This window comes from Chenopodium quinoa, unplaced genomic scaffold, assembly GCF_001683475.1.
Source record: "Chenopodium quinoa cultivar QQ74 unplaced genomic scaffold, ASM168347v1, whole genome shotgun sequence".
Taxonomy (NCBI): Eukaryota; Viridiplantae; Streptophyta; class Magnoliopsida; order Caryophyllales; family Amaranthaceae; genus Chenopodium; species Chenopodium quinoa.
In genome coordinates, this window is record NW_018745188.1 from 713328 (window position 1) to 785416 (window position 72089).

The 72089-nt window shown below is 37.7% G+C and overlaps 2 protein-coding genes across 2 annotated transcripts; one reads left to right on the forward strand and one right to left on the reverse strand.

Moving 5' to 3' along the window:
- The first annotated feature begins 26232 nt into the window (after positions 1–26232).
- On the forward strand, positions 26233–29586 carry LOC110710917 (seed biotin-containing protein SBP65-like). Its single transcript, XM_021889257.1, has 3 exons — positions 26233–27186; positions 27810–28620; positions 28704–29586. The coding sequence occupies exons 1-3, from the start codon at positions 26348–26350 to the stop codon at positions 28977–28979; spliced, it is 1926 nt and encodes a 641-aa protein (XP_021744949.1). The 5' UTR covers positions 26233–26347; the 3' UTR covers positions 28980–29586.
- A 27946-nt stretch (positions 29587–57532) lies between these two features.
- LOC110710919 lies at positions 57533–58288 on the reverse strand. The gene is made up of 2 exons (XM_021889258.1): positions 57955–58288; positions 57533–57848 (listed from the first exon to the last, which is right to left on the reverse strand). The coding sequence occupies exons 1-2, from the start codon at positions 58062–58064 to the stop codon at positions 57725–57727; spliced, it is 234 nt and encodes a 77-aa protein (XP_021744950.1). The 5' UTR covers positions 58065–58288; the 3' UTR covers positions 57533–57724.
- Positions 58289–72089: the final 13801 nt, after the last annotated feature.

A 72089-nucleotide genomic window follows, 5' to 3' on the forward strand; every position in this document is an offset into this window, starting at 1 on the left:
TTAATTGTGATTATAATTAAAGTGATCGCCAATAATAGTTTATTTGTTCATTAATATTCAACCAACATAGATTAAACACGTTTAGGGTTAATCCTATTGATTTTATGTTAAACAGAAAGCGCACATGAATACGGCAGAATAAAGTCGAGGCCTATTATTAGGGCAGGTTCAATCTCTTTTAGGTTGGATTTTTACCTTCATCCCCGAACCCTTATTTGGTTCATGACCTTATGGAGTTGACGATCTCTTGGATCGTTAAGGGGTGTAACCTTCACCTCGTGAACGGTTTACAAGTTCCTTAAAAACTTGTTGGTGACTCTTTTGCTCTATCTTCTTCCCTTTTGGACGCCACCGTACTTTAGTGTATGATCACAGTGGGGTTCGAGCTAGTGGGATTTAAGGCTTGAAATTATTCCCTACAGTTTTTGGCGAATCCGTTGGGGAGGATTTCTATTTTAATTCTTGAATTTGTTTCGGCAATGATTTAGAATGAGTGGATGAGACTCGAAAAGTTCTAAGTATTTCATGTGCGTAATTTTGATTAACATTATTGTCATATGCATAAAAAGGTTCTCATTGGAAAGACCATCCGTAATGAGTCAAAAACATAGGATTTTACACGTAGGAAATTTGAGAAATGTCTTTCACAACTAGGACTGAAATAACACCGCGCGAAACTGGATGATTTTATTGAGCACAGAAAGCTGCTGAGGCACGTGGGAAGTAGCGTCAGAGGCCAGAGCTTGGCGCCAAACTTTTAGCCGTAGCGCTAGACGCCAGTATTGGCGCCAGGCGCTACAGTTAAAAGTTGGCGCCAGTCTCTGTTTGCTGGCGCCAATTTCCCCCAATATTGAGCCAGAAATATGTGTTCTAATTTCGACCGGTTTTCGTATTGTTTGCTCGATCCTGCTTCCTGATTGAATTTTTTCTCACTTTTCTGAAACCCATATGTGTTCTACATATGGACATAACCCTCTGAGAATTCATGCTCTATCTACCCGATTGAACGCTCCTGGCAACAAAGGGTACATCTGAGAGGTTGAATTCACCAAACCATGGAAGTGAGTTTTTTCTAAAAACTCGCGGTGTCCTATCCACACGCGTTAACCTTTCACGGTTAGGCTTCTACGCGGTGCATCTGGACAATTAACCATGGACCCTATTTGACTAAACCATATCCCGAACTTTAGAGAACTAGAGCCATGGTTAGGTTGTAAACTCATTGCATCATATTGTACCTACTTGACTAATTGTGCATTATTTGTTGTGCATATATATTCTATTCCCCTCTTAACCATTTGTTGATTTATGTTGAGATTAAAATTAATGACTTAAAGAACTTTGCCTAATTAATTAATTAATTAATTAATTTAAGTCAATAAAGTTTCTTTTTAATCGGAATTGACCTAGTACGACTTTAGGCATACCCCAGTTGACTAATAATACCGAAAACAGTCCCAGACCAAAGCTCCAATCTTGGCGCCAACGTCTGAGATGTAGCGCCACTGTATGGTGTGTAGCGCCAGACATTTACTAAAAATTATGGCGCTAATAACTATGTTGTGACGCCAGTCCTGTCGCTTAGCCGACAGTTCGGATTATTTGTCGAGTCATCACCTAGGGTCTATTTAAACAGTTTGCTAATTAATTCGGTTAATTTTCGCCGTCAATAACACCTTGTCAAGTCATTAATCGAGTCTTGGTCACATAGTCTAGCTAAATGGTCATGACACAAGTTTTAATATGTCACCTACACTCACTAGTCTTAGCACACACTTTGAGTACACATCACCATGGCCATGTCTTAGGTTCATGCATGAGTCAGTCTTCTCTATCGTTTAAGTTGGGGGGTACATTCTATTCCTAATTCTTCATATCCCTCCACCTAAATCTTCTTTCACATTTTATTCTAATTTTTCTTCATTTCCTCCATCCATTGCATGTTGAATAAAGTTTGAGTCAAATAATTAACAATAAGTATCCCCAAATTCCTTTCCCATAGTACTTGGTCGAGGAGAGAAGGGCGATTAATCAAGGACAACCTCTTTATTCAAGTCTCGCTTTTTGATAAACCGATTCGTCAAAAGAGGAAGGCTAAGAAGATAATGGCAACTCAAGAAGAAGTCAATGATCTTAAGAACCAATTGGCTACCGTGACTGAGAAACTGAAGCTACTCGCCCTCAAGATCGATAATCCCGTGAAGCAACAACGGATGGACCTCATGCAAGAAAGCTTGAGCAAGCTATCTAGTGACTACAAATTTCACGGCATGAGTTCACAAGGGGTCTCACTGGACAAAGAACTTCTTCGCATAAGTTCAACGCCACTGACATCCCTAAATTCAAAGCGACAGATAACCCTTACTTCCACCTAAGAGCTTTTGAAACTATAATGAGCATTAAGGGTATCGATAAGAAGGTTTTTCCCTCTCTGTTCCCAATTTCTCTCGAAACCGTTTGTCAACAATGGTTCTTTTCTCTCGACAAAGAAAAAACCTCTTCTTGGGAGTCGATAACAAGCGCTTTCATAGATAGATATAAGTGCAACATCCAAGACGAGACAGACCACAGACAACTTAAGATGTTAAAACAAAAGGAAAACGAAGGGTTCACTTCTTTCTTCAATAAATGGAGGGAAACTTTTGCTAATATGGTCAAGGCTCCTACCGAAAAAGAATCTGTGAGGATGTTTATCAAGAATCTCCAAGGGAAGTATTCAAAGCACTTAAAGTACCAACACAACTTGAATACTTTCAAAGCTGTTTATAATATAGGCATTGACATTGAAGATGACCTTTTGAAAGATAATAGTGCGAGAGGAAAGAAGAGCGACCATCCTTCTTCTTCCTCTAATGAGGTACATGCTACAAACACCTCTAAACCACGAATCCAAAGATCCAAAAGGGTGTTTACTCCACTTGGCATGAGTTATGAAACGGCTTTTGAGAAGCTACATCACAAAGGATTAGTCATGCCCATAGGGCCCATCAAAGATCCAGTTCCAGAAGCCAGACCACCTAAGTGGGCTCTTAATAAACATTGCAAATATCATCAAGGAAAGGGTCACGACACTGAAGAGTGTTGGAAACTCAAAGAAGCTATTCAAGATCTGATCGATAACAATGATACTTCCGAGATTCTAGCTATCGAAGATGACCAAGCATCCTTTAATCCATCACTTCTTATCACACCTGTAGGAGAGCCTATGATCGAGACAGCTTATATGACCTCTCTCGATGAAGTGGCCATAATTGAGGAGGATGAAAGTCTTTTCTTAAATAATACCAAGGAAGACTCGTCAAGTCTAAAAGAGGAAATTCGAAAACTGCAAGATGTCATTGCCATGCTCTTGAATGTGGTAGAAGGATTAGCGAATCGGGTGATGGCCGTCGAACAAAATTCTCGCCAAGAGTTTAATGAAGAACTCAATGCTCCTAAGCCACAGGAAAAACAGACCATTGTAGAATACACACCAATAGCAATGACTTATAATGAAGCTTTTGACTGTCTTCACGATCAAGGTCTCATTCACTCCAATGGTCCCAGTCTAGATCCTCCATCTGAAAAACGTTCTCCTAATTGGGATCCAAATTCCTATTGTCGATATCATAAAGGTCGCGGTCACACTACTGAAAAGGGTCTCGCCCTCAAGGATCGTGTTCAAGACTGCATTGATTCAAATCTCCTTCATGTTCCTCCGCGCGACAAGAAGGCCAAGATTAGTAACAATGGTAACAGTGGCTGTAAAGGGAAGAAGAACGACTATCCTTCTTCTTCCAAAGACACCTACTCTAGTAATAGTGTTGGTACTTTCGACCTTAGTGAGATCCTAGCCATGGGTAGTCGAAAGCAACCGAAAAGGGAATTTACCCCCATTGGGACTAGCTACGATGATGCTTTCAATCGACTCCATGCCAAGGGAATCATTACTCCCATTGGACCTACTAAAGATCCCCCACTTAAGAAAAGATCGCCTAGTTGGAACCCAAACGAACACTACAAGTACCACCAAGGTAGGGGTCATACTACTGAGAGCTGTTGGAAGCTAAAGGAGGCCATCCAGTATTTGAATGATAACAACAAGCTTCCCACACCTCCGGTTAACAAGAAAAGCGAGTAATGATAAGGGAAGCAACACAAGACAAGAGGCGAGCTTCAACGAAAAGATTTTATGACCTTTTTTCTATTTCTTTTTCATTTTACCCCTTCCCCAATAAGTCTAGCATAGACACCTTTTCCTTTCCTCAGATTATTTTTGTAGTCTTTTTTCCTTTCCTTTTAATAAAAATGAGCATTTAATTCCTTGCATATGATCATTTCATTACATTGCATTAAAAAAAAAAATCCATGTCGAATTAAGAACAAGGTATACCAATGATTTGAGGCACCCCTTGTAGCCACATCATATCTCCTTTCACGTTTAAAATATGCAATCCTTTCTTCATAAACCACTTTGAGCCTCGTCTAACGATAGACCTTTCTTTTTTTTTAACCTACATCTACCTAACCTTGGGATGGGATGGTGTGCAACTTTTGCAATTCTAAATAAAAAGAGCTTGAGTGATTAAAAAAAATTAAAATAGCAAAAATAGCAAAAAGTAAATTAAAGTGTACAAAAGGGCAAGTGTTCTAATGTCTTTGATATGAAAATATCTTCGATAAGAACAAGTCTCAGATTGCGTCTCTTATCGAGTGCTCGGTACCGTGCCTGAGAAACATGAATGCCAAGTGAGTGATAGACCGCATGATCGGGATTGCCCACACTTATAAAAATGAAATAAATACTAAAGAGAAAGAAAGAGCTAAAAAAGAGTATAAAACCTCAAGCATAAAAATATAAAGATTCGAAAGCGAGATTGCACACCTTAGGGGCTTATCTAGGGTCTTGAGCCTTTATCCCCTTCTTCTTCAAACCTTTAGCCTAACCACGTTACAACCCTTAGAAAGACCTTTTTGAGGTATACACACTTGTGCGAGGTTCGGCTAGAGCTATGTTCGACCTAATTCCTAACGGATACGTAGGCAACCTCACATCGAGGTGCGGCCGTAATAAACATGCATTCATATTCACATTCACACACTTACACCATGATGATATCAAGGGATCCCCTGTGCTCATCCTATTCATTTAGAGCTAGACTTGGGGGCTTGATCCCTACATCATTAGCTTACCTAGCCTAAGAGTCACCATTATTTGGCTCTTCTAAAAATATGTTTTCCACACACTTAGCTCTTGTGGCCTAGCTTTAGTGTCACTATCACACACTGCACAGATACATGACCAAATATACTTCCTTTAGGAACCCTTTGTCATGAAATCTTAACATTGAAGCATGCCTTATCATATCAAAATCACTCATCAATCATAATCATCATTGCATCACGAAGTATGAAGTGCTTAGCCTCCGTGCCTAAGTTACCAAAATACTTTCATCATTGAGTCAACCATTGAGATAGCCTAGGATGAATTAATCCTTGAACCTTGAGAGATAGTATCAAATGACATTTGACTAAGCTCATTCAACATGCATCTTCAAACTTTTGATTTTCTTTTTTACATCTATCTTTTTCAGGAGAAAGTCGGTACCCTCCATAAAAATGACGGAAATTTTTGCTTTTTGCATTTTTGAGTCGCACGATCACATTACAATGCACACACGGGCACGAGTCGCATGTGTCATTTTACATCGAGTCGAGTCAACCTCGAGTCAGTCAAACATATCGAGTCAAGTTTATACTTGAGTCGTGTCAAGTCGATGAGTCAAGCAACATTAAACCTTAGGTCAACCCTAAGATAATTTTAAACCTTAGGTCAACCCTAAGATAATTAAAGAAATTTCCAAAGTTCTATAGTCGAAAATAAATACAGGTGTAGCAGAACAGGGAAGACCCTATCACAGCGTCCGACGACAGAATCAATTCTTGGCGCCAGAAATATCTCAACAACAACAGAGCTCGAAGCCTCTCAGAAAGGTGATTTCGACTTCATACAGCAATTTTGGGTTCCTTGGTGCGCCAGTTAGCCCCTATAAGCAATTTGACATGATTAAGTATTCAGTTTGATTACAATCACAATAAGTGGTCAACCTGATGAAAGATCGTCTCGCTTAGCTTAAAGCGCCTAAGATATGGCTCATTACGGAAACACCGACATACTGGTTTTAGCAAAAATAAAGTTCAGGCGAGCTTTAGAGATCGACAAACGTTGGTCTTCGGAAATTTTTCTTTAGAACATTATCGCAACAAACATTCAAGCACCGAACATTTCCATTAGAAGCTCTTTTGCTCCAGAGACGCGTGGGCATATCATCAAAGCTCTTTTGTTCAGAGACGCGTGGACATTTCATTAAAGCTCTTTTGTTCACAGACGCGTGGACATTTCCTATTTTCAAGCTTTTTTGCTCCAGAGACGCGTGAGCATATCATTCAAGCTCTTCGTTCAGAGATGCGTGAACATTTCCTATTTTCAATCTCTTTTGCTTAGAGACGCGTGGGCATCCTATTATTAAACTCTTCGTTCAGAGACGTTTGGACACCTCGTTCAGAAGATCATATAAAAAAAACGACATTTTTTGTTCAGAGGCGTGTGAACATATCAAGAAGAAGCTCTTTGTTCAGAGACGAGTGAACATCGAAACAGCAAGGTGACGTTCCCTAGATTGTGGAGAGTTGTCATAAACAACTGAGGATTGTTTCAAGAGAAGCAATCTTCGATAGTATTCCCTTGGACGTGGAATGTTATCAATGCGGATGAGGATTGTTTCAAGAGAAGTAATCTTCGATAGTATTCCCTAGGATGTGGAATATTATCATTGCGGAGGAGGATAGCTTCAGGCGAAGCAATCATCTAATTTTGAAGCAGTTACGGGCGTAGCAATTTTCAAGCAGGATAGAATTCTCTAGCTTGCGGGAGGTCATCAAAACAGCAAAGCAGCAAATCGGTTACTCTTAGAGAAGTGTGCTCGACGGTGCAAGATACGCGTTTCTTAACTCTTTTATCTGTTTAACTAATGCTAGTTTTGCAGGTATCGGCGTTACAAGATTGATTTAGGATCGCGAAATGTTATGAATCATTCTCCGTCCCTATCGCTACTTTGACTTTCGTTTTCGAAACTTGCGTTTCTCCAAACTCAGTCAAAGTGGGGGCTTCTGTAGACACCCATTTGTGTCTCCCAAAAATCAAACCCGGTCATGAGTTCCTTTCACGTCGAATCATAATAGAATAAACGAAAGTGTGGAAAGGTCTAGTGTTGCGGAAAGTTTTATTCTTTTCTCTTTTCTCCCTGTTTTAGAAAACTTTATTTTAAGAAAACAGCTGATCCAGTTTGGTTAGTCCATGATATGGGTCCAATAGTGGTGTAGTTGGATAGGGCTTGCAAAGAACTTTCCAACGATATATTATAAGCCCAATTCCGATGAATATTGAGGAAGTTATGGCCAATTTACTAAAGTGGGCCCGGTTTGAGCTTTATGTACGGCCCAATGATTTAGGGGAGGGCCTAATATGATTTATGATTCCTAATGCAATTAGGAATGGTTTTGGTCTTCTAAAATCTTCTAGAAGGTTCTTTTCATTCCTAATTCAATTAGGACTTTTCAGAGTTTTAATCATGATCAAATAGCATTTTCGAAGGAATTATATTATTTTATCTTCCAGTACGGTAAACTTATCAGATTTTCGAAAACGCGTTGGAATTAAGACTGGCGTCCAACCCCAGGCCTTGGCGTCTGGAACCAGGATTTGCGCCAGACGCTAGTCATTGGCGCCTGGCGCCAGTTAGCCAGGGTTGGCGCCAATGCATCAAAGTAACTAACATGTGTATTATGTTATTAGAAGGAGGTACGAGGCATCAAAGTAAGTACTTTAATTTATTAATTGATATTATGATGTAGATATCATGTTTATATTGTTATTATGATTCCCAGTATCATGTCTAGGTTAATTTTAATGTTAAATATGATTGTTTTGATGCTTCCTATGCTCTTCTTGATATTTATGATTGCTAGTATCATGTTAGGGTTAAAGATTTGATTTTTATTGCTTAGTGACATGATAGGGTTTGTTATTAATCTTGTTAGTATTATGCCTAGGATCTTGCTATGCTTTAACATGATTATGATTATGATTGATATTATTATTATTAATGATGTTGATTATTTATTATGTTGCTTGATACATATTATTTTATATTGTTATTGCTTGATCACCTTTATTGCATGTTTAAAGGGAATTGGTACTTGTAATCGCGCTTAATAAGATAATTAATAATCTTGTTAGGGTTAATTGTGATTATAATTCAAGTGATCGCCAATAATAGTTTATTTGTGCATTAATATTCAACCAACATAGATTAAACTGGTTTAGGGTTAATCCTATTGATTGTATGTTAATCAGAAAGCGCACATGAATACGAGCAGAATAAAGTACAGGCCTATTATTAGGGCAGGTTCAATCTCTTTTAGGTTGGATTTGTACCTTCATCCCCGAACCCTTATTTGGTTCATGACCTTATGGAGTTGACGATCTCTTGGATCGTTAAGGGGTGTAACCTTCACCTCGTGAACGGTTTACAAGTTCCTTAAAAACTTGTTAGCGACTCTTTTGCTCTATCTTCTTCCCTTTTGGACGCCACCGTACTTTAGTGTATGATCATAGTGGGGTTCGAACTAGTGGGATTTAAGGCTTGAAATTATTCCCTACAATAGGATTAACTAAGTCACTTGATAACTATAATTTGATTCTTATAGGAATTGGATGAAACAAACTTGGTCTTATCCCAAGTCATTTCTTAACCGTGAAGGTGGTAATTGAAGAGGTAGAATTTGTCTTCTTATTGCATTAAGAAAAGGATGATAAGATCAAATTTCTATTATGATAATTGTGGGGTTATGAGCAATCAATTACATAAAGAAGCAAAATTAGACTTTGTACCATCTATTTCTTAACCGTGATGGTGTAATTGAAGAGGTAGAATTTTTCTTCTTGTTCCCTTTTATACCTTAACCTTGAGGGAGTAGGATAAACTCAAGCTAAGTTGGCAAACTCTAATCAATTATCCTTGATTGGTTTAGCAAGACATTAAGAAACAAGTATTAGGAGATGTCAAATAATTTTGATCTTCATAACTTAATCGTGAAGGAAAGAAGATTGAAGAGGTGGGTTTTGTCCTTTTGTATGAATAAGGGTATTTTGGTCATTTTATTCTCTCGGGTAAAATACTGATTTTGATATAAATCTGTAAATATACGGAACATAAAAATATTAATTAAACTGAAATACATTTTAAAATAAATTATTTTGCTTTGAAAAATTAGCTTTCGGAATAGTATAATATAATTTTAAATAAAAACTTTAAGACTAAAACATTCGTTCTTGTTAAAATAGAGACAAAACCTTAATTAAGCTAATAAAATAAATATTTGAGTATGATAAATCGGGTGTTAAAATATCGGGTATTACAAAAGGTATCTTTCTTTGTCATGTTCGACATGGACGATGGGAGATTCGATAACTTGAATGCGCATGGGAGAGGCATCAATGGTAATTGGAACCCCTCCAACTATTGCTTTCACTTTCTAGTGCAACGACGATGGGATTGCCTTTAGCTCATGAAGCCAAGGACGTCCTAACAACAGATTGAAAGAAGCCTTAATGTCCACCACCTGAAACTTGGTGCGACGTTTAATGGCTCAAGTAGTTATGTTTAGTATGATAGTACCCACGGCTTGACGGCGAGTATTATCATAAGCGCGAATCCCTTGAGAAGAGGGAGTCAGTTCTTCATTCTTTATGCCCAACTTCTTTGCAGTGCGGAGTGGGCATACATTGATTGCAGAGCCATTATCAACCAGGCTCATAGGAACTTTCATCTGCCTACACACCACAATAAGGTGTAAGGCCTTATTATGTTGGTCCCCTTCCGGGGGCAGATCCTTGTCAGAAAAGGAAATTAAATTGTTAGTACTTGGCAACTCACTAGTGAGAAAGTTGACCAGTCCTTGAGGAGTCATATCATCATCAACTCCTATTTTCAGCAGAGCATTTATCACAGCCTTCCGATGCTCGTGAGAGGTGGCCAAAAGCTTCCATACATTCATTTCCACCTTGTCTTTTGTAATTGTTTGACCACATCGTTGTTCACAGGGTCGATGGGATCAACTATCGGTTGTGATTGCAGTGGAGGTGGAGGTGGACTAGGCTGTTGCAACCCTCCACTTCTGGTGAGAACCTTGACCTCAAGGTCTCCCCAAATATCTTCACTTGTGCTAAGAGATGAAGAGGCTATATCCTTGAGATAGACGTCTTCATCGTCATTATCCCAAATTCCATTCACTTCTTCATAGCTCGAGACAAATACAACTTCTGGCAAAGGTTCATTCACAGGTTGAATGATTATTAACGGATCAAAGGAGACTTCATATCCCATGATAGCCAAAGCATCAGAGAGAGGACCTGTTTGAATGTTAGGATTCTTGCCCCTTGGAGGGACAGGAAGTTGATTAGCATCAATCAAGTCTTAGATCGCATCTTTCAACCTCCAACACTTCTCAGTATTATGACCCTTGCCTTGATGAAACTTGCAATGAGAATTGGGATCATAGCTAGCGGTTCTATTCTCTGGTCGAGGTTCTAGAAACGGTCTAATTGGCATAATCAGTCCTTGACTATGCAAGCGGTCAAAAGCAACATCATAAGTCATTCCCAAAGGCGTGTAAACCCTCCTTTCCCTTTGGAATATTTGTGGAGGAGCATTAAGGGCCAGCACATCATTGATATTGATATTGTTGGTAGCATTATTGGGCTTGGAAGACGAAGAAGAAGGAGTGTCGTTCTTCTTGTTTTTCCAAGTGTTGTTGTTATTATTGTTGCTACTAGCAGTCTTCATCAGTTCATCTTCGATATTGATTCCAATATCGTATACAACTTCAAAGGTAATCAAAGGCAGAAACTTCAAGTGTTGCTTTTACTTATGAGTCAAATTGGCAATGAACAGGCGAACCATCTCTTTTTCCTTGGGGGGATCCACCAAGAGCGCAGCTGTTTCCCTCCATCTGCTTAAGTAAGTGGTGAAGCCTTCATTCTCGTTCTGTTTGAGAATGGAGAGTTGACGTTCAGAAGTCTTGGCCTGAATGTTACACTTGTAACGATTCATGAAGCTTTCAGCAACATCCTCCCAGGTCGCAACATGTTTGGATTCCAGAGAGTAGAACCATTGTTGACAGGCATGCTTTAAGGAAAGAGGGAACACCATAGGGAAGAGTGTCACATCTACTCCCTTAAGACCCATGGTCGCAGAAAAGGACTTCAAATGGAAAAGCGGATTATCAGTAGGCTTGAATTTGGGAATGTCTGCAGTGGAGAACTTCTCAGGAAGCTTGTCCCTTATGGAAGAAGAGACGACAGGTTGCTCCACATAATTGAATTCTTCAGAAATCCTACTCATCTATTCCTTAATCTTGTCCATTGCAGCGGCAATGACATTGTTCTGATTGTCTTGCTTTGCCGTGTTGACTCTAGTGGTGAGTGTTTGCATCATGTTAGACAACATTTCAATTGTCCTATTGATGTTCTCGATATCTTCCTTGGTAGCCATTGGTTGAAAGTAAACTAGAGATGGATCTTGTGGAGATGATTGTGGTGGTTTCCTTGTACGCCTCTTTTGTATAAGAGGTTTTTAAGGTATTGACTCGAACCGTAACAATCTACCCCTACTTCTTGACCAAGTGTTGTGACACTGAAACAAACACACCTTTAATGACCAAACTTAACCTTAACCCATCCAGAAAAAATAAAATTTTTTGAAATATATACATACATATGTTTGTATATATATATATACATATATACATATATATATACATATATATATATACGTATATACATATATATATATATATATATATATATATATATATATATATATATATATATATCAGACTTACTCCGAAAAAAAACGACAAAAAAAACCAACAAAAGACTACCCTAAAATACGGTCATGAAATGGTGCACAACTAACGAAAAAAGTGTGTGAACACGACATGTGAGTGATTAGGTGAGGTTATGGACGCGTGTTATGACCGTACAGCTAGACATGACACCAAGCTGGACACATGAACCACATACGTACGCATAAAAACAAAAAAAAAAACTAACGGCACACTTCTCCTGGGCACCGTGTCACGGTGCTGACTGTCGTGACACGGTGCAGTCTACCGTCAGCCGGTAGAAAGCGCCGTGTCACGGCACTGCTCACCGTGGCGCGGCAAGAGGTGCCGTGACACGGTGCTCAGTTTCAGGTTTTTTTAATGAATTTTTCCAGATTTTAGTCAATTTTAGGTCCATACTAATTATTATGTGGAAATAAAAACCCTCGGTCATGGGTTAAACAAAAAGAGAAAACACATGAGGGTTAGCACCAAACAAACCATGTAGCATTTAGTCACGATGATGAAAAAAAAAGTTCGCAACCTAGGGTCAAGATCTATGTTCAACTATTGGTGAAGCTTTGAGTGTCCAAAGGGTACTAAGGTTAAGAGTTTAGACGCGTTAGCAAGGAAGCCTCCCTTGAGGGTGTATACCAACGGGCGGCTCCGCGAGTTCGTGATGAAATCGAACTCGACTCTATTGTTTAGGTGGATTTAATAACTCGGATGAACCCTTATTGCCATGAGCGTTTTTAGGTTGATATAGCTTGAATCCCCCGGGGCTAAGACGCATGTAGAACACACACGTTTTTTCAGAAAAATTGAAGGAAGTTGACTGTGAGAAGAGAAAACAAGCCACCAGACTGATTTTAGGAATGCCGTGACACGGCAGAGATTCTCGTGCCACGGTACTGCACACCGTCAGACGGTGTACTGCACCTTGACACGGCAGATTCTGCCGTGGCACAATAGTAAGAAAATCTGACTCGTGCCCTGTTTTCCTTCGTACGCAATAAAGTTATTCAACTTTTCCTACGGGACAGACCTAAATGCGACGTTAAACGTCTTTGCTTATGCAAAAATGCCAAATTAATCACAGGAATATTTTTCAAGAATCTTTCAAGTCTCATCCACTCATCTTAATTAAATACCGATCACTCAAATCGATAAATAACCAAGAATCCTCCCTAGTGGAGTCGCCAAATTGTAGGCGTCGCTCAAAGTGCGCCTACGTTAAGCATGTGTGAATATGCTTGGCACTCATAGGAATTGGGGATTGACATTACGATTAGGGACAACGAAAGTAGGGAGCCGCAAACAAGTTTTTAAGGAACTTGTAAACCGTTCACGGATCATTTAAGGCAACCACGATTAAGGGACAACGATAGGCAACTACGATTGACCCGTGCAGGTTACACCCCATTCATAATCCATGAGATTACTAACTCCATATGGTTCGGAACCATGAAAGGAGGATCGGGGATGATGGTACGAAGTGAGTCATGGAGTGACATTCGCCTGTATTGGCCTCTACTCGATTCTTATAGTGAAAAGTGATTCATGCGATCTCAAAGGCATACAAACAGAGATTCAATTTGCTCCAAACTATTATTAAGCTAAATTGGTTGAATATTAATGCAACATATAATTTTATAAAATTAGTGATCACTTGAATTAATAACAAGATAAAAAAGGACCTAAACCGGTCGTCTAAATTATCTTATTAGGCGTGATTTTCAATTACATATTCCCTTTAACATGCAATATGGTGATCATAAATATTAATAGAATAAACATTAATATTGGAAGCAATTCAACAATAATTCCAACAATATAAAAGCGTTAGAAAAATAATAGAAATAAAAGGAACATAATTCTTACTTTGATTCTGTTTGCTTGCAACTTCAAAATAATAAACGAGTTAGTAACTTCAAGGAAATAATAATAAAATAATAATTAAATTAAGTAGAGGTGATTTGGGGCCAAACCCTCAAATAGTTCTACCATTCAGGCCTTGGCTTAAGGACAGAACCACGAGTAAAGTATGGACTCCTTGGAGTGCTTGAAGAAGGAATTTTGAAAGAAAAAAGGGTAGGCTAGTGTTTAGGCTAGAGCATAGAAGAGAGAAAATTAGAGAATTAATTGATGCCCCGAACATCAGAAATGAGGGGGTATTTATAGAAAAAATGTGCTGAGGGAACACACGGAATTCTAAAATGATAAAAACCCTAAAAAAAAGTATACCGCGACATGGCAAAGTGTACCGTGACACGGGAATTCCCACTGTTAAACAGGAAACATTCCCGTGACACGGTGTACTATTGTGTGACGCGGGAAATATTCACTGAACGGAGAAGAAAATGCATTAAGGGTTTACGCGGAAAGGACACGGAAACCCCCGTATCACAGCAGGTGCCCCGTGTCACAGGGAACCCCACCGTCAGACGGGACAGTTTCCTGGGACACAGTGGACTATTGCCGTGACGCGGGATTTTTCAATTCGCTTTTCCGTCTAAATTCATTTTTAACCCTAATTTCATTTAGCATTTTAAGTGCCGATTGATAATTTCGGGCCATTTCTGGTTTATTATTATTTGGGCTAAAATAAGAAAATAAGTAAATAAAATAAATAAAAAATTTGGGCCAAAATAAATATGAAAACAATAAAATAAAAAAGGTTTGGCTAAAATTAAAAACTATGCTTTGACTAAACATCAAGACTGATATGTGGACTATTCAAAAATTGAATTTAATTAAATACAATTTTTTAAGCACTCTCAGGATTTAATACTAAACCCAACCAATAGTGGCGGTGAAAGGTTCGTTGTTCATCATCGGGTTTGGTTTTGGGGAGACATTTTTAGTTGTCTACACATAATAATCATATTTGATATTAAAAATATTAATTAACCCTAAACATGATATTAGGAAGCAATAAAACATCCTAACATAATACTAGGAATCAATAAAATAATCTAAGAATGATTTCTATATCAAAAGAATATATAAAACAATTAAATTAATTACTTCCATAAATCGTACCTCTTTCTAATAACAAAATACACGCGTTAGTAACTTCAAGGAAAAGAATAAATCAAACAATTAAATTAAATAATTGAAATAGAGATTTGGGACCAAACCCTTAGAAATATCAACCTTTCACGTCTAGGGCAAAGGCAATTTTGAACTTGGCAATTTTGTAAAAGGTAAGGTTTAGAAAAAGAATAAAGAGAGAAGAAAAGCTTCTACCTTTTAGAGAGAGAATGAGAGAGATGATTTTTGTGAATGATTAAAAACGGGGAGATACGACCCCTATTTATAGAAAAAATAGCACGAAATTCGAAAGAAAAGAGTTCAAGATTCATTCGGAATAAAAGACCTCATGTCGCCAAAGACAAGAGTAACGCCAGACGACAAGCTCGTCGCCAAGCGATAGGTATCGTCGCCAGGTGAAAGTCTTGTCGTTTGGCGCTGGGACAGCTTTTTAGCGTATTTTTTTTAATCATATCTTTTGATCCAGAAGTCCAAATAAGTCATATAATATGTCGTTGGAAAGATCTTGAAGTCTACGTTCCAACCCAAGTATTATTAGATTAAAATAATTTTTAGATAAAATGATATAGCCGAAATATTGGAAGGGTGTCAGTTTTGGATAGAGTTTCGTATTCCATTCATCTCTTTTTCATTATAACTCGAAATTAATATTATAATATATCATTGGAAAGATAATTTCAAGATCTATCAAACCATAAAATATTTGGATAAATATTATGAGGCACAAAAATAATAACTGACTTTCTTTAAACATCTTTAAATTCGAATAGAATTAGGGTTTAAAAAAAAGAAAGTTTTATTCAATTTCAAACTCTTTGATTTTATCTTTTCAAAAAGGATAATTAAGATATTTTAGAAAATAATAGAAGTTTCTAATAAATCCTAATTTTTTTAGGAATATGATTAAACCTTTGGAACCTCCACATGGTCATTGGGCCGTAGGTAAAATCCGGTTTGAGCCCAGTTTAGTATTTTGGCCATAACTTTCTCATTATTCATCGGAATCGGGCTTATAATATATCGTTGGAAAGGTCTTTTCAAACCCATCCATCTACACTATTATTGAACCCATATCATGGACCAAACTAAACTAGAATTCACATTTTTCATAAATAGAGTAAGAAAAGAAATACTTTCAAAAACAGAAAGAAAAGATATTTTAATAAAAACATCCTCATCACTAACTTTTCACACTTTCTCTTTGTTCGATAATCAAATGACATGAAAGGTATTCATCACTGGGTTTGGTTTTGGGGAGACACATTTGGGTGTCTATAGTATGGTATCACCATTGGAGGTAAAAAAAACAACTCATTTTATATTTCAATACTCAAACTTGAGTCTCACCATTGAAGATGGTTTAATGGGCCTATATCACAACATGAAATAAGCCCAATTTTAGGAAACTAATGTCTAATGGGCCTCTACCACAACATGAAGCATTGTGTTTCTTTCTTTCTTTATTTTTTCGGGAAAAAGTTTTATAAGACTCTAAATTTCATTAATTAAGGTCATACGACATTTACAATTGACAATTAACAATATTAAAAACAAATTTAACAAAATCAAACAAGAATTGAACAGGGAAGGCTAAGAATCCAAATACATCAATTCGGCATATTCTCAATTCGTTTTCTTATACAACTTTTTGAGTGAATCTGTCGCCGCTCTGTAATTTTGCAAGAAAGAAAGTTCTTGTGCTAATTTCGTAATTCAAATCTGACCAATAATCAATCATAGTCTTGCACAACTAAAGACCAATTTAAACGCAAATAGAACCTTTCTTTCGAAGGAGATAAAAAAAACCTTGTCTTTTGAAAGAGATAAATTCTTTCTTTCGAGGGAGACATTATTGTAACCTAAGAAAAAAAAAAGCTTAAAACAAATAAAGACTGACGCTTTTAACCGGTGAAATCCGATGGAATCCCCTTCAAAGTCAACAAAGGAGACTAGAGTTTAGGAAAGAGAGGGAGAGGAGGTAGGGTTTTTTTTAAAAAATATTTGAAATAAAAGTACTTAATGAGTACTATAAATCATAGTCTTTCTAGGCTCAAAGAAAATTATGTTTACCTTATTAAGCTGTCTTTTGTACAAGTATAGTTTATATTATAATTTCTAGTTCTGTTTTAAAATTGTATTTGTTTATCCACTAGAAATCCAAATATGAAAACAAGATCCTGCTCATCTACTTAAACTGAGTCATGTAAAACAACGAAAGTCAACTCTTTTTGGGGTGAATATAAGAAAGCCCCTCCAACAATCAAGTCAGTAAATGATGTGTAAAGAGAGAGAGAGTAGAAAATTCATCCACCTTAGTGATTGGTCTTACCATTTTTTTAATGAAAGAGAGTTAATGACCTTATTAGGCGTTGTAGGGTCACATTAGGGTTTCTCGGGACTTGGTCCCCGATCACCTCTTAAGTGATGCTTTCTAGGATTTAAGTAGGGGGTATTATGGTAATTACGCCTTTTAAAGGCGTTTTGGTAAATTAATTATTGTTTGGAATTGGACCAATAGTGTAGAGGGGGGAGGGAAGCAATAGCCATATGCTAATTGTAGGAGAATTTAAGCATGCGGCATTACTAGTCTACTACAAAAAAGCAATTAATACCCTTTATCTATTAACTTGAGTCTTTTGTTATTCTAATCAATAAGGTCTATTGATATTAAATTGTGCATATATAGTATCATACTAGTACAAAAGTACTTTAATAGTTCCAACAATTGCAAATCCAAATTATTAAGTATCAATAGAATTGTTTGTTGGTAATTTAAGAAGATGAAACTATATAAATAAATTTTAATACCAATGACTGTTATTAGAGTCATTATCTAGTTATAAGAGGCTAAAAATCTCTCATTATAAAAGTACTATATAGTCGCTTCTAAACCACCTTATGTGTTGCTTAAGAGTGTTTTAATAAGTCATGAAAGTCGCCTATTCTTCTTTCTTCTCTTCTCTTTTCTTTTAGGATTTTTATTTTTCTTAGCCATGAGGTCGAAAATAATGTAATTTCTTTAGAAATTAGACTAATATTGATTAAGTTTCTTTATTTAAATTTAGTTTTTTTTTTTTTTTGTTATCTCCATTTGTGACAGTTTTTATCAGTCTTCATAAATATAATTTTCCCAATTTTCTAAGGTTTTGATTCTTATTTATGGATGAGAATTTCATGATTGGAGTTATAAATAATCAACAATCTTTAAGTACATATACTAAAATAAAACTCGCCAAAAAAGACAAATTATTTCTTATTAATGTGCTTTTTTTCCTACTATTTGTTTTTTAGTTGGTTCTTCATCAATAATTCAATGGTAAATATTTTTTTAAAATCAAATAAAGATATTGAATTAATGTTTGATGAAAATATTGACAAAATATAGTTTAAATTTAGCTGAGTTAATAAAATAAAATGCATGTTTAATTATCTAATAAAAGGAAAGATGAGTTAAAATTAATGATATGCTATAAAAAGTAAATAATGATGTTTAATCAATTCACCGGTACATAGTTTTAAGAAATTCATTTGGTTAACAAGAAGAAAGTGATACCAATTTGTTGGTAAAACATATAAAAACATATAGATATTGGGTGTGTTCGGTGCTAGCGTTTGAGTAGCTTTTAGGTAGCTTTTGGTGGTTTGATTTGGTCAAATCACAACTTAATAAAACAATGTGAGTGTTTGGAAGAGTAGTAGTTAGGGTACGGTTTTTTTTTGTTGTGGATGTAGCTTTTACGAAAAGTTAGAAATATTAGATTTTGAAATTAGAGGTAATTGTTGCAAATTTAATCTAAAGTTTAAAAATAAAATATTGATTTTTATATGTAACAGCTAGTCAACCGTTACTTTACCGAACACTCATACCTAAATTATCTATCTTCACAGCTAACAGCTACCTAAACATCTAACAACGTAACTACCTACACCGCTATACTTTGTCGAAATACTTATCTAGCTAACAAGCTCTTTTAAAATAAATTCATTGGAGTACTTTAGACAAATTTATTTTATAATTAAATTCCATTATAATTTAAGAATTATTATATAAAATTACTATGCATGACACGAAACCTAGCTAATCTATTAGCTTTATTATTTAATTTCTAATTTATTTAATTGTTGATTGTTATCCCAATGTTAGGGCTGTTAAATTTCTTTCTTAATTTCGTATATGGCAAGTGTTGAAAGAGTGTTCTATGATATAACATAGTATATCAAAAGTAAGTTGTGAAATAACATTATCGATTAACTTATGAGTTATTATTTGGTCACTCTTATTGAGATGGATGTGTTTCTTCAAGGTTGCATTGAAAAAAACATTGATCATTTTCTAAATATGAAGACTCAAATGATGAAATTGTAACTTTATATACTTTTTTACATCTTTTTTTTCATTGTGTAATTAAATATTTGTATTTTTGTGTTGCAAAACTTTAACTATTAAATTACCTATGTATTTAAATTTCCTTTTTAAAATTATTTTTGTCAAATTATGTGATGTTAGATTGTCGTCCTCCAGGTAGAAATACCATCCTAGCTTCGCCATTGGATATATTGGTAGATCCGTCTCGATGTGTAAGTTTATAATATCAAATTTTAATGAGTTTTTGTTAAAATGTAATAAAAAATATTGATGGTCAAACAAGCATTTTAAAGACCGCACAAAATATAAATGGATTAAATCTAATATATATATATATATATATATATATATATATATATATATATATATATATATATATATATATATATATATATACCTTAAAAAATTAATCCTTATCATTATTATTTGGACTGTTAGGAATTTATAATGATTACAATTTGAATAATAATAAAACTAAATTAGGAAAAAAATATGAATTGATTTAATTAGCTTATGATTTGTTATTGTTATATATTCATCCTTATGATTAGCTTATTGTTAACCCTAATATCCAAAATCACGTATATAACACGTAGTATGATTTTCAAAAAGCAAAGCTGAAAAAAAATGATATGGATAACAATTAAAAAGGATTAGATTACAAAGAATGATAAAATTTATGTAGTGAAGATATGATATATTGTATTTTCTTATAAATAGGCCTTAATTCAATTCACAATACATGCACGACCAATTAACCGCAAAAGACATTAAAAAAATATTACTTGTTTTTTTTCATAGTCGGAGGCCCAAGCTTCATGGATTCACAAAGTGAAAATACAATTGTAAATAAAGATACAACTAAGTTTGCAGATGGAAAAAAAAATGTCACCGTTATTGATCGGAGGCACAAGAAATATGTAACAGAATTACAAAAAAAAAAAACAATATACTCTACACACTATATAATTGGGTAAACTAGAAATGCGTAGTACAAAAAAAGAATAGAGTACTCAGCATAGAGGTGTAGGAGAGAGAAACTCTCTTTGAACCTCACAAATTATTTTTTTTTATGATTGTTTTTTTTTTGTTAATATCTTATTAATAAAAAGTTAATTGCAATATTTTATCAATGATATTAATAATAAATGTCTTTTAATTTATGAGTTTATCTATTTTGGATTATTATTATTAATATTATATAATAAGATACAAAAAATACAAATATTAAATAATAATAAAAATAAAGTCGTGCATCGCACGGCCTTCACACAGTGGATATTTGGGTTTAATTGAGATATTATCGTGCCGCTACTGTCCCATTGCTTCTTGTAGGACTCGTTGGCATAACTAAGGCAGTTTGGTTTGAGGAATTGTTACACTTTGGAACTTCATGGTTGTAAATTTTAAATTGAGCATTTTGCGCGAGCTCGATTTGGTACAATCAATAACTTAATACTAAAACAGACACCAGAAGTGATACGTGTCACATCCTGGTGCTGTTTTTTTTCCTCCAAAACTCCCCTTCCCTTTTTAACCTTTTTTTTATTTTTGTTAATATTTGATTCTATAATAATATCATTTCAAATCTTTTCTATTATCTTTATGAAAACTATATATCTATTTTTATTGGGTGTTCATAATTATTCTATATATACTTCCTCCGCTTCGGATTACTCGCAACACTTTCCTTAAATGGGTGCTTCACATTACTTGCAACAACTTCTTCTTTTTTCCCTTATTAAGTAGGTTTTTTCCTACAAATTGACATATTTACCCTTACTTTTTTTTATAACTCCATCTTATTACTCTTAATCTAAATTTAGGAGAATTAACCTAACTTTAGTTTTCTTAACCATTCCCACCATATTTACCCAAATTATTTTTAAAATTACAATTTCCCAACTACCTTCATTCAATGAATCAGCATTCAATTTAAGATGAATGTGGTTGGATGAATTAAATTATGGGTTAGAAACTTCCAGAACTCACACTCAACCCTAGTTCTTCATATACCCCTAATCTCTCTATCTCTCTTTCTCTCTCCCAACGCTCTCTCTCTCTCTCTCTCTCCTTCTACTAAGTTTTCTCCTTTCTCTCTCCTCATTTCTTCGTATTCTTCTCTCTCTGTATCAGCCTCTCACTAAAAATGGCTTCCTTAGATGATGAAGTACGAGTCCCTTTCTGCTGCTACTAAAAGGTCGAATCCTCGTCCTTCTTTTGCTACGACCTACATCCCCCGTCGGGGTACTAGTGTGATGAAACCACCCGCGCTTCCATAATTGCGCATAGGAGGATCATCGGTGCTAAATTGGCTGAGTTCTCCAGCGACGAGGAGGAGAAACTAGTGGCTGCTTCTGGATCTAAAAGGCCCGCTTCACCTTACGCCATTGAAGATTTGGACCCACAACCTATCGTCGTCGCTCTTCTTGTTGAAAAACCTGCCGGAGATGATGTTTCTGTTGTCGTTGTACCTGATGCTGGGGTTCCAGACACCGGATCTGAGTCTGGATAGTCTCACCTTAGTTGGTTGTGTTGGCTTTATTGGTTAATACTTTACTTGGCTGTGTTGGTTATGTTGGTTCTTACCTTTGTTGCCTTTGTTGGCTGTGTTAGTTCTTACCTTAGTTGGCTGTATTGGTTCTTACCTTAGTTGGTTGTGTTGGTTCTTACCTTAATTAGCTGGACTGATTTAGGGTGGATTGTTGTCTATATGGGCTACCTGGGGACTGTTGAACTGAGTGGGTGTTCTTGTTGTTGCCTGATATGTGTATGTATGTGTATTGGCATATGAGTCCACAAATAGGCCCCTTAGATGCATTGAGTCCAAAAACATGTAATGCATCACTTACACTTACCTTGAAATGATGAAGGGACTCAACTAATAGCTCATTGTTCATTGTGGATGCTCTAGTGACTTCTTTTTGAAGTTATTGTTGAGTTACCCACTGTCAAGATTGCTTTGAGTGACAAATAACCATGTCTGATGGACTACTTTAATTTTTTCATTCATTCAAAAAATTGTTTTACTTACAAAAGTTAGGACAATAGTCTTTTGAGTCCTAATACATGATTGAAGGACTAATTATTTACCAAAATACACATAACCAACACTTAAAATAAAACAAAAAACAGAGTTTAGGGTACTATGGTTATATGTGGCAGTCTAAAAGTCCCAAAAGCATCTTCATTGTTCCAAGTTTGCCTAGTCTGTATCCACCTCCATGTTGTCTTCTTCATGATGGTTGCTATTTGTTGTTTCCACTTCTATTGTGTCCAAATATTATACCACTATGTTTAAAAGCTCCTTGTCTACCTGTAGCAAGTCTGGAAGTAGGCCTAGCCTGTCCAAGTGTCTTTTTTTCATGATTGGGGGGGGGGAGAATTTGTTGTTACCCTTCCTTGCTAGAATTTCAAGCATGACAGACTGTAGGGTAATCCATGTATACTTGTTCACTGTTGGATCAAATTCCTCCCATGCTTCTTTCACTTTTTGAAGTAATTCATCAATGTTTGTAGGGAATGATTGATATTGAATTGACTGTATCACCTTAAACAAGTCTAAATCTAACACATTTAAGTCTAGAATTTGTGTTGGTTGATACACAAACTGGATATTGAACCCATATGCTTCACATGCTGCTTTAAATTCTGCATCTTTAGGTACTTGATGAGGCCTAGCATTGTCCCATTAAATGATGATATCCTTTGGTAATTGGGGGGGGCATTTCTCATGTATAGTTGGAATAACATGATTGAGGAGCATGTCCCTTATAGTATCCTTGTTAACACACTGGACTGCCTTTGTTTCTAGTGTTCCCTTGTCTCTATTCTTGCTTTTTTTCTTTGCTAATTTATACTTGACAAAAGGGAACAACCCATACTTCCCATCATGCAAAAGGTTCTTGTTGTTATCATATAGTGGTTTCCCTACCATACCCATGAACATAGCCTTAAGTTTAAATCTCTTAGATTGTTGTGCTCTGTATGGATCTTGTTCATTTGGTAGAAGATAAAAGGTTCTGGTTTCTAGGTTCAAGTAGAACCATTTCTCATCTATGTGCATTGTGTACTGCATGTCTCTAAATGTAGGGTCCCCTATAGCTGGAATAGGGTTCACAAAGCTTAGAACCCACTTCAATCTAGAAATTTTGTGATTGTCTGTTAGGGCAGCGTGATTGGTTGAAGTGTGTGTTCTAAGCCTACCTTTATTTTAACCTATAAAAACTGAGGAAGACACATGAAGGGCAGCAACATAGCTCCTTTCAGTTGACCTTTTATACAATGGGACAAAGACCAACCACTCATCTGAATGGACTTTGGGTTTGGGGCCTGTTTTGCCAAGTTTTTTGGTCCTAACATCAATAACAATCCCCTCCCCTAAGTGTTTCTTAATTACCTAGAACCATCTTGTTGTTGTGGTTCTCTGAACTTTGTGTTTCTTGGTCAACTTGGATAAAAATCCAAAAGGCAGTGACTCCCCCTCCATGTTCACCAAGATTTCATCAACAAGTTGCCTCTTTTCATCTAGTGACATTTCTCTGTTGTCCCTTCTATGACCTTGTTGTTCTTGTGGAGTCCCATCCTTTTGTTCTTCCCCTGTATCACCATCATCTGTTTGTGCATCATCATCATCTGCATCATAACCAATATCTGAATTTTCATTTTGTACTTGCTGGTTTGCTATGTCTGATTCATCATGGTATGTTTCATCATGAAGTCCCATGCTGTAATAATCCAAATGTTGTTGTTCCTCTTCATACAGTCGATGCATTCCAAAAAAATCAGATTCAAAGAATTCCATGAGTCCCTTTTTTTTTTTTTTTTTTTTTTTTTTTTGCAGAGCAGGTGAAGGTAGTGAAATGGCGGCTGTAGGTTTTTTTTTTGCGGTCTTCAATGGAGCTGCTGGTTCTAACAGAGCACTTAGAAATTAGGATTATTAACAACTAATTGTAGGGAAATGTAATTTACTAGGGCTGCTTGTATCTTTTGAAGAAATATTGTGTTGGTTTTTTTTGGATACTCTTTGAATTCCCCCCCCCCCCACCCAGGTATTGTGTTTGAAAATGAACAAAAAAAATGGGTTCATTTCAAGGGGAGACCCTATAAAGGAGTCATTTTGACTAGAAATTATGAAAACTTTTGAATTTTTGTGAATTTGGAAAATTTTTTGAAATTACATGTAAAAATAAGGGAGGGAAAAATTTACCCTCCAAAAACTCACATTCCCTTTCGTGGGAAGCATAGTTACGGTGGGATATTTCCCAGTAAAAAAGATTCCTCCCACATGGGTGGTAAAGCTAAATATGGGACCACTACTTTTCCCACCAATTTATCTCTCCTAATACTATACCCCTCACCTTAATTAATCTACTTTCAATCTTTTACCTCGGTCTCTACAAACATGTCCTTTGTTGCAAGTAACATGAAGCGGAGGGAGTATATAAATTTCAACTTCTTTTAAAAAAAAAAAATTCAACTCCTTTTAACTATATTTTAAATGAAGTATTATTATATTTTGCCAAAAAAATTATAATAAATTGATTTATATAATAGATGTTAAAGAAATTACTTTAAAACATCAATTAAATTTTTATTTTCTTAAATACCTCTAGCTAATATTTTATTTCAATTCGATATAACTATATATTCAAGTTAATTACAATATTGTTTATGAAATTTTACTACTATACGTACATATTATCACAAACTAATATCTTGCTATAGAATAAATATTGTGTTTAACAAATGATTTTTTTTAAATATAAAGGTGATATATTATTTGTAATTTTGTATATGTTGGCATTTTTGCTAATAATTTTAGTGGAGATTTTAGTTTGTGTTTGATTAATTTTAATGTTTATTAAAATTGCATTTATAAATAAGTATTCACTAATATGACCACTAGACTTGATCAAGCCCTGTCTGAAAATTCTCAAGTTCGGGTAGACTAAAAAAATTCATTTTTTAGATAATTTGTTGCTTTGCCTATTTATATATATTATGACATTATAATTCCTATATACTTCCTCCGTTTTTTTGTTATTGCATTATAGGGTTGGGTACAAATATTTTGGTAGTGGAAAAAATAAGAGAGAGAAAGGTGAAAATACAAATTACCCATGTGACATAATGATAAACTAAAAAGTAAGTGTGAAAAGGCAAGGGTATGTTGGGTATTTGTAATGTGAACACAAATAATTTTTTTTCCAAAGAGGAAATGGTGCAATATTTGTGAAAATTCCTAAAAAGGCAAGTGGTGCAATAATAAAAGAACGGATGAAGTATATGATTTGTTTGTTTTAACAAATTTTATTTGTTGGATATAATTAATTTTCTTAAAAAATTAGATTTATTGTACATGGTAAGGATCTTAAACTAGTTATGCAATAAAAGAAGTAAAATAAACAACTCTTAAACTACACAAGAAGATATGAAGGGTCCTCTGTCTATTACAAGAGAAAGGCTCAAGTCACAGCTAGAGGAGATGGAGGGACTAACCATCCCTCCAGTCCTCACCCAATTTGGATCATAATATAACGAAAACCTTCTCTTCAATTCTTTAACCATCCACTAAGAAATACGAACGACATGTGTTACACCATCATGCACCGCATAAACGCACTCGTGGCATTAAAAACACACCACCATATCTACTTCTCTAAGTAAACTTTGCCACACCTCTTTCTTAACTTGATCCAAACACTCTTTGTGACACATGTTTACCATTCTATCCTGCTTAGTCACCTCTTCACATTCCTCCTTTTTCACCACATGTCATCTTACCACTCTTCATGTTCATCCTCTTAAACCGACCAACCATATATCAACCGAACAATGTCATTAATTAATTTATATTTTAGTTCTAAGTCTACCTCTTATATATGTACATTTTAAGACCCTTTTGATTTTGTGATCTCTAGAACAAAATTCAATACACAAAATAAAAATTAAAGACAGTTTATATTAAAAGTGCAAAAGAAGTAACACTGAAAAACAACAATGGCTTCACAACAGCAGCAGAGAAGAGATAACACAACACAAGAGAGAAAGTTACAAGTTGAGCAAAACCTTGTGCCTAAACGAGCTACTCAGTTTGAGGAGCTAGCTCATAAGGCTACTGACTCCGCAGTCGCGGCAGCTGCGACTGTGGAAGCGGAAAGAAGGAGTGCTGGTAAAGGAGGGAGTACTACGGTTGTCATTGGTGTTGGCCATGCCGGTGGCGGAGGAGGAGGTGGAGGTTATACTCAGCCGCAGCAGCACATGAGAGAGAGTGGGACTACTCACATTGGTATGGGCCAGGCTCAAACCGGAGGCGGTGGAGGTGGGCTGACACAGTCTCGTCAGCAGCAGATGAGAGACATTGAGAGTACTGAGTTTGAGTCGCTTACTAATAGAGTTGGTGGACTAGAGTTTGGAAGTGGTGTTCAGCAGCAGAGAGGATCATCTAATCAGGAGCAGGCTCGCAGGGATACGAGCCATGGTGTGTCGAAGCAGGCGGTGGGGAGGGATACGAGCCACAGTGTGTCGAAGCAGGCGGGAGGAAGGGATACGAGCCATGGTGTGGGATGGCAGGCGGGGGGAAGGGAAACGAGTCATGGTGTAGCGGCGGGAAGGGATACGAGCCATGGATCGGCGAAAGGGCCGACTTCGGTGGGGAAGTTTGAGATGAAAGAAGATATGGGAATGGAAAGGGGAAGAGGAGTGCAAGAAAAAGCTGTGACAGGAAGAAAGTATGATGAAAAACTGAAGCAAGAGACAGAGTCTTTGGAAGAGATTTCCAAACATAGGCAGACTGCTCAACAGAACTCTATTGATGCTGTTCAAGCAGCTCAAGAAAGGTATTATTCTCATACATTTACATGTATTATCAATTTTTTTGAACTGCTGAATTTGGATCATGTAGTTGTAGGAAATATTTTGTTATTGATTCAATTCTAATGTTTAGAAATTAATTAATTTGAATATCTGCACACATTGGCCACGCTATATCTAGTATAATGTTTGTTTTCTATTAAGTAGATAAAGAAGTACGGACTGTGTATGATAAATGACTTTATGTTAATTATGTTAATGTTGTACCCTTTAACATTGCATTATTAATATATTAGTGTTTCTAACCACAGAAATTGTACTACATTACAACTATTTGTGGTCGAACATGTTATAAACATGTTATCAGAAAACAAATAATTTTTAGAGGATTGGTATGTATAGTCTAACATATTAGCTTGACTTCAGAATATTAGAATACAGTTCTTAAATTTTGTAATATTTGAAGCTGTCTGACTTTTATTGAGTGCATAAGGTACTAAACTACTGATAACTTAGTTGTACATAGCTAAGGAAGTTACAAACTCCATCGAAACATAAGATAAGTACAACATTGTAGCATGTCTCATAGTATGTTTACTACAAGATGCATTAATGGTTTGACATGTTAGTTTTTATAATGCTAAAAAAGGTATGGGAAAGCAAAGGAAGATGCAGCAAATGCAGCTTGGGAAGCCAAAGAAGCAGCAAAACATGGATTAGGGGCAGCTGCGACAAAAACGGCTGAATTAGGATCCAAGGCTCAAGAAAAAGCCCGTGCAGGAGTTGGGGTAACAACCCAATACGTATCAGAGAGCACTCGTCCAGTGGTTCAGACAGCTGCAGAGAAAGCAAGACAAGCTAAAGATGCAGCAATAGCTGCAGGCCAAAAGTCCATGGAATACACTGGGGAAAAGGCGGCACAAGCTAAAGATGCAGCCATGACTGCTGGCCAAAAGACCATGGAATACACTGGAGAAAAGGCGGTACAAGCTAAAGATGCAGCCATGACTGCAGGCCAAAAGTCCATGGAATACACAGGGGAAAAGGCTGTACAAGCCAAAGATACCACAGTTGGAACCACGAAAACTGTTGCTGGTTACGTGGGAGAAAAGGCGGTGGCTGCAAAGGATGTTGCATTGCAAACTGGTAAAACTGCTGCTGGTTATGCAGGGAAGGTAGCCGAAGAGGTGAAGGATCAGGCTGTAGTTGCTGGGTGGGGAGCTGCACATTACACTACAGAGGCTGCAGTAGAGGCTACGAAGATGGCAGGCGGGGTGGTTGGGAAAGCGAAGGACGTGGTAGCAAGTGCTGCACATAAGGCGACTGAATTGGCTGAGAAGCCAGTAGTTATGGCAAAAGATATGGCTGTGGGCACTGGTGAAAAACTCGCGGACTACACTGCTAGGAAGAAGACTGAGGCCAAAATATACAAAGAAGAGAAGCATATATACTTTGATGCGGTACTTGTCTTACTAATGTACTAGTTTGATTATTGCTATATAAATTACTTGTATTAATATACATCACAAAATCTTATATGCAGGGAGAGAATCAACCTTCGTCTGGTGAAGGAGTAACCGGTATGATCCAAAAAGGAACAGAGAAGGTGAAGGACATGGGAAGAGGAGCGATGGGATCTACACCTCGTGGTGGAGGCACCGAAATGTACCAGGAAACCGAGGGAGTTACCAGAAGTGGAGGAGCTACCGGAGGTGGAGGAGTTACCAGTATGATCCAAAAAGGCGCAGAGAAGGTGAAGGGCATAGGAAGAGGAGTGATGGGATCTTCACCTGGTAGCGGAGTCACAGAAATGTTCTAGGAAGCCAAGGAGACGGTCAAGGACGGAGCATCTAAAGTGGGAGAAGGAGGCGAGATAATTACAGAGAAAGGTGAAGAAGTGCTCGGTGCAATAGGCGAAACTATAGTTGAGATTGCACAGCACACTACCAATCTTGTTGCCGGAGCCGGGCCAGCAACAGGGCAGCAAACTGAAGTCAAGGAGAAGAAGCTGGAGCATCAAGATAGAAAGAAATACTGAATAAGTTTGTAGTAATTTATAATGCAAGTCTTTTGTAAGAAGTCTGGTTTTGGGTTTTTTTTTGGGTTAGTTACTTTTGTTAATCAGGATAATGTGTGAAGTTATATAGTGTTACCTAGTAGTATGGTGAATAAACTATATATTAGAAAATGGAATTATGGAATACAAGTTTATCATGTTAGATAAAATAAAAGTCAATATTTTTTGTTCAAAATTAGCATTGTGAAAATCCTATTCTCACAAGGTATCAATCCAAACGTTAGCCAAATCTCGTTCTTCTTCTTGAATATAGTCCAATAACCAAAAGGTTTGTACTTGATGTTGAAAAGGAAGGCCGTTCAAAAAAAAAGTTATACTTTATGCTTACAAAATTAAAATAAGCTACGACAAGAGTTCTTTCAAAAAAGAAAAAAAAAAAAAAAAAAAAAAAAAGTTATAACAAAAGTGTTTCAAGTTTATAACAAAAGTCATCCTTATCGATCAAGACTTGCAAGACTGACCCAATGGTTTGTATACTCCGATGATAATCTCTAGCGATGTATCATCCAAAGCAATTAGAGCCCATTTGGTTACTCTACTAAATTGGATTAATTTCCATAATTCCATGATTTTAAAGTGCTTGGTTGATTATATACATAATTAGTACTCATCGTGTACTTGAATTTATACTGGCTTTCAATCTGTTCCAATGCCAAAAGTAGCAAATAGGCTATGTTCCACCTGGTTTAAGTTTTATAATTTGATTTGATCAGATTTTTAATTTGATAAAAGTTTGACTAGAATTATTCACCAATTTGATAAAATGAGATTTTATTAGATTACATTTATACAAATATGTACTTTCCAATTATGAAAATTTTAAATTATAAAAATAGTGATTTTCAACAATAAATAAACGTATATAAAACTATAAGATTACCATAATTTGATTGAACGTTTTTTCGGGTATTTTTGTGATTACCCCTGGGATACTAGTCGCTCTCTGGATCGACAGACCAGCCACCTGCAAAGAACGAAGATTCCGTTGCCAGAATATACGCCTGCGACAATCAAGTTAGTAATCGGATCGAAAAACGAAAAGGCAATAGAGAGAAAGTAGAGAGAAGTTGGAGCTATTTTAATACTCTATTGAATGTTATTGTCACAATCCACCCCTCCCACCATAAATGATTGGGGTATTTAAAAGGGTGGAGAATTGTGCCCTTTTAGGGTTGTTAACCTAGAATGACGTGCTCTGATTGGCGGCGCAATCAGGTTAGGACACGTATCCTGATAAGGGCGCCGTTTTACGACTTTCTCAGGATTTGGGCCTCCTGATATAAGGAGACTCTTTTCTCTCTTTTTCAGGTGCTCTTCGTAGGGTTTGCATACATGTCATATTCCTATAGGGACACGTGTCGCCCTATGTTTGGCCCACGTGTCACTATGGTATTGGTCCACATATTTGGGGTAATTTTTACCTTAAACAAACATAGTGTTAATTATTCCTCTTAAAACTCCATGAGAAATTGAGCAACTAATAAAATACGGAGGGAGTACAAATTAAAAGTTACCCATAAAGAAATTTTAGTTACCATAACAATTGTTGAAGTTACCTTTACATTAACGGTCCTACATTAATTAAATTATCGTAAACTTTTGTGATTATGATGCTAATAACATTGGTTGTTTCGTCTTTATAGGGTATTGATCTAGCCTTAACTGAAATTTGGCCAAAGGTGGGGAGGAGGTACTGTTGCAAGTGTCTAGGGTAAAAATAATCCCAAAAAAGTGGTTCAATCCCGTAGTGACACGTAGCCCAGTCAAAGGGAGACACGTGTCCTTACAGGAAGATGACGCGTGTCAAATGCCCTAAAGAGCACCTGAAATCAGCAAGAGAAAGGGCCCTTATTACATCAGGGTCCAAATCCCGAGGAAAGTCATTGAAAGCCGCAAAGCGGCGCCTCCATACGACACGTGGCATTCTCTGATTGCATTGCCAATCATGTCACGGAATTTTAAGGTACAAACCCTAAAGGGGCACACACTCCCACCCCTATAAATACCCTAATCATTTATGATGGGAGGGATGGATGCTGACATAACCTAAAAAAGAGCATTAAAGAGCTCCAATTTCTCTCTACTTTCTCTCTCTAAACTTTCCGTTTCCCGATCTCTAACTTGATCGTTGGAGGCAACTATTCCGGTAAAGGAATATTCGTTGTTTTGCAGGTGTCCGTGTCTCATTGCCTGAAGAGTGATACCAGTATCTGAGGAGATCAAAAAATACCCGAAACATTTGGCGCCGTCTGTGGGGATACTCGTCTGTTATGACAATAGATGGTCAGACACCTAATCCCGGCCCTCGTCCAGGCGAGGACGACCATGTAGTGGATATAATCCCTACAATCCTTACCAGCGATCCGCTAACCGCCTCATTTCAAGAGGCCGATGACCCTCCTGTTACTGCAACCTCTTAGAAGGTCGCGCTCAACAAACTCCGGAAGGAGTTTGAGAGCAACAAAGCCTCTACCTCTAGGCAGCCTCCCAGGAGGGAGGGGGAGAGATCTCCAAAGAAAGCTCAAAACAAAGCGAATAATGCAACAGACGCTGGGAAAACCCCATTTCGTAGGCCGACTAGAAGGTCCCCAAGGGTACCACGGACAAATTTCTCTGATCTATTGGCAAAAACCCAGTCGGATGGGGGGAGGAGTAGGCAGCCTCGAAGAGAAGAGCCTGAGTCGTCTAGACGGTGGAAGGATGCAAGGGATTAGCTTCGGCATAAGCAGCGGGAACGTGCCGCTTACTCGGACACGACCTCAACTCCAACAATGCCGGATGATTTCTCAAATCATTCTTACTCCCAACATACCAACACGGCCATCTCTAGCAGAAGTCAAGTTGTCCGCACTCCAACTCCTATTCCAGTTCAATCACTTCAATATCAACCTCCCTAGGGTTTCAATGGCTTGATGCAGCCGAGTCGCCAAGTCTTCGGACAATATAGGCCATACGGACAGACGTACTGTCAGGCTCCCTACCTGGCTGGACCGTCCGCGCAGCCACAACCAATTGACTGGCAGATGCGCCTAATGACCCTTGGAGATAAGCCGCCTCCGTTTTCACAAGATATCTTAACATCACCTGAACCAGCAAAAGTCAAGGGCGTACTCGTGGGTGCCTATGATGGTACGGGCAACCCCGAGGAGCATATCACTTCGTACAGGAATTTGATGTACTTGCAAAGTGTAGATGATGCTACATGGTGCAAATGATTCCCGACCACCTTAAAAGGAGTGGCGCAGGATTGGTTCAATAGCCTTCTGGCCGGGTGCATTAATTGTTTTACCACCCTCAGTTTGTTGTTTGTAGGGAATTTCTCTTACAACATTCCACCAAGAAAAACAAGTCTCAACTTGGCAACAATTGTGCAATGAAAAAATGAAGGATTACGCTCGTACGTCCAAAGATTTAACCAAGAAAAGGCCCAAATTCATAATCTTCCGGACAACATGGCATACTCTGAATTTCTCAGGAGATTAAGGCATAATGGTTTTTGTTTAGGGTATTTTTACCCAAGACACGTGGACCAATGAGAGTTCGCCACGTGTCTAGCTCAGAATGGCTCATGTGGCCAAACATCCTCTTGACACGTGGACCAATGAGAGGTTGCCACGTGTCGAGCTCAGGATGGCCCATGTGGCTCAACGTCCTCTTGACACTTGGCGCCCTCAGATATGTTTCTGAAATGGCGGCTTTCAAAGGCCCAAACTCGTAGGAGCGTCGTAAAGCGGCGCAGCCCACTAAAATCTAGATCAAGTGACCTAGGTAGGGGCACTTTTCCCAAAGACCCTATAAACAGGGAGATATTTCCCCATTTTGGGGACAGATTGAATCATTTATTACACACTTATTCTCTTACATCACAGAAAGACCTGAGCTTGGAATCCGAGCAGATACCCACCTAGATTTCCGTTCTCTCTATTCCGTTTCAATTTACTAACTTGTGCGTCGGAGGCGGAGCACCACCCAACCGGTGTCTCTGTTTTGCAGGTGCAGCTCACAGCGGATCAGTCTTCGTGTTGTAACTCTCCTAAGGGACAAAAACACCCAAAACAGTTTTAAGTTTGATTTGGTAAGAAAAAAGATTCGGTCATACGCAGGTGTTTTGCGGAAAGCTGAAGCCTACACTAAGGCGGTGGATTTTTGTTCGCTCACAAAATCAGAAGCGCCGACCAAGGGGGCTGAGAAGCACCCCTCTCAACAAGACTCGGCTGGCCGAAAGAAGGAAAGAAACAAAAGAAAAGAAGTCTGGGTGGCCGACGGCCAGCAGCAGAAATCCAAGAAGGTCAAGACGTACGAGCCCCATTATGAGTTCAAGAAGGATTGTTACTCCATCCTGATGGAAATCAAAGACAAGTTTGAGTTTGAAAAGCCCCAGCCGCTGAGAGGCCCGACTCAGTATAGGAACAAGATCAAGTACTATCATTACCACAAGGATGTGGGACATGACACGAACGATTGCATCAATTTGAAGAGATTGTTGGACAAGCTAGCCGAGAAGGGCATGCTGAACTCTTATGTGATGAAGTCCAAGTTCACCTACGCACGGACAGACAACATGTCCGAAAAGAAACAAAAAAATGATAAGAACATAAACAAGGAAGATGATGGGAATAGCACTGATTCAGGCTTTGTGGTCGTGATATTAGGAGGTTTCGCCTCAAGCGGCCCAACCAAGAAATGGATCAATCAAGACGCCTGGAATTTGGGAAAGGTAATGCAAACGGATGCCGTAAAGGCCAAAACCTTTCCTAAAGTAACCATCAGTGAGGCTGACCGGGGGAGGTCTAAGCCCTACACAACGATCCTATATGGTATTCATTATGAAAATAGCAAACTTGAAGGTCGGACGAATATTGATTGATACGGGCAGCTCGGCTGACATCATCAGCTTGGCCGCCCTGAAGAATCTAAGCTTCCCAGAGGATGCTCTTCAAGACATCACTCACCCTTTGGTAAGATTTGGGGGGGAATGTTATCCACCCAGTTGGGCGAAAATACCTACCCGTCCGCTTTGGGCAAAAGGGGGAAGGAAGAGATATGGTTATCCGCTTCCTGGTGGTAAAAGAACTGACTAGATATAACGTCATACTCGGCCGTCCAACGCTGAATGCAGCTAAGGCAGTTATTGTACCTCATCTAATGCTGCTAAAGTTCAAGAGGACGGACGACACAATTGGAACGATCCAAGGAAGTCAGAAAATGGCTAAGGAATGTAATTAGTTGGCCGTTAAGCCTACTGCACGCGGACCAAAACCGTCCGAGCCAAAAAAAGAAGGAACCTCACTCCCAGCATACCAGGTCGGCCAGAAGCACAAGGCGGCCAAGATAGATCAAGCATAGCAGCTAATGACTGTCGGCCGGCCAGAAGAGTTAAGGCCCCAGCCTGCCAGCAGTCACCAAGATATAGTGCTGGACCCCGATTAACCAGGTCGGATGGTTAGTGTAGGCACTATATCTTTGGGTATGCTTGGGGATGAGTTAGTTCAGTTGCTGAGAGAATTCAAATATGTATTTGCATTCAAAGTTGGTGAGATGCCAGGAATAAGTCCTGACCTGGCCGTGCATAAGCTGGCCGTGAATCCATTGGTAAAACCTGTCCGACAGAAGAAGAGAAATCATGGAGAGGAAAGGAATCAGGCGGTCGTGGCGGAGGTGAAGAAGCTACTGGACGCCGGTTTCATTCTGCAATGTTATTACCCAGACTGGGTAGCTAATGTAGTTCTCGTGAAAAAGCCAAATGGAACTTTGAGAATGTGTGTGGATTACACATATCTGAACAAGGCATGCCCTAAGGATAGCTTTCCCTTTCCCAAAATCGAGCGCCTGGTTGATTTGACAGCCGGGCATGCCCTGATGAGTTTCATGGACGCATACTCCGGATTCCATCAAATTCCCCTATGGGAAGAATATCAAGAGAAAACAACGTTCGTAACTGAGCAGGGGTTGTACTGTTACAAGGTTATGCCATTCTGCCTCAAGAATGCCCCTGCTACCTTTCAGCGACTTGTTAATACAATCTTTAGAGATCATCTCGGCCGAAATATGGAGGCGTACATCGATGACATGATTGTCAAGTCGAAAGAGTCGGCTGACCATCTAAAGGATCTGAGAGAAAGTTTTACCGAACTCAGGCGGCATAAGATGATGTTAAATCAAAACAAATGTGTCTTTGGTGTTGAGTCCGGTTAATTTCTCGGATTTTTGATTGATCAACGTGGAATTGAGGCCAACCCTAAAAAAATTCAAGCAGTCCCGGACATGAAGTCACCAAGGACGATCAAGAAGTGCAAAGCCTGACCGGCTGTTTAACAGCACTTGGTAGATTTCTGTCAAGGTCAGGAGATAAGTGCCGTTATTTCTTTCAAACCATCAAGAAGAAAGCCATGTTTGAGCGGACAGAAGAGACCGAGGAAGCGCTCGTATAGCTAAAAAGCCATCTGCACACATTGCCTCGGCTCGTCATCCCACTCAAGAATGAGAAGTAATTCATCTATCTCGCTATCTCCGAACACTCTCTAAGTGCTATCCTGCTTGCTGAAAGGGACGGCCACAAGATCCCAGTCTATTTTATCAGTCATGTGCTTCACAACGCTGAGCTTAAGTACCCGCCTGTTAAAAAATTTTGCCTAGCATTGTATATGGCATCAAAGAAGCCGTGGCCGTACTTCTTAGCACATTCAATTGTGGTCTACACAGACCAACCTCTGAAGAAGCCATTTACAGCCTTAGAGGCAGTGGTCGTATGCTGAAATGGGCCTTTGAGCTAAGAGGCTTTGACATTACGTTCGAACCAAGAAAAGCAATCAAGGGGCAAGCCTTTACGGAATTTTTGGCTGAGATGACTCGGCCAGATCTTCAGCTGGTCGGAGACCAGATCTGGAAAGTGATCATGGATGGTAGTGCAGCAGCTACCGGGTCTGGCGCTGGTATCATATGTCAGTCTCCTGAAGGAGATAAGTTTGAATATGCAATGAGATTTTAGTTCCAAGCGTCAAACAATGAAGCTGAGTATGAAGCCTTGTTGGCCGGCCTTAGAATGTGTAAGGCGGCCGGGGCAACCAAAGTTGAAGTTTGCTCGGACTCTCTGTTAATAGTCAACCAAGTCAATGGTGGCTTCGAAGCAAGGGAGCCGACCATGATGAAATACATGCAGATGGTTAAGGAAGAGGTCGAGGTCCTAGAATATTTTTCTTTACGACAAGTTCCTCGTTTAGAAAATCATCAAGCGGACGCGCTCTCCAAGTTAGCTTCCTCGGCATGATGTGACACTCCTAGATCAGTATTTTGGGAAGTAAAAGAGAGGCGGAGTATTGATTTCGGGCCTGTTCAGATCATAGATAGAAGTTCAACCTGGATGGACGGAATTATTTCCTACTTAAGGGATGGAATTCTTCAGGACGATCCTAAAGAGAGTTGGCTAATGAAGAGGAGAGCGGCCTGGTTCGAGATGAAGAATGGGGAGTTATTCAAGAAGGCTTTTGTGAAGCCCTATCTTAAGTGTGTTACCCCAGAGAGGGGGTATGATGTGTTGGATGACCTCCATCAGGGGCATTGTGGTTCCCATATTGGAGGACGAGCCTTGGCAGAAAAAGCCACCCATTTGGGGTACTATTGGCAGAGCTTAAAGTCGGACGCCATGAAAATGGTGAAAAAAATGTGACAAGTGCTAGAAGTTTGCAACCTTAATCCATCGGTCGGCTAACAGCTTATCGGCCATAAGCAGTCCCCTCCCCTTAGGAAAATGGGGTATGGACATTCTAGGGTCGTATACTCCAGCGTCCGGCCAAAGACGTTATGTGCTAGTGGCCGTGGATTATTTCACCAAATGGGTCGAAGCCGAGGACGTCCGGGGCATTAAGTGGACGGATGTGTCAGCCTTCATATGGAAGAGTATAATAACTCGATGCGGAGTACATAAGGCAATGGTGTTCGACAATGGACCTCAGTTCGAAACGCGCCAACTCAAGGAATGGTTAGGAGACCAGGGCATAACTCATTGTTTTACTTTAGTCGGCTAACCACAAGCTAACAGCCAAGTTGAAGCGTACAACAAGTTGATCTCAATTGGAATCAAGAGCAAGCTTGAAAAAGCGAGCGGCCTATGGGCCGATGAGTTTGTTAATGTAATATGGTCCATACGGACAACAGCAAAAAGTTCCACAGGGGAAACTCCATTCTTTTTGGTCTATGGGGCTGAAGCATTTCTTTCAATCGAGATATACGAGCCCACTATGTGGGTAATGTTATATGATGAATCGGCCAATTGGGAGGCCATGAAGACCGCCCTGGACTTTCTTCCTGAAATCAGGGGCAATGCGGCGCTCAGACACGGAATTTGTCATTTAAGGATGACAAGGGTATATAATCGCCGAGTTTCTAAGCGTCCGCTGAAGATAGGGGATCTTGTGCTCAGAAAAATGGAAGCTATTGGCCGAGCCAATGAGGATGGAAAATTGACCCCAATTTGGGAAGGGTCTTACCGAATCAGGGAAGAAGTTAGAGATGGCACGTACCGTCTTGAAACCATAGATGGCCGCCAAATTCCACGAACGTGGAACACTGATAATCTGAAAAAAATATTATGTTTAACTCTTTTCTTAGTACTTAGCCAAAAAGTTGTATATACAGCTAGGTCTATTGAGCGAGCAATGTAATTAGAGTCGTACGGCCACAACAAAGTAATTTTGACAAGTTAATGAAAAGTCAAACATTGTTATCTTATTTCACTATTTTACTTATGCTTATTTGCCTTTCATGGTTTGAGCTGAAACGCCGAGTGAAACCTGTAACTAAGTTGCTTGCAACAGAGCAAACCAGCCTATAAAGGCTATACAAGATTGCTGAAGTGAGCAAGGTTACGAAATTGCCTGCATTATAGTAACCCGATCGCTAGGGCAATTAAAAAAATAAAAAATAAAATTAAAAAAAAAAAACTGACTTGACTTTAAGTCACAGGTATACGTCCGTCCCTTATTTAAACGGACAGTAAAGGTAAGGTATCCAAAGTTACCCCAATTGGGGCAAGGGCATACCTAGGCATTCTAGCCCAGCCAAACTTAGAAATTTTAAGTTGAGATAATACTTGAAATTTCTTGAGTATGTGTGAGTGATAGTTTCAACGGACGACTCACAAAAATCCAATTAAACGGCCAAATAATCTGTTGATTCGGCGTATCGCCTATTCCAAGGGCAATCATTACTATGATTTGATTAACTTGCTAAGTAGTCATACCCTCTAAGGCATAAATACTACCAAGTCAATCAAACCAATCAGAATATGGACTAGGCGAACGCCGAATAAAGGGGCATACCCCTAGACTCGCACGAAAGCATCAAAGTATGAAAAGTTGGGAGAAATTGCTAAGTAAAAAACATATATAAAAACCGCTCAAAAAGCGGAAAAATCAGCATTAAAATAAAACCGCTCAGAAGGCGACATAATATTTTACAAAACCGCTCAAAATAGGTGGCACCCAAAAAAAATTGTTCAGTAAAAATAGAAGAAAATAAGCTAAGGCTTGAAAACAAAGATGGTGAAGCTTGGCAGCTGCGGTGGGAGTACTTGAGCTCTACCTAGCCGGATTATCATCCTTGGCAAGCTCCTCCATGGACGATTGATCCCTATCGGCGGAGCAATGACAGAAGCCTCTTCCTTCGGCTTCTCATCGGCATCGTCCGCTTTCTCCTCCTCCTCATTCTCAGCTTGCTCCTCGTCCTCTCCGGACTCAGGGGAATTGACCACAAGTTCATGAGAAGGTTGGCCGGCCTTTTTAGCCTCTTCCCTGAGGCAGACGTACTCAAGACGCTTGGTGAAGCGTTCCTGATAATAGGTGACGTCGCCCGCGTCGTCCACCATCAGCTCGAACGCATCGAAGAAGTAGTCATTTATCCGCTTTTTGGCATTATGCTCAATGCGGACAATGTCTTCAGCGCTGGGCGGCCGAGGTGCTTTTAGCTTTTTAGTTTAGTCGAAACGGACTTCTTTAAGGTTTCAACCTCGGTCCTTAGAGTGTCTGCATCCCCTAAGGTCGTCTGAAGATTTGTATGCGCCAAGGCTAAGTCCCCCTTCTACTTCTTAGAGTCCTCAAAGCCCGCCTTCCATCGCTCCCCCTCCAAGACGGCCATGTCCTTCTCTTCTCGCATGGTCTCCCTGGCCAAAGTCTCCTGTTCGAGATATTTGCCCAATTTGACCAGGTCTTCTGTTTGCCGCGCCACCTTATCAAATAGCACGGAGATCTGAGCGTCCAGATGGACCCTTTGGACCGCGGTCGTCCTAGTGACGGCATCCTAAGCTTTGCGGACCTCTATCCAAGAATTCTTTAGCCGGTCATTTTCTTTTTCCTTCCATTTGAGGAAGGCATTAAGGCGAAGAAAGAGCTGCGAAAAGGAGCGAATGAAGTCTGTACAACAAAAGAGAAAACATTCTAAGTATGAAATCAGCGAAGTGGTGATAAGTTACCTCGGCGCTACAGTTTTTCATAGGGCCGAGGTAGCCCTCAATGATCCCCCCCAGCTTGTCTCGTTACGCTTGGGGGACGGCCCTGGCCATGGCTTCCCGCATGGCCTTCCTGTCTGCGCCAGTTAGAGACTAGCCGGGTAGCTTCATATTCATCTCCTCCGCAATGTCTGTAAACGACCGTGCAAAGGTGTAAGATTTAGTAAAAAGACTTGTGTGCAAAGTTAAATTTTGTGCAAAAGGTTATTTAGACTAACCGTCTGAGAAGCTGGGAGGAGTCAAAGGGTAGAAGGTGAATGGAGGGGGCAGCGCAGGCTCGTCACCCTCCTCTCCTATCCGGCTAGGCTGGTCGCCGGCCGACTGAGTGGCCTCAAGCCAATCAGATTTCTGGACTTTTTGTACTGGCGGAGTCACTTCGAGCCCGGTCGATTTTTTAGGGGTCGACTTACCCCCATCGTCCGATTTCTCGGACTTATCATGGACTAGCGCGGCGGCCGGATCCACGGACTTGGAGGCCCCGCTATCACCCAGCTGGGGTTGATCTCCTTTGGACTTCTTTGAAGCAGTCCACGACGTAGTCTTGGCCGTGGTTGTGGAAGTTGTCTTAGAAGCGACCGTCTTCCTATGCTTGGACGCCTTCCCGTCCTTGTCAGTTTTTGCAGCCGGGGACAACTAATTTCGTTTGGCCCTTGGGGTTGGAGTTGGTAGCTGAAAAGAACATTTAAAAGTTAATAAAAATACAAGAAAAGTAATACATCATTGTCCGTGTGGAGCTGGGAAGTAGGTCCCTTCCATCATGCCAACACGCACACAAAACTATGTCCGTGAGAATTCAGAAAGGAGGGCTTTCCCAACATCCCAACACGGACGAAAAGATACGTCTGCGTGATGTCAGAAAGTATGTTCCTCCCAACACTCTTACACGGACGAAAAGGAGATATGAAGGAGGAAAGAGATGTTTTTACCTCCTTAGTTTGCTCGTACAACTTTTGACGAGCTATGTAGCGAGCCAAGTCGATGTCTGACATGTTCACCTCCCCCTTTTGTTCCGGATCCAGCATCTTGAACGCCTCAACTATAAAAATAAAAAGAGAAGAAGTGTTAGAAAATTTTTCAACTGGAAAAACTATACGCGAACAAAAAACATGTGTCTAACCGTCCACCTTGGGGCAAGTTCTTGTACAGGCTGTAGGCTGACATGAACGTAGGGTCCCGAAGCCAACTAGATAGAGGGACCTAGTTACTCGGAACGCGCTCAATTTTTCCGTCCTTCTTCACTCTTTTGACTTTAAACTATTAAAGCTGATGCTCTTGGATGGGGTGGACGGGTGGATTATCAGGCTTCAGATCCCCGAATCCAAGCTAAATCGGCTTGGCGTTAAACCGATTCATCCGCAAATTGAACTCAACATCTTTAGCTTTGATGCGGTAGAATCGATGCTTCCAATCACGCCATTTGGAGACGCGGTCAACTACCACCATGTAGTCTCTGTTCGAGCTCATAATGAGCCAGTCATCTATGTCTGCGTCCAGCTTGGTCATCGAGTGCATCTCACAGAAGACCGTAAAGTCCGGCTTGAAGCCTTTGCAGATGCACGTCACCAAATACCCAAATATGTTCAACCAGCTGTTCGGTATCAGCTGGAAGAGAGCGATGTCATACTCGTCCAAAATAGTGCGAACGAAAAGGTGGAGAGGGAAGCGCAGTCCAACGTCCAAGGCTCCCCTACAGACGCTGAAGGCCCTTTGGCGCGGCCTCTCTTCCTCTCAGGCGGCCACAACATGTGACTTCCTTGGAGGCTGGATCTCAAATCCCTCCCCAAGATGGAGGAATGCCTTGTACGTTTCAAACCTGTCATTTAGGTAGCACAAGGCCGTGCTACCCACCGTACAGGCGTACGGATCTTTGAAGTTATCAATATTGGCGACGACCTCCTCGGCCGCCGTCTCACCCACGGCCGTCTCATCCTCGGCCGCCTTCTCAACTTCTTCCTCTCCTACTTGGTTAGGAGCACTCCCAAACTCAGAGGATAGCACTCTGTTCAGATTTGCTGCCTCGGCCGAACTACGGCCCCTAGAGCTATGGGCGCCTCTGGTTGAGGGAAAGACCTCGGGGATTAAGGGTCTCTTGCCCCTGTCTTTAGAAGTGGCCACCTGATTTCCAGAAAGAGAGGCACCACAAGGAGGCAGGTCAGACGGATCATTAATTGCTATCCCAGTCCTAGGTCTATCCGACGTGCTATATTGGAGATAGAGTTGAGAAGGAGTTCGGACGGACAAATTAGTGTCCGCTTGAGAAGAGGAAGGAGGTCCTTCACGAGATAGCAACTCGGCGCCATCCATGACCGAGTTGGCATATTGGGGGAAAATTAGTTCCGGAGTTCGCCTGGACGTTCCCACCACAACAGAAACGCCTTGAGTTCTTTGGCACTCCTCGAAGGAAGAAGTAACCTCCACGGCCGAATGATGATCGAGTGCGCATGGAGGCGGTTGTCCGGGTAGTAGACCCCGTCTCAATATCGGTACTATTTGGGTCATAAGGGACCCTAGGGTTTACCAGACAGCCGTCTGGATTTCTGGCCGCGTGACGATCATGCGTCTGCATGGTTCTTGCCATGTTCGACTGCAGGGACAGAGAAGAATAGTTGGAGGTGAGTTGGTATGCACTAGAAATGGACCCACTCCATGAGGGAGACTACTCATCTCTGTCCACTCTAGACTCCTCAGTCCCAGGCGAACGGCCGGCCTCATGAGGAGAAACGGACAAAGCCGAGTGTTAAGCCCATTTTCCCAAACCATAACTTATTTTCCTCTTTTCGTGCCTTTAAACCAAAAATAATTCATTTCGTGTCCTTTTTATAAAAACTTTTAATCCAATTTATTTTGGTCCATAATATGGGTCCAATGATTGAATAGTTGGATGGGGATTTAAAAGATATTTTTAACGATATATTATAAGCCCAAATCCGAGTTATAACGAATAAGTTATGGCCAAAATATTAAACTGAGCCCAAAATGAACCTAAGCCCACCTTACCTACAACCCAATGATCACGTGGAGGGTGCAAATGATTTAATCCAATTCCTAAACCAATTAAGATTAATTAGTAACTTCTATAAGTTTCTAAAAGATCCTAATTATCCTTTTTGAAAAGATAAGATTAAAGAGTTTGAAATTGAATAAAACACCTTTTTTTTAAAGTCCTAATTTTATTCGAATTGAAATACATTCAAAGATAGACAGATATTATTTTCGTGACTCATATTTTTTATCCAAATTTTATACGTTGGATAGCCCTTGAAATTATCTTTTCAATGATATATTATAATATCAATTCCGAGCCATAACGGAAAAGATATGAATAAAATGTCAAACTCTATCCAAAATTGACACCGTCTCACTATTTCGGTTATATCTTATATTATATAAAATATTTTAATCTGATTTTAATTGGGTTAGAAAGTAGACTTCTAGAGCTTTCCAACGATATCTTATTCATCTTATTCTAATTTTTGGATCAAAAGATATGATAAAAACAAAAACTGCAAAAACTGCAGTCTATCGAGTTTTATTCCGATTTAATTCGGATCTTATCTTGTTTTTTCGACCCTTCTTTTTTCTCTATAAATAGAGGTTATATCTCCAATTTTTCAATGATCAACAAGATTTATCATCAAATAATTCTCTTCTCCCTCTTTAGCCTAAATACTAGCCTCCCCATTCTTTCACTATTCCTTCCTTCAAGCACTCCAAGGAGTTCATACTTAACCCGAGGTACCGTCCTTAAACCAAGGCGTGAAAGGTATAACTGTAGGCGTTGTTCGAAGTGCGCCTACGTTAAAAGCATGTTCTGAATATGCTTGGCACTCATAGGAAGTGGAAATTGATCTAATACGATTAGGGACAAGGAAAGTAGGGAGCGGCCAACAAGTTTTTAAGGAACTTGTAAACCGTTCACGGATCATAAAAGGCAACCACGATAAAGGGTCAATGATTGACCCGTGAAGGTTACACCCCATTCATAATCCATGAGATTACTAACTCCATATGGTTCGGAACCATGAAAGGAGGATCGGGGATGATGGTACGAAGTGAGTCATGGAGTCACATTCGCCCGTATTGGCCTCTACTCGATTCTTATAGTGAAAAGCATTCCTGCGATCTCAAAGGCATACAAACAGTGATTAAATTTTCTCCAAACTATTATTTAGCTAAATTGGTTGAATATTAATGCAACACATAATTCTAAAATATTTGTGATCACTTGATTAAAACAACAAGATTAAAAAGGAACCTCAACCGGTTGTCCAAATTATCTTATTAGGCATGGTTTTCAATTACTTATTCCCTTTAAACATGCAATATGGTGATCATTCAAAACAATAGAATAACATCAATATTGGAAGAAATTTAACAATAATTCTAACAATACAAAATCGTTAGAAAAATAATAGAAATAAAAGGAACACAATTCTTACTTTGATTTTGTTTGCTTGCAACTACAAAATAATAAACGAGTTAGTAACTTCAAGGAAATAATAATAGAACAATAATTAAATTAAATTAAATTAAGTAGAGTTGATTTGGGGCCAAACCCTCAAACATTTCTACCTTTCACGCCTTGGTTTAAGGACGGAACCACGAGTAAAGTACGGACTCCTTGGAGTGCTTGAAGAAGGAATTTTGAAAGAAAAAAGGGTAGGCTAGTGTATAGGCGAGAGCATAGAAGAGAGAAAAAACTAGAGAATTAATTTATGCCCCGTACATCAGATATGAGGGGCTATTTGTAGAAAAAATGTGCTGAGGGAACACACGGAACCCTAAAATGATAAAACCCTAAAAAAGTATACCGGGACACGGCACTGTGTACCGTGACACGGGAATTCCCACCATCAGACGGGAAACATTCCCGTGACACGGTGCAATTTTTGTGTGACGCGAGATATATTTAGTAAACGGGGAAGAAAACGCGTTAAGGGTTTATGCGGAAAGGACACGAAAATTCCCGTGTTACAGCAGGTTTCCCGTGTCACGGGAAATCCCACCGTCAGACGGGAAAGATTCCAGTGACACGGTGGACTCCTGCCGTGGCGCGGGAATTTTCAGTCCGCTTTTCCGTCTTAAAACATTTTTAACCCTAATTTCGTTCAGCATTATAAGTGCCGATTGATAATTTCGGGCCTTTTTTGATTTATTATTATTTGGGCTAAAATAAGAAAATAAGCAAATCAAATAAATAAAAGGTTTGGGCTAAAAATCAATAATAAAACAAAAAAATACAAAAAAAGGTTTGGGCCAAAATTAAATAATAAGTTTGGGCTGAAATTAAAACTATGCATTTACCAAACATCAAGACTAATCCATGGACTATTCAAAAATACAAATTTAATCAAATACGATTTTGTAAGCACTCTCGGGATTAAATATTAAACCCGACCAATAGTGACGGTGAAAGGTTGTTCATCATCGGGTTTGGTTTTAGGGAGACATTTTTAGGTGTCTACAGAAGCCCCCACTTTGACTATCGTTTTCAAAACTGAATTTGGCGGTTTTCTTTGAATTGAAGAAATCCACCGGATAATACTTTCCATGCTTGAGGAAAGTCGATAAATGATGAGATTGCAAGTTTCTGTGTATCGAGAACCTTGCGCCGTGAAATGATGGTGGTTCGATTGTCCCCGAACGTGGGTTGTAGTTGGTTCGCTTGTCCCCGAACGTGGGTTGTAGATGGTCCGCTTGTCCCCGGACGTCGGTTGTACATGGTCCGCTTGTCCGTCCGCTTGTCCCCGGACGTGGGCTGTAGATGGTCCGCTTGTCCCCGGACGTGGGCTGTAAATGGTCTGCTTGTCCCCAGACGTGGGCTGTAATTGAGACCTGCAAAATAAAATTTGCCAGGGGACTCGTATAGACTATGATTGACTTGACCAACTGACTTGACACGACATGACATGACATGAGTATGACTTGTGATTATGTGTGTATTGAGTGAGTGTGTGCACTGACACAAGCAATTAAAAATGCAAAAGCAAAAATTTTCCGTCATTTTTGTCATGAGTGGAGGGTACTGACTTTCTCCCGAAAAAGAAAGACATGAAAAATGAGGTTTTGTTTTAAAACTTCCCTAAAATAAAAGTCATGATAAAAAAGGGAAGAAGTTTTGAACTTCCTTGTTGAGCAAGACGAAATGACTCGTATGGATTTAATTTCTTCTCCTGAAAATTATGTATGCATGATGCATGTTCTTAGGCCAGGAGGCTAAGGACATTTACATCATGTGACACGATAGATGAATGAACTTAAGTCATGGAGCAAAGCATCATATATGGTGTAAAAAAGCGATCTTGAACGTCACTTAGGTCTGGAAGCTAAGCACGTATATAGATGAAGTGATTAAGAACGTCGCTTAGGTCAAGGAGCTAAGAACGATATGCTTTGTATTATTACAAATCATTGATATAGAAATGTTACTCAGCACATTATGTGATGCATGAAACAATGAACATAGCTCAGGTCAAGAAGCTAAGTAAGTATACAACGTTTCTTCTGATGAATGTTGTCTTGAAAGATGATGAAGCATGAGCGGTAGGGAAACAAGATTTCATGATAAAGGGTTCCTAAGGGAAAGACGTTATGGATATGTATGTGTGAAAGAAGTGTGTGAAAGTGATACTAAGGTGAAGCTGCAAAGGTTATGGTGATGGAAATATATGTGTGAAGAGTCAAAGATGATGACTCTTTAGGCTGGGTAAGCTAATGTGATGTGGGTTCAAGCCCCCAAGTCTAGCTCTAAAATGGGTAGGGATATAGAGATAAGCATTAGATATTCTTTGACTCGATCATGCACAGATATGAATATGAATGTGGTCGCACCTCAACGTGAGGTTGCCTACGTATCCGTAAGGAATCAGGCCGAACGTAGCTCTATCCGAACTTTGCACAAGTGTATGTACACCTCAAAGAGGTCTTTCAAGGGTTGTAATGTGGTTAAGTTGATGGTTTAAGGAAGAAAGGGGTAACAGGCTCAAGACCCGAGAGAAGCCCCCAAGATGTGTAATTGTGAATTTGAAAATTTTGAATTTTGCAAGTTTATTTTCAACACATTTTCTTTTCTTTTTTTTTGCTTTGATATTTTTTTTCATTCTTTTGAATCAATATAGGCAATCTCAGATCATGCGGTCCATCACTCACTTAAAATTTATGTTTCTCAGGCACGGTACCGAGCACTCGATGAGAGACGCAATTTGAGACGTGTTCGTATCAAAGACATTGGAATACTTGCCTTTAGACATTGTTTTATTGTTGCTTTGCTGCTTTTTTTTTTCCTTTCCTACTTGCTTTTTGAATGTTATACAATTACACATCTTCCAATCCCAAGATTAAGTGAATGTGTGTTGAAGAAATGAAGGCCAAACGTTAGACGAGGCTCAAAATGGTTGATGAAGAAATGGAATGTGATTGAACGATTAACAGGGAATGACAGGGTTGCAAAGGTGCCTCAAGTCATTAGTGTACCTTGGGTTTAGTTCGGTAATTGATTTTTTTTTCTTCTTATTTTTATTTTTTACTTTTTATTTTTTTTTTATTTTTTTTTTTTTTGAGAATGAATGAATGAAAAATTCTATGATCGAGATGTAAAGGAAATTTGCTCATTTTATTAATGGAAAAGGTGAACGAAACACATGAAACATATAAAATTCAAAGTAGAAAACCTATGCTTGACATGAATAGGGGAATAGAGATGAATGATAAAGAAAGAAATCATGAAATCTTGCACGAAGGATCTGATGTGCGCCTTGTGTTCATTACTTCTTGCCACCTGGAGGGACAGGAAGTTTGTTTGCATCCACCAAGTCTTGAATGACATCCTTCAAATTCCAACATTGCTCCGTAATGTGGCCCCTTCCTTGATGGTACTTGCTATGGGCATTGGGATTCCATTTAGCGCTCCTTTCTTCAGGTTTTGGCTCTGGAAATGGCCCAATAGGTGTGATCAAGCCTTGACCGTAAAGGCGATCAAAGGCCGCATCATAAGTCATTCCTAAAGGAGCGTAAATTCTTTTCTTCTTGGGCAATGGAGCATCAAGAGCTAACACTTCATTGATATCAACTTGGCTTATATTGTTGGTAGTATTTTCGTGCTTAGAAGAAGAAGGATGGTTGTTCTTCTTGTTTTTCCAAGTGTTATTATTGTTACTACTAGCAGTCTTTATTAGCTCATCCTCGATATTGATGCCGATGTCGTATACAGCTTCGAAAGTGTTCAGTGGAAGAAATTTGAGATGTTCCCTATATTTATGAGTCAGATTTTGAATAAAGAGGTGAACCATCTCTCTTTCTTTGGGAGGATCTACCAAGAGTGAAGTTGTTTCCCTCCATCTGTTCAGGTAAGCGGTGAAGCCCTCATTCTCTTTCTATTTGAGAATAGAGAGTTCACGTTCAGAAGTTTTAGTTTGAATGTTACACTTGTAACGATTCATGAAACTGTCGGTGACATCTTGCCAAGTCACAGTATGCTTGGCATATAAGGAATAAAACCATTGTTGGCAAGCATGTTCTAAGGAGAGAGGGAACACCGTAGGGAAGAGTGTTACGTCCAATCCCTTAAGAGCCATGGTTGTAGAGAACGCCTTCAAATGGAATATTGGATTGTCAGTAGGCTTAAACTTTGGAATATCAGCAGTGGAGAACTTTTCAGGGAGTCTGTCCTTCACATCCAAAGGAGTGGGAGGCCGTTCCACATAAGTGAAATCCTCAGAAATATTACTCATTGGTTCCTTTAATTTGTCAAGGGTGGAAACAGTGACCTTGTTTTGTTCCATGGTAGTGACCCTAGTGGTAAGGGTTTGCATCATGGCAGACAGTGCCTCGATGGATTTGTTGATGTTCTCAATATCTTCTTTAGTGGCCATTTAAAGGTGATAAGTAATGTGAAGATGGAAAAGTTCTCTTTGAACGCCTATTAGATCTGATAGATTTTTGCGATAATGACTCAAACCATATTAATCTATCCCTGTTCCTTGACCAAGTACCGTGAAATAAAATAATTCACTTAATTTTTTGACTCATTGCTCAAGATAGGAAAGGAAGGAAATAAATAAATAAATAAATAGACATTTGAAAATAGGTGAGAAAACTCCACTCATTTTTTATTATGACGAAAAAAGGGTGCATGAACCTAGTATACGATCATAAACGACCTGGTGCACGACTCGAGTCGGAACATAAAGAAAGTGTGTGGACTATACTTGACTCGTGAGTGACTAAATGATGTTATAAGACTCGTGGTATGATCGTATGGCTAAACATGTGAACAATAACCAAAATGGCTGACGCGAGGACCAAATTAACACGGAAGACTTGACTGGACTTATTTCAAAGGCACCGTGACACGGAAAATTGTACCGTTTCATGGTGCAAGCTGCCGTGACGCGGTTTTTTTTTTTTTGGGAAATCCACCATGCCACGGTGGAAATTGCCGTGACACGGTGAACTTTCCCGTGCCACGGTAAACATTCCCGTGGCACGGTGGATGCTGACGTGGCACGGGTTTTTTTTTTTTTTTTGAAATCCACCGTGCCACGGTGGAAATCGCCGTGACACGGTAGACTTTCCCGAATTTTTTATTTTTTATTTTTTAAATCCACCGTGCCACGGTGGAAATTGCCGTGACACGGTAGTGTTTCCCGTTCCACGGTAAACTTTCCCGTGCCACGGTGGATGCTGACGTGGCACGAGATTTTTTTTTTTTTGAAATCCACCGTGCGACGGTGGAAATTGCCGTGACACGGTAGAGTTTCCCGTGGCGCAGCAGTATTTTTTTTTTTTTTTTGAAATCCACCGTGCCACGGTGGAAATTGCCGTGACACGGTAGAGTTTCCCGTGGCGCAGCAGACTTTTTTGTTTTTTTGTTTTTTTGAAATCCACCGTGTCACGGTGGAAATTTTCCGTGACACGGTAGAGTTTCTCGTGGCGCGGCAGACTTTTTTTTTTTTTTGCTGCAGGTCCACTGCGCCACGGTGGACAGTCCCGTGTCGCGGCAACCCTTCCCCTTTTTTCTTTTTTTTTCTCTTTTTTTGCTAATTACTAAGTGAGTACGGTCCATTGGCAATCGTTAGTCATAAAATAATCCACACGTAGGTACAATGATGCAAAGAATAGTTCGCAACCTAAGGTCAATTTCTATGTTCGACTATGGTCAAGTTTATTTGGTGTCAATAGGGTACCATGGTTAAGAGTTTGGACGCGTTAGCAAGGCAGCCTCCTTTGAGGGTGTATGCAACCAGGCGGCTCCACGAGTTCGTGATGAAATCGAACTCGACTCCATAGTTTAGGTGGATTTAATAACTCGGATGAACCCTTATTGCCATGAGCGTTTTTGGGTTGATAGAGCTTAAATCCCCCAGGGCTAAAACGCATGTAAAACACACACGTTTTTTTAGAAAAATCGAAGGAAGTTGATTGTGAGAAGATAAAACAAGCCACTGGACCGATTTTAGGTCTGCCATGACACAGAAAAAATTCCCGTGCCACGGTACTACACACCGTCAGACGGTGCACTATACCGTGACACGACAGATTCTGCCGTGGCACGGCAGTCAAAAAATCTGACTAGTGCCCAGTTTTCCTTCGTACGCAATCAAGTTATTCAATTTCTCCTACGGGACAGACCTAAATGCGACGTTAAAACATCTATACATATGCAAAAATGCCAAATTAATCACAGGAATATTTTTCAAGAATCTTTCAAGTCTCATCCACTCATCTTAATTAAATACCGATCACTCAAATCGATAAATAACAAAGAATCCTCCCCGGTGGAGTCGCCAAATTTTAGGCGTCCTCAAAGTGCGCCTATGTTAAAAGCATGTTGTGAATATGCTTGGCAACAAGTTTTCAAGGAACTTGTAAACCGTTCACGGATCATAAAAGGCAACCACGATAAAGGGACAATGATAGGCAACAACGATTGACCCGTGAAGGTTACACCCCATTCATAATCCATGAGATATCTAACTCTGTATGGTTCGGAACCACGAAAGGAGGATCGGGGATGATGGTACGAAGTGAGTTATGGAGTCACATTCGCCCGCATTGGCCTCTACTCGATTCTTATAGTGAAAAGCATTCCTGCGATCTCAAAGGCATACAAACAGAGATTCAATCTGCTCCAAACTATTATTTAGCTAAATTGGTTGAATATTAATGCAACACATAATTATAAAATATTTGTGATCACTTGATTAAAACAACAAGATTAAAAAGGAACCTAAATCGGTTGTCCAAATTATCTTATTAGGCATGGTTTTCAATTACAGATTCCCTTTAAACATGCAATATGGTGATCATTAAAAACAATAGAATAACATCAATATTGGAAGCAATTTAACAATAATTCTAACAATACAAAATCGTTAGAAAAATAATAGAAATAAAAGGAACATAATTCTTACTTTGATTATGTTTGCTTGCAACTACAAAATAATAAACGAGTTAGTAACTTCAAGGAAATAATAATAGAACAATAATTAAAGTAAATTAAATAAATTAGAGTTGATTTGGGTCAAACCCTCAAACAATTCTACCTTCCACGCCTTGGCTTAAGGACGGAACCACAAGTAAAGTACGGACTCCTTGGAGTGCTTGAAGAAGGAATTTTGAAATAAAAAAGGGTAGGCTAGTGTTTAGGCTAGAGCATAGAAGAGAGAAAAAACTAGAGAATTAATTGATGCCCCGTATATCAGATATGAGGGGGTATTTATAGAAAAATGTGCTAAGGGAACACACGGAACCCTAAAATAATAAAAACCCTAAAAAAGTATACCAGGACACGACACTGTGTACCGTGACACGGGAATTCCCACCATCAGACGGGAAACATTCCCGTGACACGGTACAATTTTTGTGTGACGCGGGAAATATTTAGTAAACGGGAAAGAAAACGCGTTAAGGGTTTACGCGGAAAGGACACGGAAATTTTCGTGTTACAGCAGGTTTCCCGTGTCACGGGAAATCCCACCGTCAGACGGGAAAGATTCCCGTGACACGGTGGACTCTTGCCGTGGCGCGGGAATTTTCAGTCCGCTTTTCCGTCTAAATACATTTTTAACCCTAATTTCGTTCAGCATTATAAGTGTCGATTGATAATTTCGGGCCTTTTTCTGATTTATTATTATTTGGGCTAAAATAAGATAAAAGGTTTGGGCCAAAAATAAATAATAATAAAATAAAAAAAAAGTTAAGGCTAAAATTAAATAATAAGTTTGGGCTGAAATTAAAACTATGCTTTTACCAAACATCAAGACTAATCCATGGACTATTCAAAAATACGAATTTAATCAAATACGATTTTTTAAGCACTCTCGGGATTAAATACTAAACCCGACCAATAGTGACGGTGAAAGGTTGTTCATCATCGGGTTTAGTTTTGGGGAGACATTTTTAGGTGTCTAAATAACTAACTGAGGGTTTCGACCAAATCAACTCTACTTTTTATTTAATCTAATTATTTCAATTTGATTTATATTTTAATTGAAGTTACTAACAATTTATTCATGATGTAGCAATTTAAAGGAATGCGCGGAATGTGAGTAATTAATTAATTTAATTATTCTTATTTTAAATTTTAATATTTTTAGTATCATGATTAGGTTAATTTATTATTTGATTTGACTAACGTTATTATTGTTAAATTGCTTCCAATATTAATGTTTGTTCTATTATTATTGTGATCACCATATTGCATGTTAAAGGGAATATGTAATTGAAAATCACGCCTAATAAGATAATTTGGACAACCGACTTAGGTTTCTTTTTAATCTTTGTTGTTAAATCTAGTGATCACGATATTTTAGAATTATGTGTGCATTAACATTCAACCAATTTAGCCTAATAATATCTTGGAGTAAATTAAATCACTGTTTGTATGCCTTTGAGATCGCAGGAATCACTTTTCATTATAAGAATCGAGTAGAGGCCAACACGGGGGAATGTGACTCCATGACTCACTTCGTACCATCATCCCCGACCCTCCTGTCTTGGTTCCTAACCATATGGAGTTAGTAATCTCATGGATTATGAATGGGGTGTAACCTTCACGGGTCAATCGTTGTTGCCTATCGTTGTCCCTTATCGTGGTTGCCTTTTATGATCCGTGAACGGTTTACAAGTTCCTTGAAAACTTGTTGGCGGCTCCCTACTTTGCTTTGTACATAATCGTAATGTCAATTCCCACCTCCTATGATTTCCAAGCATATTCACACATGTTTTAACGTAGGCGCACTTCAAACGATGCCTACAGGTACAAACCCTAAAGGGGCACACACTCCCACCCCTATAAATACCCCAATCATTTATGATGGGAGGGGTGGATGCTGACATAACCTAAAAAAGAGCATTAAAGAGCTACAACTTCTCTCTACTTTCTCTCTCTAAACTTTCCGTATCCCGATCTCTAACTTGATCATCGGAGGCGAATATTCCGGTAAAGGAATATTCGTTGTTTTGCAGGTGTCTGTGTCTCATTGCCTGAAGAGCGAGACCCGTATCCGAGGAGATCACAAAAATACTCAAAACAACAAGCAGTTAGTCAAAATTTTCAAGGGCTAATTTCCTGGCTTGCTAATGTTCCAGCTTTTCTGGAAAGCTCCTGGGGCATACAATCCATTCACTTTCAAGAAAGCCATGACAACTTTACAAAAGGCAAATCCACTTGCATTGGTGTGACTTGCATAACTTGGCCCACATTCAACTTGGACAAAGCATGCTTTCAATCCAGCCACCAAAAATGATATCAACAAATCCAACTTTATTGAAAGCTTCAATTCTACTTTGGGAGTAGATAGATGCAGACCGGTATTGACCTTGCTTGAAGGTAATATTATTAATCAAGCTCTCATTTAAGCAAATTGAACACATGCTAATATGTTTGCTAACTTTATATATAGGTATAAGAAGGTTAACTGTGGTAAGAATGACAACTAGAAGGGAAGTTTGTAAAGCTTGGAAAGATGATTTCTGTCCTAACATAATGAGATGAATTCAAGTTATAAGGCTTTAGTCTAGGTCATATAAGTGCTTAAAATCTTGGGGATGGACTATTTGAAGTGTTAGATGGCAAGTTCTTGATGTGAACCTTAAGGATAAAACATGTGTGTGTAATGCATGGAAATTATCTGGGTTGCCTTGTAAACATGTTATGAGGGAAATATTGCACTCACATGATGACCCTAGGAAGTACATCAGTGAGTGGTACTCAGTTCATAGGTACAGGCTCACCTATGCAAACACCATCAAAGTGATACTTGATCTAGAGCAATGGCAGGACAACACTTATGAAGAGATTGGGACACCACCAATGAAGAGAGGAATAGGGAGGCCTGCTAGGAACAGAAGGAGAGAATAAGATGAGCAGACTAAAGGATAAAGGTCTAAGACAGTCACCAAGAAACAGGGCAAAGAAAGGAGTTTCAGCATCACATCCTTGTTAGATTATGCATTTCAGAGTTGAATTGTAATGTGTGGATGTTTTTTTGTATGATCACATTAGGTAATCAAACAATGTATGCCTTTTTACGTTGCCTAATCATGACTTTGATTTTTTTTTTTTTGTTTTTTGAACAAGTATGGTTTGGTTCAAGTCTATGACAATATGAATTTGTCCTGTGATTATTGTTTCAATACAATCTCTGTTTTTGTTCAATTATTTGCGCTGTTAGTTTTGGTTCAAAGTGAATAAGCCAACATTCGTTCTTGGATAATTTAAGCATAACTTTGAATAACACTTGAAATTGCAAACAATCTTATGAAAAATAAAGTGCTTTTATTCATGAAAATACAGTACATAATTTGAGATTTTTTCTAACAACCTTATCCATAAAACATACCCCCACCATCCTAACAACCTTAGTCATCACTTAACAACTACAAATAAAAGCACAAAATACATTATCAGGGCCACCCTAACAATTAATTTGATAAATTTCAACAACTCATCAAGCCTATCAATAACACCCAAAACCCCACCACCTTGCTCAACCTCCATTTCCTCGCCAACCCTAATTATATTCCCTTCCTTCAACCACGCAAAGAAATCGCAGCTTCTACACTTGAAGAATAACCTCTGTGGGTTTCTCGTTGTCTCTGAAATCATAACAGTAGCAATCTAGAGAGGAGAGAAATTGCAGTGAGTATGCTTCACCCACGCAATGCTCATCCATGGAGATTAGCTTCCTAGCAATAGATGAGCGAGAATATAATTTCCCATTGAATATGGTGGAAATTGGGGGGTAATTGCTGGCAGATAGAGAGATATCAACAGAGTTAAAAGTTAGGGTTCATATGAATTGGGGGAAATTGGGGGAAATGATAATATATAGACTTTGGGAGGGGAGATTCGTTTAGGAGGGAATCAGGGAAATGACTTTGGAGCGAAATCTAATTTTTTAGGGATAAGTTAGTAATTAGTGTTATAGTTAACCATGGTTGTTAAAAATTAGATTAAATGACCATTAAGGTTACCAATGAATTAGTAATTCTAAGTAAGGTTTACCGTTGATGATTAATTTTAAGAACGTTTACCACTTGTAAAATTAAGTAATTGAAGTTCACCAGTGACAAAAAAAAAAAAAAATTAAATTCGCCTTAAACAAGATTTATTGACATATGCATTATCTCCTTAATTAATTAAACCATTAAATTAATTGAATTTTGACTAATTGCACACACTAAACTAAACCTACCAAACAGGTCGTTCAGGTCGTGTTGATTCGGGTTAGCAAATATTCGGGTCAAGTCGAGTCAATTCGGGTTTCGCGTCATCACTTCGGGTCGGGTAAAGTTCGGGTCGTGTCAGTTTGTGTCGAGTCAATTTTTGGATCAATTTCAGTTCGGGTCGAGTCAATTTGGGTCGGGTCAGTTCAAGTCGGGCCAAGTTTGTGTCGGGTCAGTTCGAGTCGGGCCAAGTTTGTGTCCGATCACCAAAATAAATTTACTTACTAATAATAGTTGAAAAATAAAGCCAATCGTGAAAAAAAAAGTACCAATTACTTATTACTTTATTAAGAAAGAAATAAGCCTTAAACTAAATAATAAATCATTTCACCCTGTTCACTTTAGGAATCGGGTCAAATCGGGTTAGGTCACTTCAAGTCGGGTCATTTCGGGACGGGTCGATTCGGGTCAAAATTGAATCAGGTCACTTTGAATCGGGTCAAGTCATTGGTTAGTTCAAATTTGGGTCAATTCCAGATCACGGATCGGATCATTTGAGTCGGGTCAGGATTTTCATGTCTACACTAAACCATGATAGACAGCGACATCCTTTAGTTAATGATTATAGGGAAACAGAAGTCTTCAAAAATTAATAAAGATATAGCTAGGTTGCTTCGTAATACAAGCCTCCTTTAGTTTAATCAAAAGTACAAGAATTTTTACGAAGAAAGGCTACAAAATTTTCAAGAATTTTTACGAAGAAAGGCTACAAAAATTTTGAATGAGGTCCACCAACAATGATCCCATCAATGCTTCAAATTCACATGGTCCATGTGCCATATAATTAGCTGAAACATCACCATCCTACTTTGTAGATAATGTTCCGTGGAAATGGAGATAAAATTTTAGTCAAGAACCAAAACGATGGGTTACTCTATTAATCATTGTTCTCTTACAAAATATCTACTACCTCCAGATCGTATTATATGTAATTTTTGGGTATTATTTATAAGACAAAAAATATCAAAATTGCATATAATACGATCTGAAGGTAGTAAATATAAAAAGGGAATATCAATCTAGAGTACATATTCAGGCTTGGGTTTAGTTAGACCAATTGCAAACACCTTGATCTAAATAAAGCTTATATTATGAAGGTCAAACAACTGAAACAACATGTGCACAACATTTTTTCCTCTATATATAAAAATAGCGATCTTATTGGATGAAGACCTCTCACAAGTAAGACAAGCTAGCTACATAATCGAATCTATACCTCTAAAGTCATAAGATAAACTCCTACCAACTATGTCTAGTAATATTTGGGACATGTGTACAATATGGATCCAACAAAACTAACAATACTCTACCCGAAGGTACTTAACACAGTTTGACCCAACCAATAATAACCACACTGACCTTAATAGTCCATCAAAACTTACCCAGCCTGGTCCTAAAGTATTCAATTTTACATGAAACATGATGCAAATTCAAACTAGCCTAGTGTTTAGGGACAGCTGGCGCCTAAATCTTCTTTGCCGGTGTGACAAGTTACTTGACAAAATTAAGTTAGGTTCACCTAAATTAATCACTAGCACAGCATCCAACCACTGAAATCCACCCAAACATTCAACAAACTCAGCTGACAAATAACGGTATTGGCTACTAACCGAACTGTCAAAATTCACTCCGTTGCAATTAAAAAGGGTCTGCTCTCATTGAGGGTCTGCTCTCATTGACTGAACTCAGCTGAACTAAAATGAAATGTATATTTTATAAGAGAAGGAAATTAGGAGTTAAGCTGAACTGAATTGAATTTCAACGTATTGAACAGGCCCTAACTATCAACAAAACTATCAATTTGTACACAATAATACTACCTTTGTCACAACTCAAAAGGTCGCAATAAAATCAATAGACTTGTCACGTCTTTGAGTTCAAATTACACTATTATTCTATTAGCGTAAGTACTAGTCCTAAACAGAGTACATATATGATGCAGAGAAAAACGCTACTAACAAATTCAGTAAAATAAGTTGAGAGTGTGCAGCAAATTAACGTCCGGAAAATAATGTGCAAGATTTTGACCAAATAAAAGATACAAGCTAAAAAGCAAAAAGATTAGTAAATCACAAAAGTACAGCACAACTTACTCCGAAAAAGAATCCAAATTATGAACAATACACAAGTCAAAAATCATCTTGATCATCATTAAAATACACTAAACCCCAGAAATTTAATTATTGGAATTTACAAAAATCATAAAACTAAAATTAAACTTGATTTTTTTTTTAAAAATAATAATAATTATAAAAAATTAACAAGGGATCTTGGAAGTGAACCACTCCATGACATGAATAGGAGCTTTGATCAACTCAAGTGCCAATTCCACTAACACGGTCACACACAAACAGCACGGGCATATGCAACTCAACGTCAATCTGCCAAATTAAATCAAAATTCAATACAATAATAAATCAAATTAAAACTCAAAATTAAACAACAATTCCTATAAAAACTATATATAAAATAAATAAATAAAATTACCCGACGATCCAAATGATTATCCCGACAATGGAGAGGAGGAGAGATAAGAAAGCAAAAGGAAGGCCCAATAAGAAGCCCAATGGCCTGCAATCGCCGTCACAGCAACACATGATTATGGAATTATGGTGGTTTTTTGGGATTATGGTTTTTTTTTTTCCTTCTTTGAAATTGAAGAAAATTGCTAGTACTGTGTTTCTATTTTTTGGGTGAAGATGGAGTTAATATTTATGTAAGGAGATGAATGGGCGGTCAACTGAATTGTGCGGTTTTAATTATAATACGGAGTATATTTGTGGCTTTTTGTGGTTTGTAGTGGCCGTGTTATTTTAGACTTAAAAGGTTTATTGAACTCGTATTCTAATAGGTGACGTGATTGACTTGGTGAAGAAATTTGATACGAGGATGCGTATGCTCTTCAAACAATCCAGGTTGATATTATTATTAAAATTGAGAGCAAATAATTAGACCTTCTTGTAATTTTTATTAGGCCCCGTTTGGTTCAATGTAAAACATTTTCAATAGAAAATTAATTTTTATGGAAACATATTTTCAAGCAAATTAATTTTTCTTTGTTTGGTTGCATACAAGATAAATAAAAAAAAAATATAAGTGGAAATGTAAATATAAATTAAAGGGAAGTAAAAAAGGAGGTAAGGAGAAGAGGGGAAAATGTGGCTTCCCTTGTTTTGTAAAGGAAAATATTTTCCATTATTAAGGATGGAATTTTCCACACTTGAAAAAATTGTTTTCCATCCCTTAACAAATCAAACAAAAAAAAATGGGAAAAAAAAATGGAAAAATCATTTTTCATGAAAACATTTTACATCAAACCAAACGAGGCATATATCTTGTTTTCTTTATTCATTTAGAGAACCATAAGGGATTTAACTGTACAAGGAAGAGGTTACTTGAGAATTAATCTCATAATCTGCTTATGTGAACTATCCATCACTCTCTCACAGATTTAATGAAAGCAACTCCCAATAATGTCATTTAATATAATTACTCCCTCCATTCCCTTTTGATAGTTCCTTATGGACAAATTTTAGTCCCAAAATGTTCATCCCATTTGCTTTTTCCAACAACCATTAATATTAATTTTTTTTGTAACCAAAATTTCCTTCAATTTGCAAGAATATTTGTGCAAATTTAACTTTCTCATGTAAATTTTGTTTACCCATTTTTTAAAATTAATTTTTTTCTCTTCTTTTTAGCATACCCAATGTCAATTTACTTTTTCAATGTGTTTTAACTATTCTTATTTGTGTTTATTAATTCCCGTGAAAAATGCCATAAGAGACTATCAAAAGGGGACGGAGGGAGTATCATTTTAGCTTACTATTGAGAAGAATTAACTATATTATATTTCGTAATCTTTTTTTTTTGGCTCAAGATATATAGTAGTTAGGATTATTTAAAATTACAAGCAAATACTTACCTACAACCATTGGAATTGCTATTAGATCATCCACAATGGATATAAATAGGTCCTTGCAATTTTAAATAGTTAGAGCTAGTAGTAGATCACCATTGTGGAGCTACAAGGTTTGTATGTACTTTTGGTGAAACTACATAGTTCTACATAGCTTTGTAGTTTCACTTCACCTAGGGTGTGTGCTAATCGAGTTGAGCAGCTCGTGAGCAACTCGGACTCGATCAGGTCAAAACTCGACTTGAGTTTGCTCGACTCAAATTCGACTCGACTCAAGATGTTAACAAGCATGAGTTGAGCAAGCTCTAACTCGATTCAATAAGTTCGTGAACAACTCGATAATGTATTTTATTAATAAAGAATTTACAAACAAAGTATAAAGAAACAATGCCATGTGTCACACTTCAACGTATATGACACAATGTCACTATTAAAGTACGTACACGCGACACGTAAACTTACAACTTTATTTAACAAAATATATAAATTATGGTTTGATCTAGATTCGAACCTGCAACCTCCAACAAATAAAGGTTATACACTTACCATCTCAACCAACTTTTATTAGTATTTTAAAATTCACGTAATTAACATTATATATTCCTTTAAAATTAGAGGTTGTTTGATTTATTTATCCTTCACAAGATTGGAAAATAAATACATCAGAGATTAAAAAAAACGTAATATCCGAGGTAACGCTCAACTCACGCACTAGCTATACAAACAGTTGAATATAATTATCAAATTACAAAACTAAATACTAGCAATCCGAGGCATCGCCCGCGACACACACTAGTCTATCTATATCCATATCTATCTATACTTAGTATTTAAAAGCACAAACCACAAATTTTTCATATGATACATGGCATCACAAGTCACTCATTAACCCATATACTATTGTAAGCGTTGTTCGAAGCGCGTCTATGTTAAGCATGTTGTGAATATGCTTGGAACTCATAGGAAGTGTGAATTGAATTAATATATACGATTAGGGACAACGATTAGTGACAAGTAGGGATCTACCAACAAGTTTTTAAGGAACTTATAAACGTTCACGGCTCATTTAAGGCAACCACGATTAAGGGACAACGATAAGCAACAACGATTGACCCGAGTAGGTTACACCCCATTCATAATCCATGAGATTACTAAATCCATACACTATTAGAAAACAGCTAAATTTCGACGGAAAAATTTCGTCAAAAACACCCTGTTTTCGGTCGAAAGACCTGTTTCCGACGGAATTTCTGTCGAAAGCGGTTGTCGGAAAAAGATTTTGTAGGAAAAATGACCTTTTCCGACAGAAATTCCGCTAGAACCTATTTTTCAACGGAATTTTTATGTCGGACGACATATTCTGGCCAGGAAAATTCCGTCGAAAAATTCTATTATTAAAAAAAAAGAAAATAGAAAAATTGCACCCCCACCCTAGAACAACCATCCCCAACTAGAGGTGAGCATGGGACGGGTACCCGTACCGTTAGTACTAACGGTTTGGGCACCAGATAACCAAAATTCTTAAAAGTGATATCCATAACCCGAACCAATAAGTTCGGGTACCCGAACATCGGTTACTAGGATTTTTGGATTGGTTATCGGATACCCAATAAAATATCCAATAATGATAATTAAACTTAATTATGTAGTTATTATGATATAATTTACCACTAATTAATAAATATATATTATGATTTTGACCAAATTATTAATAATATTACTAATCATTGATATTATAAAGTAATTATAAAGTAAATTTAGAGTTTATATTTTAAAAAAAATAGATTTAAGTAGGGAAAAAAGCAAAAAAATGCTTATCGGAATGGATCGGGTAACCGTTAATTTTAAAATAATACCCAATAACCATACCCAATAACAAATTATTGGAACGGGTACCCAAACAGTTATGATTATCGGATCGGGTACCCTAATTTTCGGAACGGTTACTGTAGGGAATATTTCAAGCGTTAATCCCCTAGCTTGAACCCCACTGTGATCATACATTAAAGTACGGTGGCATCCAAAGGGAAAGAAGATAGAGCAAAATAGTCGCCAACAAGTTTTTTAGGAACTTGTAAACCGTTCACGAGGTAAAGGTTACACCCCTTAACGATCCAAGAGATCGTCAACTCCATAAGGTCTTGAACCAAATAGGGTTCGGGGATTAAGGTACAAATCCAACCTAAAAGAGATTGAACCTGCCCTAATAATAGACCTCTACTTTATTCTGATCGTATTCATGTGCGCTTTCTGACTAACATGCAATCAATAGGATTAACCCTAAACCTTTAATGCACAAATAAAACTATTATTGGCGATCACTTGAATTATAATCATATTAACCCTAAACAAGATTATTAATTATCTTATTAAGCGTGATTACAAGTACAAATTCCCTTTAAACATGCATAAAAGGCGTGATCAAGCAATAAAAATAAATATCAAGCAACATAATCATAATAATAATAAAATTATAATCATAATCAAAACAATTATAAAAATAATCATGAATCATGTTAAAGCATATTAATAGCAAGATCCTAGGCATGATACTAACAAGATTATTAACAAACCCTATCATGTCACTAAACATTAAAAAATCAAAGCTTTAACCCTAACATGATACTAACAATCATAAATATTAGGAAGAAAATAAAAGGCATCATACTTTTAATCATACTTAATATTAAATTTACCCTAGACATGATACTAGGAATATCATAATAACAACCTAAGCATGAACTCTATATCACAACATCAATGAAATCCATTAAAGTACTTACTTTGATGTCTCGTACCTCTTTCTAATAACAAAATACACACATTAGTAATTTCAAGGAAAATATAAAATAACAATTAAATTAAATAATTTAAAGAGAGATTTGGGACCAAACCCTCAAAAATTAAACCTTTCAAGTCTAGGGCAAAGGAAACTTCGAATATGGCTAGGTGTATCTAAGTCTAATGAATGCGGAATTTTTATATTTGAGAAAAGGCTAGTTTAGAAAATAGAGAGAGAGAGAGAGTAATCAAGAAAATCTTGATGAGAGTTGGTGAAAAAGAGAATTGGTGAATCAAAACGGAGTTTTTAACACGCTATTTATCGAGAAAATCAGCCAAAAAGATAAAACATCAAAAAAAGAGTTCTGACGCAAAAAGACAAGTTAGCGCCATACGCTAAGGCTAGCGCCAGGCGCTACAGCTGGCATTTGGCGCTGACTCAGAAATTCACGCGTTTTCTTAAAATCAGATAGAAATTGCCGCACAGGAGGATAAAATCGTATTATCCTCAAAAATGTTCTTTGATTCTGATTAAAACTCTAAAAAAGTCAACAAAAGTCAATTTATCAATGCTAATTGAATTAGATATGAAAAGAACCTTCTAGAAGAATCTAGAAGACTAAAACCATTCCTAATTGCATTAGGAATGATAGATAAATCCATTTTAGGCCCTCCTCTAGATTATTGGCCATTACATCAATTCCTCAATATTCATCGGAATTGGGCTTATAATATATCTTTGGAAAGCTCTTGTCAAGCCCCATCAAACTAAACTATTATTGGACCATATCCTGGACCAACCAAACTGGATTGGATGTTTTCCCATAATAGGTTTTCGAAAACAGAGAGAAAAGAAAAGAAATTAAAACTATCCGCAACACTAAACTTTCCACACTTTCACTTCATTCGATTATGATTTGACGTGAAAGGTACTCATCACTGGGTTTGGTTTTGGGGAGACACAAATGGGTGTCTACAGTTACGGATCATTTTTTCGGGTTTTTCGGGTGGTTTTGCTTAGCCCTATCCCCAACCCCAGAACCACTGCACACTGACCACAAGCACAAACTCACCCTCCGCCACAAACTCACCCCTACCCCTACCCCACCACCAAACACCACCACCGACACTACCACACCAAAAATTAACCCCAAAAAAACAAAAAATCCCCTAACTAAACCCAAAAACACGAAAATCAACCAAATTGAAAATCCCCAAAAATTCGAAAATTAACACCAAAAATAAAAAAATTAACAACAAAATCGAACCATACCACAAAAAAAATCAAAACTAGTAGATCTACATATTTAATCAGAATTTTGTAAAAACAAATGATAATTAACCAACAAAAATTACATGAAATATATAAATATACAATTATCTAATAACATTCATAAATTAATATTAAAATTACAAAAAAAAAATTAACTAGATCTAATATCTAATCTCATTTAAAATTAGATCTACAAAACAAAAACCTTAAGAGTGGGTGGCTCGGGACGGTGGTTATCGGCTTTGTTATTCTTGCGTCGTTTTTGTTGCGGTTGATGTTGGGGGTGGTTGACGTTGTAGCATTGCTGTTTGTTGACAGTGCTTGATGTTGGTTGTGGACTGATATATGTTTTTTATATGCTTTTTTTATCCCTGTCCCACGGTCATTTATATGCGTATTTGAGCTCTTCGGAGCTACTTTTAGCGCTAATGTGAGGTTTCAAGTATTTTATAGAGTTTACATTTGTTTTGTAGGAATTTTTTCGGATTTTTCGGTAGTTCTTATGGTTTTCCAGCCACTATAAGATGTTGAAGCTTGTAGCACATTCTTGACCGTTGATTGTAGCCCAAGATCTCTTTCTAATAACAAAATACACGTGTTAGTAACTTCAAGGAAAATATAAAATCAAACAATTAATTTAAATAATTGAAATAGCTATAGGGATTTGGGACCAAACCCTAAAAAATTATCAACCTTTCACGTCAAGGGCGAAGGCAACTTCAAACTTGGCTAGGTGTGTCTAGAACTCGTGAATGCGGAATTTTGTGAAAAGGATCAGAGGGTTTAGAAAGAGGGAGAAGAATAAGATCCTAACTTAAAGAGAGAAAAGAATAGAATTACATGATCGTTTATGAATAAAAACAGGGAAATACGACCCTTATTTAAAAAAAAAATAGTCCAGAATCGATAGAAAAGAATCAGAATTTGAATCGAAATAAAACTGACCCCTGTCACCAGCGACATAGCCCAACGCGAAATGACAAGCATCACGCATGACGTCAGGCTTTGTCGTTTGGCGCTGGTTTAAAAGATAAAATGCGCTTTGTACGGAATCCTCTTCTTAATATAATTAAGAAATTAAACTCCGTTTTAATTAATTTTAAATAAGATTTTATCATAATAAAACACTTGTTTTATTTCAAATCAAAGTCATTATTTTTCTAAAAGATAATTATCAGTCCTAATGCCATTAGAACTCAAAATAATCTTCTAGACTATTCCAAAAGATTAGAAATAATCCTAATAATTTTAGGAATAATAATTAATTGACCCTCCACTAGATCATTGGGCCATAAAACCATTTCAGACCCAATTTAGTATTTTGGCCATATCTTCCTCATTATTTATCGTAATTAGGCTTATAATATATCATTGGAAAGCTCTTTACAAACTTGACCCAACTACACTATTATTGGACCCTTTTCATGGACCAAGATAAATTGGACTGGCTATTTTCATAAATAGAGAAGATTTTCGAAAACCGAAAGAAAGATTTTATTAAAATGACCGCATCACAAGACATTTCACACTTTCACCTCATTCGATAATCAAGCAACGTGAAAAGTTTTCATCATTGGGTTTGGTTTTTGGAAAGACACATTTGAGTGTCAACATAAGCCCCCACTTTGACTAAGTTCGAAGAAACACAAGTTTCGAAAACAAAAGTCAAAGTAGTGATAGGGACGGAGAATGATTCAGAACGTTCTGCGATGCTAAATCATTCTTGTAAAGCCGATACCTTAAAACTAGCGTTAGTTAAACAATTTTAAGAGTTAAGAAACGCATATCTTGCACCGTCGAGCACACGTCTTCGGAGTAACCGATTTTTTTGCTCCGTTTTGTTGTGACAACCTCCACAGTACCTCATCGTTAACGCCATCGTCGAAGATCGCTACTTGTAGTTATCCTCGATTATTAGTGACAATCCTCCACATCCTAGGGAACAACGTCGAAGGTGACTACTTGTAGACATCTTCAGCTTTGTTGTGGCAGTACCTCGCCGCGGCAGTACCTCGCTGCTATACACAACCTCCTCTATACCTTGGGACATCGTCGAAGACCACTGCTTGTAACTACCTTTAGTTTTATAATGATAACTTTTCTAGAAAAATTACCAAAGACCATCGCTTGTTGATCCTCAATGCTTTTCTTGAATTTGCTTGTTGTGCCAATTTTCCACATCCTAAGGTACGTTGTCCATCATTGTTGTTATATCATGAGCTATTTTCTTGAATTAAGGTGACAACCTTCACAATCATAGCGAATGTCGTCGAAGACTGCCTCATCACGAACCGTTCTTCTCAAATCTAGGTGACAACTTCCACAATCTTAACGAACGCTATCGAAGACCTCCCATCTCGTGCCATCTTCTCAAATCAAGTGACAACCCCCACAATCATAGCGAGAGCTATCGAAGATCACCCATCTCGTGCCATCTTCTCAAATCAAGTAATAACTTCCACAATATGTAGACACTCAAATGTATCTCCCCAAAACCAAATCCACTGATGAATAGTTTTCACGTCATTGATTATCGAACAAGGTGAAAGTGTGAAAAGTCTTGTGATGCGGTCGCTATAATGAAATACTTCTTTCTGTTTTCGAAAACATATCTTATCTTAATCTATTTATGAAAAACGTTCAGTCTAGTTTAGTTTGGTCCATAATAAGGGTCCAATAATGGTGTAGTTGGACGGGGCTTGAAAATACCTTTTCAACAATATATTATAAGCCCAATTTTGATAAATAATAAGGAAGTTATGGCCAAAATACTAAATTGGCCCAAACCGGATTTTACCTGCGACCCAATGATCATGGGGAAGGTCCAAATAAAAGTTTAATCCCATTCCTAAAATAATTAGGATTTATTAGAATCTTCTATAAGTTTCTAAAAGATCTTAATTATCCCTTTTTGAAAAGATAAGATCAAAGAATTCAAAATTGAATAAAACTTCTCTTTTTTGAGAGTCCTTGTTCTGTGCGAAATGGAATATGTTTAGATATTGTTTTTGTGCCTCAAAATTTTTTATCCAAATCTTATATAGTTGGATAGATCTTAAAATTATCTTTTCAATGATATATTATAATATTAATTCTGAGCTATAACGAAAAAGATATGAAAGAAATACGAAACTCTATCCAAAACTAACATCCTTCAACTATTTCAGTTATATATTTTTATTTAAAAAAAAATTTAATCTGATTTTAAATGGGTTGAAAAGTAGACTTCAAGAGATTTTCAAGGACATATTATATGACTTATTTGGTCTTCTGGATCAAAAGATATGATAAAAACAAAATCCGTAAAAAAACTGTCCCAGCGCAAAACGACAAGCTTGTCGCCAAACGACAGAGCTTGTCGCCATTCTTGGTTCCTGTCGCAAGGCGACAGACTCTGTCACTCGCGACAAGGATCAGTTTTATTTCGATTCAAATTCTAATTTGTTTCTATCATTTCCGGACTATTTTCTCATAAATAGGGGTCGTATTTCCCCATTTTTAATCATTCACAATCATCAACAATCTCTATTCTCTCTCTCTCTAAAATCTAGAAGCTTATTCTCTCTCTATTCTTTTTCTAAACCTTTCCTCTTACAAAATACCGCATTCACAAGTTCTAGACACACCTACACAAGTTTGAAGTTGCCTTCGCCCTAGACGTGAAAGGTTGATAATTTTTGAGGGTTTGGTCCCAAATCTCTATTTCAATTATTTGAATTAATTGTTTAATTTAATATTTTCCTTGAAGTTACTAACGCGTGTATTTTGTTATTAGAAAGAGATATGAGGCATCGAAGTAACTAATTACTTTAATTATTCTTTTGATATAGAAATCATGCTTTGATTATTTTAACTCCAAGTATCATGTTAGGGATAAAGCTTTGATTTTTATTGTTTAGTGACATGCTAGTATTTGTTATCAGTCTTGTTAGTATCATGCCTAGGATCTTGCTAAAATTATTGCTTTGAGATTGAGATTATTATGATTATGATGATGATGATTGTTGTAATGTTGCTTGATATATATTATTGTTACTACTTGATCACGCCCTCTCTTGCATGTTTAAAGGAAATTTGTATTTGTAATCATGCTTAATAAGATAATTAATAATTTTGTTTAGGATAATATGATTATAATTCAAGTGATCCCAAAAAAAGTTTTGTTTGTGCATTAATATTTAACCAACATAGATTAAACAGGTTTAGGATTAACTTATTGTTTGTATCTTAGTCATAAAGCGCCCATGAATATGAGAAGAATAAAGTAGAGGCCTATTTTTAGGGCAGGTTCAATCTCTTTTAGGTTGGATTTATACCTTCATCACCGAATATCCAGTTATGGTTCCAGACCACTATGGAGTTAGAGATTTTATGGATTGTGAAGGGGTGTAACCTTCACCCTATGAACAGTTTACAAGTTCCTAAAACTTGTTGGCGACTCTTTTACTCTAGCTTCCTTCCCTTTGAATGCCACCATGCTTAAGTGTATGATCACATTGGGCTCAAGTGTGGGATGCTTGAAATATTCCCTACACAATATTAGCAAAATCCATTGAAGATCGCCCATTTCATGCCATCTTCTCAAATCAAATGATAACTGCCACAATCTTAGCAAAAACCGTTGAAGATCGCCCATCTCGAGCCATCTTCTCAAATCAAGTGATAATCTCCATAATCTAAGCGAAAGTTATCAAAGACCGCTTTATCTTGAAATGTCTTTCTCAAATCCAAGTGAGAGACCCTTTAATCTTAGAGCCTTTTGTTGAAGGCTTCTTCATCTCGAGTCTTCAAATTTTCTTGTCCTTACTCCTAGAAGTAATTGACCTTTCTATCTCATATCTAAGATTCTTAAAATTATTCATATTGATTCGTAGAAATTTTCCATCCTAGAAATCCTTTTGTGATTATAATCAATCACTACTAAAAACTACTTAATCAAATTTTCAATCTACTTCATTTGATCTTCATCAAGCCGATCATCAATCAAGTTGTAATCAAGCTGACTATTAATCAAAGGTGTTCATCAAAATATGATCGTCATCAGGCCGATCATCAATCAATTTGTAATCAGGCTAACTATTAATCAAAGGATCGAATGCTCATCAAGAGGCTTGACAGGGTAAAGTCGTATCCCCTAATCAAAAATAAATACCTAAGTCCTCTAACTAAAGTAGATAGGGAAGTAGGGTCGAACTCCACAGGGAAACGATTCTTTTTACTCCTAATTAATTATTATAATCTACATTATATAAGTAACCAATATTTTTGGGAATAAAAAATCTATACTACGAAGAATAAGTTTAGGGAGAAAAGAAACAATAATAAGGAAGCCTAGGATCACACGTTCACCAATAATTAATATTTCGGGATAAAACGAAGTAATTAATAATTAACATTGCACAAATAACATGATTAACAGGCTCTCGCAATTTATTAATCAACATAGATCTAACAGGCTCTCTTAATTTACTAGATCTAAGTTCCTATTAAAAATAGCCTTTAATATTAAATTAACATCTGCTCGATTCATCAATTCAATATTGCTAAACATTCACAATCAAATTACATCTGCTCGATTCGTAATCTAATTGCAAAGAATTAAAACAATTTAATAAGAAATTATCATGCAATATCAATAATCAATAATAAAAAATTATCCCTTCATATTAATTATGGATCCCCATAAACCCTAGAATTAAACTACTCAGACATAATAGAAACTAAACTAAACAAGGTAATTAAACAAGACATGAGAAAAGGAATGAAATAAACAACTAAGATTAAGAGAAGAGAAATCGTTACCAAAATAAATCTGGAATTAAGAGTTGATTAAGAACAAAGGTTTAAGAGAAATAAGTCTTAGATAACAATTAAGAGAGTAAAGTCAGAGTAAAGAGAGAGAGAGAGAGGTCCTAAAAACGTATCACGTAGGAGTATTTATACTCCGTACAAATCCTAAACTAAAACAAACTAAAACGACGCTAATCGTCTCAATGACTACAGGCACCCGATCGGGCGAGGCACCGCCCGATCGGGCGCGCCTTTTTGCTTCCTCAATACCAATCTCGCGCCCGGTCGGGCGCGTCACCTGGCGCAAACTTTAGCTTCTCCCGCCCGGCCGGGCGCGCCTCCGGGCGCCAGCCTCTTTGGTCGGGCGGCTCACTTGGGCCCCTATTTGGACTACGATTGGCTCCAATTCTTTGGGCCAATCTGGGTTTCCTCTTCCGGTCTTGAATACTTGGTCCAAATGCCCCAGTATCACCTACACCGAGCCCTTAATCACCAGTTCAATGGCTTTAACCGGCCCTGGGCTATAGAATCTGGTCGTGTTTCTCCAATGCTCGTGATTTCTCCAAAATATGTCGCGAAAATACTCCAAAAGCATAAATCCCTGCAAAAGTCAACCAAATCTACGAAAACACTAGAAAACACCATTAGTAGTAAAAGTGGCTCTAAAGAGCCAGAAACACTACTAATTATGACCAAGGGACGGGGGTAAATTACTATATAAAATGGACACATCAAACTCCCCCAAGCCAAACCTTTGCTTGTCCCTAAGCAAAGATCTCATCAATGAATCAATAAATATGCTTCACCCCAAAAAGTAAAAATCAAGCACAAACGATCCAGGGTAAATCAAATAAACATACTTCAAAATCAACCAATCGAATCCATCTAATTACCAATCTTCCCTAACAATTGTCAAACTGAGCAAACCACAAGAGCATATAGAACTCAAGACTAGTGCTCACGCACTCAACTCTAATTTTTGTGGCGAGTAAAAGATGTACTCGATCGTTCTCCATCCAACCCCTTTATGTGAATAATGCCCACCCATCTTACACTCTCGTGAGTATAAAACAATGAACGCTCAATCCTACTAGTCGACTCAAAATATGTCAAATCATAACTTGCATTGATAAGCAACACTTTCACATTCATACAATTCTATCCACAAAGGTCGGAAGGTCTTTAAAGCTTGTAATGTAAGGCTAGGGTAAAGGGTAGGATAAATCAGGGAATAAGTGAGAGAAAAGCTATGCTTAAGGGAGCAAATCCTAATAAAATCTATGATCAAAATAAATAATGATCAACATCTCCCACATAACCAACTCTAACATCAACTAAATATACTCCAATCATAATAAACAATCCCAACTCTTACATATCACTCATAAAAACATAATAATGAAGATGTGGAGTGAATAAACAAACTTTATTTCCAAACTTGAATTTTTCATTGAAGCTCTATTTTTTTCCTTTGATCAACCTCCAACTAGAACATTTGAACATTGAACACTTTTTTTCTTTTGAAGTTCACTTATTTTTCACATATTTTTTTGAACTTCTCTTGTTTTTTTCTTCATAACATCATGCTTTATTTTTCAAGAAAATATAACTCTCAAACTCATAAAAAATAAACATGATCAACAACAAAACAACTTCTCAAAAACCCACCCAAGCTGTGCAAATAATAAGCACACTACAAACTCCCTCACCTCACTCACTAATAGCTCCCCCAAGCCAAGCTTGGGACTAGTAACCAATGGGGCAAAATAGGCTTGTAATGTGGCTAATAAAACAACAAAAAGTCAAGGCAACAACATGGGTTGCAAGAAGGGAACAAATGTATCTACAATCATCTGGAGGCTACCTAAAAGAACAAATGCCTTCGTCCTCCACAATGTGCATAATAATGAATCATATAAATATTACTTATAGTTGCAAACCAATACTCAAATTCATTGACATACCAGGAACTATGGAACTATCACACATTCCTAACCAAATCAACTAGTCAAGCACTATATTCACAAGTAGTTGGACAAAATTGACGCATGTTAAGGTTTCAAGGCAATCAAACATCAAATCATGATCAACTAATCCACAATGCTTATCATCAAATACCAAGAATCAAAACAATTTTCTCAAGTAAGGGGCACATGGAAGCATAATTTACAATTCATTGGAATGTATTTTTGGATATTTTATTTTTTATTTTTTATTTTATATTTTTTCATATATAAGAAAGTAATAAAACTAACCTAGAAAGCAAGAAATCTAACCTAAGAAAACACACCAAAAATAAAAGAAAAGAGGAAAAGAAATATACCAAATCCAAAATCTCCCCCAAGCCAGAATCAGACAATGTCCTCATTGGCTCGGGAACTAGCCCAGCATAGCTAGTCCTGATCATCCTCATCCATCGAGCCGAAGCCCGCACCTCCACTGCCACCCAAATTTTGACAGGGTAAAGTCGTATCCCCTAATCAAAAATAAATACCTAAGTCCTCTAACTAAAGTAGATAGGGAAGTAGGGTCGAACTTTACAGGGAAACAAGTCTTTTTACTCCTAATTAATTATTATAATCTAAATTATCTAAGTAACCAATATTTTTGGGAATAAAATCTATACTACGAAGAATAAGTTTAGGGAGAAAAGAAACAATAATAAGGAAGCCTAGGATCACAGGTTCACCAATAATTAATATTCCGGGATAAAACAAAGTAATTAATAATTAACATTGCACAAATAACATGATTAACAGGCTCTCGCAATTTATTAATCAACATAGATCTAACAGGCTCTCTTAATTTACTAGATCTAAGTTCCTAATAAAAATAGCCTTTAATATTAAATTAACATCT

Coding starts and splice junctions, on each gene's coding strand:
- LOC110710919 (XM_021889258.1), bottom strand. CDS start 58,064: ATGTGTTGCTGTGACGGCGATTGCAGGCCATTGGGCTTCTTATTGGGC. Junction 57,849..57,954: donor ATAATCATTTGGATCGTCGG/GTAATTTTATTT, acceptor TTAATTTGGCAG/ATTGACGTTGAGTTGCATAT.
- LOC110710917 (XM_021889257.1), top strand. CDS start 26,348: ATGGCTTCACAACAGCAGCAGAGAAGAGATAACACAACACAAGAGAGA. Junction 27,187..27,809: donor GTTCAAGCAGCTCAAGAAAG/GTATTATTCTCA, acceptor ATGCTAAAAAAG/GTATGGGAAAGCAAAGGAAG. Junction 28,621..28,703: donor AGCATATATACTTTGATGCG/GTACTTGTCTTA, acceptor TCTTATATGCAG/GGAGAGAATCAACCTTCGTC.